At 41.2% G+C, this 72,089-nt stretch overlaps 1 protein-coding gene across 2 annotated transcripts; it reads right to left on the bottom strand.

Annotated features, from left to right (window-relative positions):
- Positions 1 to 19,511: 19,511 nt before the first annotated feature.
- On the bottom strand, positions 19,512 to 57,362 carry Serpinb13 (serpin family B member 13). 2 transcript variants are annotated; one of them, XR_015635164.1, is made up of 9 exons: positions 57,220 to 57,362; positions 55,952 to 56,133; positions 55,398 to 55,454; positions 36,940 to 37,068; positions 36,472 to 36,589; positions 34,849 to 34,991; positions 34,514 to 34,669; positions 21,977 to 22,568; positions 19,512 to 21,871 (listed from the first exon to the last, which is right to left on the bottom strand). XR_015635164.1 is itself a non-coding variant. In NM_001107168.2 (8 exons), exons 2-8 carry the CDS (start codon positions 56,114 to 56,116, stop codon positions 22,167 to 22,169), a joined length of 1,170 nt encoding a protein of 389 aa, NP_001100638.1. In that variant the 5' UTR covers positions 56,117 to 56,133; positions 57,220 to 57,269; the 3' UTR covers positions 22,095 to 22,166. The 2 variants fall into 2 exon arrangements, 1 of the variants encoding a protein (NP_001100638.1); NM_001107168.2 differs by lacking the exon at positions 19,512 to 21,871 and having other exon boundaries at positions 22,095 to 22,568; positions 57,220 to 57,269.
- Positions 57,363 to 72,089: the final 14,727 nt, after the last annotated feature.

The following is a 72,089-nucleotide window of genomic DNA, read 5'->3' as shown; positions in this document are numbered from 1 at the left end:
CTCCCGCTGCAACCAAGGCCTTACTAAAAGTAGAAGATGCCATAAAACAGGCCCAATTGTAATGCATTGATTGGTCTCTACCTTTTTCACTCTGTGTACTAGATACCAAGGATTTACCCACTGCAGTTTTATGGCAACAAGGTCCACTGTTATGGATCCATCCACATGCTTCCCCTGTGAAGATTATTGATTGGTATCCAGCCGCAGTAGCACATCTGGCTATTAAGGGCCTAAAAGCTGCCATCTGTCATTTTGGGACTCCACCCCAATCCTTGATTATCCCATATACACCCTACCAGGTCCAAACTCTAGCCGCTACCTCTGATGATTGGGCAGTGCTGCTCACATCCTTTACAGGGAAGATAGATAATCATTATCCTAAACACCCCCTATTGTGTTTTGCAAGATCACAACCTGTTGTTTTCCCTCGCATCACATCCCACAGACCATTAAAGGAGGGGATAACAGTGTATACGGATGGGTCAAAAGCAGGGGTGGGAGCATATGTGGTAAACTCCCAAGTATTCTCACGACAATATTTTGAAACCTCACCCCAAGTGGTAGAATGCCTAGTGGTCATGGAGGTCATTGAAAAATTCCAGGTTCCTCTAAATATTGTTTCAGATTCCTCCTATGTGGTTAATGCTGTTAGTATTCTTGAAACCGCCGGTATAATTAAAACCACTAGTAAGGTGGCAGATATCTTCCGAAAAATCCAAATTATCCTATTAAATAGAAGATTCCCTGTATACATTACTCATATACGGGCCCATTCTGGATTCCCTGACCCAATGAGTTCAGAGAATTATTTGGCTGACAAAGCCACAAAAATGATAGCTGTGGCCCTGGCCTCTCCTTTAGAGGCCGCTAAAGCCTTTCATGGCAATTTCCATGTCACCTCAGAAACTTTACGCCGCCGCTTCTCTATAACTAGAAAAGAGGCACGTGATATAGTCACCCAATGCAAACAGTGCTGCCAGTTCCTCCCAGTTCCTCACATCGGGGTCAACCCGAGAGGAATACAGCCATTGCAAATCTGGCAAATGCATGTTACTCATAATTCTACTTTTGGAAAATTACAGTATGTGCATGTATCTATAGACACATGTTCTGGCATTCTACATGCCACCCCACTTACAGGAGAAAAAACAACACATGTCATTCAACACTGCCTTGAAGCATGGAGTGCTTGGGGAAAGCCAAAAAGTGTAAAAACTGACAATGGCCCCGCCTACACATCTCAAAAATTCCATCAGTTTTGTGCTCAGATGCAGGTTACCCACCTGACGGGCCTGCCCTACAACCCTCAAGGACAGGGAATCATAGAGCGTGCTCATCGGACGCTCAAATCATATTTAATAAAACAAAGAGGGGGAATTATGATAGAACTCCCCCCAACACCCCGAGTGGCCACTGCTCTGGCCCTTTTTACCTTAAATTTTTTAAATCTTGATGAAGCTGGACAAACAGCAGCTGAGCAACATTGCTCAGAGCCCAAGAGGACAAAAGAATTAGTCAAATGGAAGGATGTATTGACAAATGAATGGAAAGGCCCGGATCCTGTTTTAATAAGATCCAGGGGAGCTGTCTGTGTTTTTCCACAGGACAATGAAAATCCCATATGGATCCCAGGACGACTTACTCGGAGCATCACAGCAAGTGATCAAGAAGGGACTGGGACTCCTGCACCTCCTCACTCTTCTTCCATGGATGCCAGCAACGGTGCAGGGCAAGCTACAATGGGGAATAATGTCAACCTTTCCACTCCCGATGCCGGTGATATACCACTAACAGGGATTTAGGGTTGGCCTATTTACCTGAGGATCCACAGGTTGAATTTACCTGAGGATCCACAGGTTGAACGACTAAAAGAAAATAGGACTATTCCCCTTAAGGGCAGCCTTTGTTTTGGCATATTCAACAAAACATCTTTTGATCTCCCTTGCATTATGTTATGTAATCAATCTTCTGCTTGGTTAAGGGAGGCCACATGGGGAACTGGTGAGGAGGACATTGTGGCTAACGCCACAGTTCTCTATGGTGGTGGCCTTACATTGCGTTAATGGTAGCTGCACTGATCTTACGCCCATGGCGATGCTACTTGGAGGAAAGGGCGAAAAGGGACGGTTGTCATTTTCCTGGATGGGGAACATCAAACCTGCTGCCTCTGTCTGGACAGCTACTCATATAAAATATCACAGTAGTTACCTGCATGCCTCGCTTTATCCCGATCCCTGTTGATACCCCGGGGACCATGACCTTATTTAGAGGAAAAAGAGATTTTGGTATTTCTGCAATTATTGCTGGCATTATTGCTACTACAGCAGTCGCTGCCTCGGTTACTGCCTCGGCATTGGCCTTGTCAAATTCAGTACAGACAACCCAAACTATCAATGATTTATCGGCCACCATCTCTGTGACTCGGGACAGACAGGCCTCGGCCAATACTCAGATATAGGGAGGCCTTATGCTTGTCAACCAACGTATAGATCTGGTCCGAGAGCAATTAGACATTCTATGGCAACTGGCCCAGCTTGGCTGTGAGCAAAAACTCCCAGACCTTTGTGTCACCTCCATATAATATGACAAATTTACCCGAGCTGCTAATCTGTCTAAGAGTCTTTCACAGCATCTGTTACAGAATTGGACCTCGGAGTTTGAACAGACACTTTGAGAGCTGAGAGCGACCATCATTCAAGTAAATTCTACCCGACTGGACCTGTCTTTGATGGAGGGATTGTCGTCCTGGATCGCCTCAGCAGTCTCTTATTTCAAGGAATGGGTGGGAGTGGGACTTTTTGGAGTGATCCTCTGCTGTGGATTAGTGTTACTCCTCTGGTTGCTTTGCAAATTGAGATCTCAAACAAGAAAGGACAAAGTAGTGATCGCCCAGGCGCTTGTAGCCCTTGAACAAGGAGTGTCAGCCGATATCTGGTTGACCATGCTCAAGCAACAGGTCGCCGGCTGGACAGCTCTTGCACTCCTAGAACCTCGGTTCATTGCACAGGATTAGAGTGTCCGGCTTGAGCAGCCCATGAGGGGTGATGAGCTTAGCATCGCACAGGGAAGTTCTACCAAATACGCTCCCTGGAAGGCATGTCATATTACATGAGGGTTTCTGCCCCAGTTTTCCCTCCCTCGAAAACTGGCAGTGCGATGGGTCAGGAGTGCCCTGGGTCCCAACAACAGACTAAGGCTATCTCTCTTGTACAGGTTCGCCAACTTTGTACGAGGATATGACCTCTGTCTTCGCCCTCCTATATCTGGGTGTCCTGTTTGCTTAAAAAAACAGAAAAGGGGGAGATGTGAGGAGTTGTCCTCACATATGTGAGGAGCTGTCCTCACATACTCCATTACAAGATGGCACCGGCATCCGGCAGAACGCACCTAGTAAAAAGGGCAATACGCAGGCGCCTGGTAACTTCCCTACTCAAAGGGACACGTACGCTTTGGTACGTCATCTGGCATAATTGGCAGTGACCAGTCAGAGAGTGACGCGTCCTAGGCGAGGATAGATTCCTATATAAGGGACGGTTATTCCTCACTCGGCGTCTCCGCATTGTAAGCTTATGCTCTCCCTCTCAAGACGCATTAAAGCTTTTCTGCAGTAGGATCCTGTGTGTGCTGCGTCGTTCCTGCTGGCGAGACGTAGCGGGGGACAGCCAAGTAATCTTGGTTTCCTTTGCTTAGGTCCCTGTGCTTGCCTCTTGCCATCAGGTTGTCTCTGGTGTTAGCTTGTCTTGCTGTTTCTGACAGTGGCTTCACCATCCTATAGGCCTGTGTGTCAGGACTACTGTAGACCTGTTTTCCTGTTTTCTTTCAGCCAGTTATGGGAACAGAGTGTTCTGCTCTCAGGTGTGTAGTCATTCCTGTCTGCTGGCTTTCAGATCTCCCTGTGGGCAGGAACCAGAAGGGTCTTGCTCCTACTTCTCCTAGGTCCCTGTGAGCAGGGGTCACAGATGTCACATGGCATATTCCTGGAGTCAGGAATGTGGGCAGAGAGTGTTCTCCTCTGATTTCCCAGGAGTGTCTACCCCTCTGAAGGTCTAGCTTCCCCCACACCATGGGATTTGGTTGCAGGGAGCTGTTTGACCAGTCCAATTCAGATCTGGGGACAGTCTGGACCGCGGGGCTCCTGCAGCTTGACTGCTCCTATATTCCTGTGTCCAGAGGCACTATGCAGTTTCCTCTTAGGCTAGGAATGAGGGCAAAGGTGGGCAGAAGTGGCAGTCTCTCCTGCACTGCTGCCTCAGGATTGCACTCACTTCTGGGGGATTCCCAGGGTTTGGGAGCAGGGAGATGTGGGCTGGGATCATCGAGGTTCAGGCACCAGGTGGAAACCAGAACTCGAAAAGGTTGAATCTTTAACAACTAAAATAGAGCTATCCAAATTTCAAATTCAATCTCAGTTTGAATAGAAACCACTAGAAAGATTGAACCTATAATACTATAAGAGAAAACAGATGGTTTTCACTCTTAACAAGAGCAGGCAAAGTAGTTAAAGAGTCAGTCCACCTATAGAGTGTGACGTGGTTTGTGTTTTCATAAAGGAACAAATAATAACCAGTGCATGTGTGGATAAAGAGAACCTAACTCTGGAGGAATATTTAAGAAACTGCGTCACCACAGCAGAGCAGACAAAAATGCAGAATCTGAGATGTCTACATCAGGGTTTTGTGGGAATGAGAAAGTTCTCCCAGTGCTTTGACCAAAAGACAGCTCAACTCTGTTGATCTAGTTTGAATGCAGTTGACAGAGCAGGAAGAACCTGCTAGCCTTCTCTAACCCTTCTGTTCATCTTTAACCACCCCACTGTGTTCTAAACTTTAAAGAGTAGTGGCTCTTCCCTCAGTTCACACTCACTGACTTGTAGAAAACTGTTAGGCTTGCCTAAAACCATACAGATATAAGAAGTCTAATCCACAGGTGGTCCCAGATCAGGTTAACTTTGTCTTTTAAAAAGGGTAAAGGTCAACTTTCTGTTCATTGTTCTGAAAAGAAAAAAAAAACAAATCCTTGTATACTAGGAATGTGCAGAGCTGGAGACACATTTGCTTAGAATAGAATAAAATCTTATATACTTTCTTAGTCTCAGGAAGAGTCACAGCTATCAGGAACAACTTGATAATCATCAAAATTTTTATTTTCTTTTTATTTTGAAAATATAAGTTATTTGTACCTTTTCTCAGTCATGCATATTCAATATTAGGAATTTTTATAGTAGCAATCGTTGGAATAGCAGATATTACACAAAATCAGAACACATGTATAAAATAGATTCTTTCTGTTCATGAATAGTGCAATGCCCTCAAGGGATTTCAGCTGACAGATGCTGGTAGTGAGACTCATGGATAGCAAAAGGCCAGCGTCACATCAAGGGCACTCACCTGTTCGGAGATGGAGCATAAAGGGCATCTTCCCTGATTTCATTTTAAAACATAGAACATGTAGAGCTCAACTCTAGACAACCATTGACCACAAGACCAGACCAAAGCTATCACTTCCTAAAATACAAATTCTCCCAAACCATGTAAAATTCATGTGATGTTGCTGACCTTGCTTCATAAAATAACATTCTTTGAAAAAAAATGGTTGATTACAAGCAAGTTGTTGTACAGCTTAGAATTTATGAATAATGTTGGGCTTTTTAAAACTTCATTTGGAAGGGGTTCGATATACAGTAACTCTAGGTGGACTCCTGTATTTCTTTAAAGAAGCTTTTGGTTTCAATGAGAAATATTAAAATGCAAACAAACCATTATCCCTTCAAATGGCTGCCTGCTGTGTGTTGAAGATTGCAGTTCACAGAACAAAGAACTGGCTTGCACATGTCATTATCATCTCAGCAATATTCAAGTTTTCTAATGCTTGTGTTACCAAGCAACTTTTCAAACTGTAATTTGTGGCTGAACATACTTGCCTAGCTAGAGGTTGTTACAAGATGACTAAGCACAGCTTGCAACTTAGCTTTTCTCTCTTAAGTTGATAAATGCATCTGTGTGTAGTTTGCACACCAGACGCATGCCTTTGAGTAATGAGAAAATTCTATTTCAGAAAACATTTATGATCCATTCCCAGTTTATGCTTTCTTACACCTTAACCTCTAACTGAACTAAATACAAGTCTCTGTGTTCAGCAACCTTATTGAATCATCTTACCTGTCTCTTTCTAATAGCAAACTGGCATCCTTCAAAGCAAGACCTATTTTGGATCCATATTGCATTCTCTGCTGCAAGTGCTTAAAAGACATATACTGAAAATAATTAAGCTAGGTCCTTAAGATATGGTTATCTACGGAAGCAGAAAAATTCATTTGGACCTAAAAATTCCAAAGTGTGCCTTAAAACATCCTGGACCTAAACTGGAAAAATTGTCAACCTGGAGGGTATAATTGTTAAAATTCCTGGATTCTGCACAGCATACTTCAAGATAAACAGACTAATACAACTAGCTGAAAGCTGAGATGTTTAAATACTGAGTGCTTGTTAGTGAAATATATTCCAGAATTATTCAAGAGTCACTGATTTCGGTTGAGATTAGATTTCTCTAATTCTTTGCAATATGAGATCCACAGGTCAGGCTTCAGTCCTGTAGGGTGTAGGCTGATATCCTGCCTCAAAGGAAAAGGTAATAACATGGTCCATTTGCCCAGATCCTGTGATGCTGCATGCAGGGGGCTCCCCACAGAGATCTCTGGCCCAACTAGGTTCTCACATTTGGACAAAGGAGAGAGAGCTCGGGCAGGGAGTGTGGACTGCTTTCACTTCCTCTGCTGCTGCTCCTTTCCTCTGCTGCCACTTAGGTTGCTTGGGTCTGACTGAGCCAACAGGAGACTGACTAGCCAGTGAAAGGTGCAGAAGAGCTTCTGGCAGCTATTTCAGGAGAGCAGATCTCTTCCCCAAGCAGCAGTGCTACAGTTCTTATGACAGAAGCTCTCAGATGACAGAATAATTCCTGCACACATTTAATCCTGAACACAATTCTTAAATACAGTTTTTGGATGGGTCAGGGTCTGATAGCAGTTACTTCCTATTAGTTTGGCCTGAGAGCTTGGAAAAGCTCATCTACATATTCGGGGTTGTGGTTCTGTTTCTACAACTGATCTGTCTTGAGTCTATGTTTCCTGTGGTCGTGTCCTCACATGTGGTGAAGGGGCTTGGGGTGTTGCCCTACATGACTGATCTGTCTCACACTTTTCTGCAGAGGTCTTTGGGTGGGCTGCAGTTACATGAGACCTTGATCTCCGGAGAGACTGGGACCCTTTTAGGGTCTCTGGGGATTCGACCTATCTTGAGGGTACCTTTCACAGCCTATTGCCCCACAAGTTCTAGCACGGGATACATGTGTGTCCCGTCAAAAACACATCAAAGCTGAAACAACAAAACTGAGAAAACTTACCTGCCTTGAAAGAGACTGAACCAGTGAAGTGTCACTCACTAGTTGACTCGTGGTGTTATTTGCATGTAAAGCAAACTCAAACATACACTTTTGCACACAAACACACACACACACACACACACACACACACACATACACACAAACACAAAGATCATTTGCTAAAGATTCACAATTTGGTGGCAATATTAGGAGGTGGTAGCATTAAGAAGTGTTGTCAGAATCAAGAACTGGCCATATAGTATTGAAGGATGCATCCTGTACTCACTCTCAGTTTTCTGGCCATCATTAGGCAAAGAGTTTTCTTCAGCCATGGTATTTCTGCCTTATCACAGGTTAAAAGCAATGGACCAGGAACCATGGACTGAAACCTTAAGCCAAGATGAGCCTTTTCATCACAGTGATAGAAGACTGAGTAACACATAGAAAGAAAATGTCAATGGTCCTGATATGAGGGCTACAAAGACCAGATATATAGACACTGATTAATATGTGTAACGTGAATGTGGACTGAACCTGTTGTAATTGAAAAGTTTTTCTGCTGTTGACCTCTCTAGGCTTCTCTTTTTCACTTGAATAATGGAATGGAATTGCAGCAGTGAGTTCCCATTTTTGTTCATTTGGCTTTCTTGGGTCTTTGATTTGTGCAAATTGCATGGTGTTTTCCTGTGGGAACCACTGCTATCCTATGAAGGGAGGTCTACATTTCTTTTATCTTTATTAACTTGAGTATTTCCTATTTACACTTCGATTGTTATTCCCCTTCCCCGTTTGCAAGTCAACATCCTCCTAACCCCTCCCCCCTTCTATATGGGCTTCCCCTCTCCATCATCCCCCCATTACTGCCCTCCCCCCAAAAATCAAGTTCACTGGGGGTTCAGTCTTGGCAGGACCAAGGGCTGCCACTTCCAGTGGTGCTCTTACTAGGCTATTCATTGCTACCTATGAGGTCAGAATCCAGGGTCAGTCCATGTATAGTCTTTGGGTAGTGGCTTAGTCCCTGGAAGCTCTGGTTGCTTGGCATTGTTGTTCATATGGTGTCTTGAACCTCTTCAAGCTCTTCCAGTCCTTCCTCTGATTCCTTCAACAGGGGTCCCTTTCTCAGTTCAGTGGTTTGCTGCTGGCATTGCCAAGTGGAGTGGTCTCTGGATGGCCTTTCCTTCAGTCTCTGCTCCAAAATTTGTCTTAGTATTTCCTCCCATGAATATTTTTGTTCTCCCTTCTAAGAAGGACTGAAGCATCCACAATTTGGTCATCCTTCTTCTTGAGCTTCCTGTGGTCTATCGATTGTATCTTGGGTAATCTGAGATTTGAGCTAATATCCACTTCTCAGTAGTGCATACCATGTGTGGTTTTGTGTGTGTGTGTTTGGGTTACCTCACTCAGGATGATATTTTCTAGTTCCATTCATTTCTCTATGAATTTTATGAAGTCATTGTATTTAATAGCTTAGTAGTACTCCACTGTGTAAATATACCATATTTTCTGCTCAATACCCCAGTGTACGAGACTTACAGGGCAGGGAAATGGGAAGGAGTGAGGGTGAATACCCTCATAGAAGTAGGGGGAGGGAGGATGGCATAAGGGATTTATGGACAGGGAACCAGGAAAGGGGATAACATTTGAAATGTAAATTTAAAAATCCAATAAAAAATCTTCATAAATAAATAAATAAATATATTGACTGGGTTTATCTATACAAAACTTCACTAATAACCTAGTTGTGGTTTTTACGTTTCAATGAACCTGTGGAGCTATAACAGGGATGAATATTTAGCCAGATAATTATTCCTAATGGATATACATGTAACACTCTATGTTGTAAGCTTTTATTTCAATTTATGATTTGAATTTTATGTGTGAACCTGTGATGAAATTTTATCATGTGGTCATGTTTTCTAAAAAGACGTACAAGTGTGAAAGACAAAGATAACCCTCAAGGGAACTGAGCAGAGGAGAACTTTTGTGGACAAAACATGTTTTAGACAGAAGTGAACTCAAGAACTTAGAAGTACAGGCCTATGCCCATACTTTGGAAGAAAAGGCCTGGGGAGTAAGAGCATTATTGTGACAACAGAACAGGAGGAGAGAGCAAGATTAGAAGGAGAATGCAGAGTAGAATAACTTAGAAACAATAGGTAACATAAAAACTAAGAGAGAAATATGCAAAATGCAGAGGGAAAGAGGAAAAAAGAAGCTGCAGAGAGTAGAAGGAGCAGGCAGCTATTTCCTAACCATGGGACAGAACAGGTCCTTTCTTAAGAAGAAGGCAGGCTTAAGGTTACTAAAAGGAACAAGCTTTTCTCTTACAAACTTGGGTGTAAGTCATTTAGCATTAAAAGGGTAGAAGCTTTTTCTTTCACTGTGTAATAAAGATTGGAGCTCATGTTTCATTCCAAATGAGTAAGTTCTTTCTGCACTGGTGGTTGGTCTTTTGTTCCATATATATATATGAATATATGGATGTGTGTAAGTATGTAATTGTGAGAATTCGTGCAAGCTGGATGCAACTGTTGAATGGAAATGTATAAACATGCATTCATGAATCTGTTTATGAATGTATGTGTTTATGCATATTTGCTTATGTAAAAGTTTTTCCTTCTGCAAGTGTTATTCTCTTCTCCTGGTTCAATAGAACTTTATTGCTCCAAACCTTCCTCTAGCTTGACAAATACAAGGCATCTGCATAAAAGGGAATAGATTCTAGCAATTAATCTTTTACTTCATCTCCTGCTATTTTACGATGAGGTGCTAAGTGCCAGAAACTGCAGTTTCTGTCCTCAGATGAACACAGAAGGCAGGTCAGTTACAGTAGCATAGTAACTTAGACATGGATAAGTAAACTTTTTAGTATTATACAGCAACCCTAAGTATCTCATAAGACAAAGTCTTACCCTTTGCCAATGTTCTTCCCCCTCCACTGCCTCAAGAAAAACTGTCAAGAAAGAAGACCCCCAGCTCTCTATTACTCTACTCTTATCTCAACTCCCCTCCCCATACCCTAAACAAACTCAATTCCATACTATATCTGTTGTATGGCTAATACCTCAGGTGAAGGGCTGCCTCAGCATGGGCCCCAGATGCATTCCTTTCCACCTCACCATACCTCTCCCTACCAAGCATATCCTGGTTCTTTTTTTTTTTTTTTTTTTTTATAAAACACAACATTGATGCCATGTGACTCAGGTTTAGAAACTCCTAGGTTTACATCACCTGCTCTCACATGGACTTCACAGCCATCAGCTTGCTCGCTAGACCTATCCATCCAAACACCTGGAAATTGGTAGTTTCCCTTACTCCACACTGGTCAGTGTAAAAGCCCCTGGTCCCTGTGGTTTCCTTGGGGATGGAGACATTCACAGTCATGACTGGCCTTCTCTCTGAACATTCATTCTAGAACCTCTAGCCCTCCCTCTTGCTCTTCTGGAAATGGTTCCCTCTCACCACTAAAAAAAATCCTAAGCTTAGGTAAACCATTCTCCCTCGGTCTACGAGCCCCCAGCTGACTCAGAGCTCAGCCTCCAGTTCACCAAGTGGTGACAGATGATATGGTCTTGCTGCCGCCTTAGCTACCACATTTGTCCTCTGGATGCTGGAACCAACAAATCTCTAGCTTCTCTTCTACTCTCACCCAGAGGAAATGTCTTCACAGCCATGCTTCCCAGTCCAATTCACAGGCTAAATTTGACCCTATTTTGAACAAACCAATAACTCTACATGGCCACTTAAAGGTGCTTTTACAACTTTCCAGCAATCCAACTATCCCTAGCCTTTTCCCTTCCCTTCCCTTGCTCTTGCATCCAGTTCCCTGTCCCCTTGATTCTGTTTTCATATTCCTGAGGCCATCCGTCCTGCCCCCTGCCCACTAAACTCTGCCACTCAGTGCTCCATTGGCAAGGGCTGGCACTCTCTGTCTCTGTCTCTCGGTCTCTCTCTCTCCCTCCCTCACCTTATACCACCTTGAGCAACCAGAGTTCACTGGCTCTCCTGCCTGAACAGAGTTGCTAAGAGAGATAGAACGCTGCTGCTTCAAGCACTGTTCTCTGTATTGCCACTCTTGCCGATATTGAGCTGCAGGAGAGCTCCTGCAGCCATTGCCCACTGCCAAGCTGAGCCTCAAACCCCTCACACTGAGATGTTGAGATTTATCTGTATGTTTGTCTTTGCCATACTTCTGTTGTTCCATTCTAAGAAAGAGAGGCACATTTCTACAGCTCAATTCTAAGGTATAACACATGACTCTTAGCACCATCTAAACCGGAGGCAGTTTTATTACTATCTGCCATCCTTGTTGTGGGCAGATAAGGTTTTTGCTATGCTATTGCTTCAGCGTCATCTTAAATAAGGGCAGTCACATGGCTATGCTGTAGTTTCAATGCCATCTTTGTTATGGGCACTCCCTAGTTCCCTGCACAGCTTGTCAAAGTCACTTAGCAATGAAGATAAGGTTTTTGTTCTTTCCTGTGGTAGTAATAATTTCTAAACTGTAAAAGATCACCACCTTAAATATATGTTTAACCTAGTTTTTGCTACCGTTATTGACTAACAATGTGCTGTCTCTATTTTCTAGATACATTCTAGAAGTAAACAAATACATGTTGTCTAACACAGATATGCTTCATGAATACTAACTAACTTAATCTTGTCAGGAATCTGCTAAATGTAATCTTAAATATTTGCGTTTGACACTCCCAAATCCTGACAGTTTACCTACCCAGCCCCCATGCCTCCAAAAACAAAGATTTGTGAATAGGGGCAAGATTCCACCTGGATTCTGGTATAACTATTGAGAAACACTGCTTCATTGCCTTGTCCACTGCCTGAGTTTGGTCTACACTGTGGGCAAAACAGGATACCCAGAGAGTTAAATGTCTCGTATTGCCTAAGTCAAGGTGGGTCATTTCCTTTCCCAGTGCCTACTCCACAGGAAAAAAGTTTCTCAACTTCTGGAACTGATGGCCAGACTGACTCTGTCCAAGTTACAATGGAGACCACAGGGACCTGGAAACTGTTTAGGAAAGGGGAATATAGACCAACCTCTGTCATCTTAATTAATACATGACTCCTAGATTATAATTTGATCTTCACAGATTTCTGATTACATTGATAGCTAAGGTAACTGTAGCTTGACAGCGAGAAAACAGACCTAGATCCTTACCCCAAGGTAGTCCACCACGATATTAGCGCATTACTAGATTTGCTAACTAGTTAAGACTACCAGATCTCTTATTAAAAAGATAGATTTGCCTTGCTCACAAGCTTCATGACATGAATTCATATGGAAGCTTTCACAGATGTGACCTTCTATTATCTAAACTCAGTTTCCAGTTACTAAATGCTTCACATTTCCTCTCCTTGCTATGTCATTGTCCTAACATTAACAAATATAGTTCTTATAATTTAGCCTAACCCTAATAAAACATTCCAATATATGATCCAACTTTTATAATCACAAGTTCAAACTTTAATTTTCCTTTTGTTGCCTTTTAGCTATGAACTTAAAGTATTTCTCATGCTAAATCTATACTACAGCTATCACAGTTACAAATAAATTTCCTTTGGTTCTCTTTTTAACTATAGACTTAAAGTGTTTCCCATGCTAAACTATATGATCAACTATCATATTCACAAAGTCATCAATATTTGAAGTTTTCTTTATTTGTCTTTTAAATGTAATATATTCAGTCCTAGACAGAAGGAAGCCCTTCTTGCTCCTTCTGCTCCACAAAAAAGGTTTTTGTCTTCTCTAAGCTCATCTTAAATACTGTTCATGTTGTTAAAAAATGTATCTCTTTTGTAAACTTACAAGCTACAGGAAATCCACTCAGATCTACCTCTCATGGACCAAATACATTCCATCTATATAAGTACACCTGTCCTGTTAATCAATAGCCTAAGTTCCCACTTGCTACCTATCCCAGACGGTGGGATTCCTCTCCTGTGCCCTAGGATTGGGACTCCCAACACCCACAACCACCAAGACCTAAGGGTTTCAAATGTACTTTGAAATGTACACCTAAGAAAAGTATTTTTTCCAAACATACTTTTATGTATTCTCTGCCTCAATATATGTGTGTGTTTCAGCATCTTGCCAAGTCCAGGTATTTACTCAAAATCTACATCCAGGACAGCTCCAGAGGAGCAATCCACAGATGTTCCAATCTACTCTTTCAGACACAGACACTTCTACTGTATCTGCTCCTTCCTATCCACAGATGGTTCCACAGACCCTAGACAGCAAGAAAACAGCCAACTCTCCTAAGACTGGGTCAACATCTCCATACCCATTTTCTTAGGTTTCCCAGACACATGTTGCCCCCAAATCAGCAGGAAGTGACTAAAGATCACATGATGATCCTATTCCTGCTTCACCATCACCTCTTTCTAGTTTTTCCTTTTTTATTTAAACCAAAATGGAGGAATGTTAGCATTCTTTCTAGGCTCCACCCCATAGTTACCTGGCAACAATCAGGTATGTCTGACTCAGGATAAAATTGGCTGTTTGGTCCCTCCTCTCTCTATTACTCTTCTATTCTCTCACCCTCTTCCCTCTCTGTCCATTCTCTCCCCATTCCCTCCCCCTCTCTCTCCACGTGTTCCTGGCTGTTGTTTCTTCTTCTTCTTCTTCTTCTTCTTCTTCTTCTTCTTCTTCTTCTTCTTCTTCTTCTTCTTCTTCTTCTTCTTCTTCTTCTTCTTCTTCTTCTCCTCCTCCTCCTCCTCCTCCTCCTCCTCCTCCTCCTTCTTCTCTTCCTCCTCCTCCTCTTCCTCCTCCTCTTCCTTCTTCTCCTCTTCTTCCTCCTCCTTCTCCTCTTCCTCCTCCTCTTCCTTCTTCTCCTCTTCTTCCTCCTCCTTCTCCTCTTCCTCCTCCTCCTCCTCTTCCTCCTCCTCTTCCTTCTTCTCCTCTTTTTCCTCCTCCTTCTCCTGCTCTTCTTCCTCCTCCTTCTCCTCTTCTTCCTCCTCCTCCTCTTCTTCCTCCTCCTTCTCCTCTTCCTCCTCCTCCTCCTTCTCCTCCTTCCCCTCCTCCTCCTTCTCCTCCTTCCCCTCCTCTTCCTCCTCCTCCTTCTCCTCCTCTTCCTCCTCCTCCTTCTCCTCCTTCTCCTCCTTCTCCTCTTCTTCCTCCTCCTCCTTCTCCTCCTCCTTCTTCCTCTCCCTCTCTCTTCCCCCTCCCTCCCTCCCTCCCTCCCTCCCTCTTTCTTCCCTCTCCCTCTGCCTCTCCCTTTCTTTCTCCCTCTCCCTCTATCTTTCCTACTCCACTTTCAACTCCCCTCTTCATGTCCTAAATTAACTCTATTCTATACTATATCCATTGTATGACTGGTACCTCAGAGGGAAGGGATGCCTTGGCATGGCCCGCAGGGACACCCCCTTCCACCTCAACATTCCTCCCTCTAGCAAACAGATCCCGGTTCTTTCTATTTTATAAAGCACAACAGTGGTGGCACAGAACTTGTGGGAATGACTACCAAGGTGGTCCACCTTGATGCCCACACCATGAAGGGAAATCAATGCCTGATAGTGCCTGGAAGGCCAGGAACCAGAGGGTAGACAGCCCAGATTCCCGAGATAGAACCAAATATGATTGAGAAAAAAATCAATGAAAAGCTTAGTAATAATAGTCAGCTATACTCATAATTTGGTCCTCCAACAACTGATGGGACAGATGCAGACATCCACAACTGACTCCATTCTTTATTCCCCACCACTGAGGGCTCCAAATCAATCCTCTTTCCTGCCTCTGAACACCATAATGTTGGTAAGAAAGAACTGGAGCTCCCTCTGCCGGCAGGCAAGAGAAAGTCAAAGCAAGCAGGCCTAGACCACAGCATTAACCTTCTTCACCTTTGTTTCCATCTTTAAACTTAATAGAAGCCCAAAAAGTTGACCTTATTAGAGTTTCTCAAGCTTTCTTGTGGCTGTCTCTTCTCTCCCCATAAGGTCTCAGTGTGTAACAATCTCTCCAAGCCCTCACAGTACACGTGAGGCATCTGCTATCCCACCACACCACTTTGGGTTGCTAGGATTTTCTGACTTCCAAAAGTAATCTCTACATCCAAATATATCACACCCTGTAAATGTTCATTATAAATGTGACTAAAATTGTGAACCATGAATATAACATGAAAATATACATACCATGCTAACACTTATAAACAAAGACCTAATTGGCTGTCAATAGAGAACAAATTGAGTTTCAGAACAACCCCTAACATGATGAGACATGAGGTTGAATGGGAATAACAGAGATCAATAAAATCCTAGACGCGCCACAGATAACCCCACACTTCAGATGTCATGTTCTAGTCACAGAGGTTGAGCCAACCAGATATTTATATGGGAGTCAGTCAATTTTAACTATCCCTTCACGAAAATCCACAAAATGAACCGTAGGGCTGAAAGCAAAAGTGAATCTAAGGAACTTTTAGAAACAAAACACAGATCGCAGTAAAGTTGAAATGAGCAAAAAGAAAAATCTTAGATAACGCCTAGAAAAGTAGATATTGTAAAACAAAAAAATAATGACTTGGATTTCATAAAATTTAAAACTAATTTTCAAAAAGCATCATCAAGAAGTATATTATATATACAATTACATATATATATACAATTATAAATATGCTATCAAGTATTCATTATCCAGTCATCTGTTGATGGATAACTAGATAGATTGATACCAATTCTTCAGTATAGTGAATTAAGCAGAAAAATACATGAGGGAGCACACAGCTCAGTGTTAGAGCATGGCATTCCCTTTAAGGCAAGGAAAGGAATTTCACTCGGGTCAAATCTTTGATGTCTCAACCATATTTTAAAAGCCTGTGTAATTGAAGACTCTATCCCACTCTGATAGTTTCTTTATCTTAAAAACCATTAATGTGAGGTGTTAATTACTTATGCAAAATCTAGTAACAGCACCACCTGGAAAATCACCTGCCTGAATAACTGGAAGGACTGGGTATTCCCCAGGGGCTTTCAACTTGAAAGTCCATCCTAAAATACTGCCTCCCACAGGGATAAGCAAAGGTGGTTTTACATGTCACTATAAATGTAACATGATGATTTAGGGGCAGTAGTGGGGGGTATTAGGCAATGTGGTCTACTGTATCTTCAACTCTAAGATAATCTAAGATAAATAAAATGGTTATATTCTAAATTTTGTTTCAAAACCACACAACCCCACTTAATTATGTTTTCTTTCTGTAAGTCAAATTAACAGAATCACTAAACTCAGTTATCAGAGCCAATAGGAGAGCAAAGAAGACAGTGGACATTTCAAGCAGGCACATGAAAGAGAAAAGTAACAATTGGTATTTATTGGACAGTTATTAATTTCTAAGCATTTTTGAAGTCCCTTTGCATTAGTTCTCTTTTTTGTTACTGAGACAAAAATACCTGTTACAAACCATTTAAAGGAAGAAGGGTTTGTTTTGCCTAAAATTAGAAGCCAGAGTCCATTGTGGTTGGGAAGGAATAGCATCAGGAATATCTACAGTTAGGGTAGACTGTAGAAAAGAACAGTTTGTGCCTATCAAGCCCCAAAGCCCACCACCAGAAAATTATTCCCTCCAGTAAGGCCGCACCTCCTAAAGGTTCCACCCCTTCTGAAACAACCAGTATTTGGGGATCAAGTGTTCAAACACAGGACCTTATGGAAAATGTTTTAAACTTAAATTACAATCTGTATTATTTAATCTCCAAAACAATCCCATATGCTATTATTTTTAGAGTGTCTTGCATTTTGTAGTTGTCTAAATTGTGATGTAGTAGGTGATATGGCATGTGGTAAATGATAGAATTTAAAATCACATTTGGGTAATGAGCTTCTGGAATCTTCCTTTGGAAGCATATCTTCATCTAGTTCTAATCCTCCCATTCCACAGCACCCTATTCCTTCAACCACTCTGCCCATTTCTCAGAAAGATATAACTTATAAAGAATGTAATATGGCCAGTGATTTACATTTGACCTGAATACTTCTCTAAATGTGACTCGTCACCACCCAAACCAAGACACATTGTCTTAAATCAACTTGCAAAAAGAATATTTGATTCTCAGGGACCTTGGATCTTACTTTACTCTATGAAGCTCAGAGATCATTTTGATGAGTTCCTTCACAAACATATTGTTATCCATAAACTTACATCGATTACACTGAAACCTTCCTTAACAAAGCTATTTGGTATTTAGCAAAAAGTGTCAGAAAAAATGACTTAATATTTACCATGAAAATTATTAGGAAATGAAGAATAAGATATAGTTGTTAGCCTTAAGAGCATAACATGTTATTAAGGGATAAACATACAAGTAACCACCCTGTGTTCTAGGAGATAAAAAAGCAAACAACTATGTACCAATGACAAAGTAATAATTCTAATGTGTTCATGGGGGATCAGGCAGGGACCCTTCTGGGACATTTCACTAACATCTAGGTAATAGGTTCCCTGGGTTGGTGTTTCCAATGCATCCTCCATTGTCAATATAGTCCTTCACCTGAGCTCTGTCCAATTCAAATAAGACTATTTTGAAGGGCATGTGAAGTATGCAATACGGAAAATGTCTTCAATGAAAGTGAGAGGCAAGAATTTTCATTTGAAAAAAAGCACTTAACTAGCCAATGTCCGGAATTTAGTTCTACAACTTCCTGCTTTCCCTCTAGTTTATGCCAACTGAAAATTATGAACTGAGATTTTTATCCTCTTAATTGTTTTAGCTCTGCCATCAATGCTGCTAGTTCCTACAAGTGACTCTGCTTTCCATTCATTACTCAAAGCAGCTAGGCTTCAGCTACCTCCCAGAACACTCACATCTTGTCAAGATTAACCTAGGGGGATCATATATTCCTCAAAGTTCCCTCTATACCAGAATATAGAATGATGAGAAAAGACACATCTAGTTTCAGTCAGCATTTCTGTTTTCCACCTAAAAGAGTCCAACAAAAGACAGCTTCTCTCCCATGATCCTCACATGAAGTCCCAGCCCGCATCCCCATCTCTGAAGTAGAATTTGTGTAGAGAGGACACATTGATCAACTAGACCATTTGAGAGCCTTGCTATGATTATAGCAGCTTTACCAGATTATCACCAGATGGCAGCCATATAGAGTATAGTTTAAAAAAAAACTCTGCTTTTGTAAAATAGAATGCTGCCCTATGATGTGAATTTAGTTTTTCCAATATCAATTTTTAACAACTTACATAGATGTTGGACATTCATTAAAAACACTTGGAAACTCAAACAAAGAGAGCTCAAATATAAAAGTGGGTGTAGAGTGAAGAAGGTGTTATTGTGGCTGTTGGGGAGCATTGATCAATGCCCAGGATGGCAACTGTAGCTAGTCACACTCCTATTCTATCTGTTTACTTGTTGGCCTGTCCCTGTTTCATTTTGAGTCACTATACTTCTTACAGTCTGATTACCAAGAGCAAGGATGAATCACCCCCTCTCTTTCTTCACTGCCTGTTTAATAGGCTGAGAAGAGGTGGCCTCATGAATGAGAGAAGCAGCAGAGCTGGTTTTGCCTTCTCATCTTCAGCATGAAAAGATGCCTGGTACCAATTACTCAGGACCTTACGTAAGTGGGACATTCGTTTCTTACAAACACATATGCAAATCCAACAACAGGTAGTATTAACTGCATCCAAAAAGATACTAAGACTACACATGATGATCAAGTGTGTTTCTCCCAGGAATGTGTGTTTTATTTAATATCCAATGTACATGTTAGTAAAGAAAAGGAAAAACCTTGCTTTAAAAAAAAGTCATGAAAATCCCCACAAACTGGTTATGGATAATGATGTAACGAGGAACATCTATAGAAGTAAGCTTTAGCCCTTATGGAACCAATTAGAATAACTCAAGATATAGAGGATAGAAACATGGAAGAATCAAGGTAAGGTGTGAGAATGTCATAATTATACAAGTTAACAGCAAACTATCAGAGGTGAAATTAAGACAATGTCACCCCTGACAGCATCAAAAAGTCGAGGTGAGTTCAACAGAAGAAGACATGTATGCAGAACGCACATATTTCTCACATATAAATATGTTCAACGAAGTGGAATGGCTACATAACTGGGGAGCTGTTTCACATCAGTGGATGAGAAGAACAGAACACAGAGTGCAGATGCAAAACTTTATACTTTTAATTAGTTGAGGCTTTCAAAGATGCCAAGAAAAGATTACATCGTTGTGATTGTTTTTTTAAAATGATCAGATCTACATCTATGTGCAGTAAATGAGTAAACTAGACTGAGGCTCTAACCTCCCCACACACAGCACACACACAGAAACTGCAAATGGACTGTTGATCTATATGGAAGAATCAAAACCATGAAACTTGTAGAATAAAACAAAATGAAGTGTTCTTTGTGGAGGAAAAGTGGTTGTAGATGTGATACCAAAAGTGTAATCTCAAGCAATAATACCGATGCGCTGGTCTCTGATCATACCTTAAAGGATGAAGCTACAGGCCAGGCGTGGTGGCACATGCCTTTAAACCCAATACACAGTGAGTAATGAACAACCAGTGGTATGTAGAAAAACTGTCTCAAACAGAAAAAAAGGAAAGAAGGAAGGAAAAGACAAAGAGAAGAAGGAAGGAAGAGATGGAGGGAAGGAGGGAAGGTGGGAGAAAGAAGGATAGAGGAAAAGAAACTGTAGTGAGATTCCATGCCACACTTTCTAGAATAAACTTGTTAAATTTTAAAGATTATAATAAACATTGACAGAGATGTAGAGAAACTAATTCTTTTTGGTTTTGGTTTTTTAGATAGCATCCTACTGGCCTGGAGCATGGTATTAGATCAGGCAGACCTCTGGTCTCATAGGGCTGCCTACGTCTACCTTCCCCAGTGCTGAGACTAAAGCTGCGTACCACCACAACTAAACCTGTGTGCCACCCAGAATACGTCTATTATACCTCCCTGCAGGGCTGTAAAGTAGGACAGTTCAACAGTTTCTCAAAATGGTAGCCAAAAAGATGGCATGTGATCCAGTACAATCCAAGAGACATGAAAACATATCCATGAAAAACAATAACTTACACACACAATTATTCATGATGGCCAATAAGTCAAAGATCAATGTTTTCAAATGACAATTGACTAAACAAATCTAATACATCTGTACATGAAATATTAAACATTAAAGAACTGAACGCTGATATGTGCAAAGACTTGGATGAGTCTTAAGCCATTGTGGTAAGTGAAAAAGAATCAAATAACAAATGATCATGTTATACAATGTTACTCATGTTATGCTTCCAGAACAGAAAAATACATAGAGTAGACATAGAATATTGGTTTCCATTAGTTAATGGACAAAGGAATGAGAAGTGGCTGTTAAATGGATTTGGAGGTTATTTCTGAAACATTAAAAATCAATTAATTCATAACTTGTGTAATGATAGCTCAAGAAAAAAAATGTATAAGGTATCGGCAACATGATCTTACTAAACCCTGATAAAACTGAAGCCTGAAGTATGTCTAAAATGCAGTGTCAACAAAACACATAGAGCTTTTCAAATGCCACTCTAAGAAAATGTCATCTGATTACCAATAAACTTGCCAAAGTGGACTTGGGGGAAGCCCAGGAGGTCTCAGCCCAAAGGCACAAGAAAAGAAGACTGAGAGCAGGAGACACTAACAGGTTATCCGATACTAAATGGTCAGCCCTGAAACCATAATATGAGTGACATTATACAGACTGAGAAGATTATGTTTAGGAATGTATATACATACATACGTACATATATACATACATACATACATACATACATACATGTATGTAAAACAATTAATGAAAAAGAATGCCATGGATTTGAAAGAGAGAAAGGAGGAACATATGAGAGGGCTTGAAGGGAGGGAAAGAAGGAAGAAATATTGTAGCTATATTATAGTCTGAAAAATAAAGAAGAGAAAATTAAAAAGAAATGTCATCTGTCTATAGATATTGGTCACTCAAGAATCCAATAGGAAACTTAAAGAGGGCAATGAAAGAAAAAGGCTGCTCTTCTAAAGGAAAGTCCAAGTGTTTCCTTTCCAAAGTCCAAAAGACTGACAGGGTTAGGTACACTTAAATTCGCAATTATTTCTAATACTGGAACCTTTCTGAAACTGACAGTGAGGGACAGACTGTCAGAATGGAGAACAAAACCAAGGAAATCTCTCTGACTGGCATACACTTCTTTAATTTGTTCCGACATTTAACTTCTGTACTCCACTGGAATGTTTCTAAATTCTCTTTCCTGAGTACAGGCCCCCAGTACCTAACGGAAAAGGGAAAAAGAAACACATTAGCTGACAAATTGTTATTTTATTTTACTTGTACCTTATAATATTCCAAGATAATAGAAATGGATGAACCATAAAATCCTCCGTAGAATCCATACCCTTCGTTTCCGAAACCTCCTCGGTTGGGGCTCGCTCCTGGTACGGACGGACTTTCAAAGAAAAACAAGTTAAGAACTGAGCTTGAGGGGCTGGGGATTTAGCTCAGTGGTAGAGCGCTTACCTAGGAAGCGCAAGGCCCTGGGTTCGGGTCCCCAGCTCCGGAAAAAAAAAAAAAAAAAGAACTGAGCTTGAGCTGACTGGGCGCCTGCGCGTTGCACACATGATTGAGATTCACTGTCAAACAAACTATGAACATGGGCTGTTGCACATTGTGCCTTGATTTAACAGTAATGTCTGAGCACAAGAGGACTTTGCAGTGCATACATGAACCTCAGGGTCTGTCAACCCCGAGCACTGGTGTTCTAATGTTCCAGCCTCACTATCTCAGGGAGAAGAAAATCTGCCAAAAAAGAGAATGCTGTCAGACTCTCTGTGCCTGACGAAGAACAAAAACGGATGGTTACAGTGTACAAGTTCGCAGCTCGCAGCTGACAAGACCTTGAAGCCCACTCCGGTGCCTGCAGTGGCCTCAACGCCTTCCTCAGTCACCACCAGGAACGATCTGTGCAGGAAGTTCTGGGTTTGCAGCCCGGAGTGCGCAGACATTCCCGAGTAGTCCGCATGCTCACTGAAGGCACTGTGAATGCCCACAGCTTCCAGCGTGGGTTGCAGATCATAGGTTTCCTCCACCTTCAAGCGGGGAAGGCGCAAGTCCACCTTCCTTTGCTTCAGTTGTCCGGGGCTGGTCCACTCTACCAACTTCTCAGGAGATAGTTTATCGATTATCTACAGTTGGAAAGGGAAATCCAAGAACACTTCAAAAGCCTCACACTGGCTTGAATCATCCAGAAAGCTGATTCTAATAATAAAGGCAGACTCTCCATCTCACTCTGTTGTCTACATAAAAATCCCTGTATTATATTATTTCTATATAGCATGGAGTGAATCTTTCAAACTAAAAACAAGGCATTTCAAATTCTGTTCTCCTCTAGTTTCTCCAAATATGTGAATATATACAGTCACAATGGATATCTAGTTTTTAATGTATTTAACCTTTTTCATTAAGTCTCCCATAAACGGATAACGTAACATAATACTTCTGTCAAGTCCCTAAGTGTTAGTCGACAGTCAACATTATTTATTCACCTTACATAAATCTAATAAGTATGAAGCCTCATAAAATATGATGAAAAATTCTGCAGATAGAAAATTAACAATTACTATAAATTTCAAATTAGGCATCCCAGTGTATTCAGCGTTGAAATTGAAATTGCTGATTTGACTAACAAAGCTGGTTTTCATCTTGTGAAACTTCCTTAGAGTGATACCCAGAAAGAGGTCCCTGTACGCATGTGTACCTACGTGCGTGCGTGCTTGCGTGTAAAACTCCAATGCACGTCCCATTTTACTCCACAATATTATTCAACGTACAAAGCTAGCAACATTCCACAGCATATATTAAATTCAGTGAGTGCCCTCCACGAATGCTAGGCTGCACTTCCCTAGTCATAGAAAAATGCTACATATTATGCCCCAGAGGCTCTGGGACAGAAGCCTTCCAGTTTCCATCTGTGCTGAAGCTGACCATATGCCACAGCTCTCAACACCCAACTCCCACCAAGAGAGAGCTGGTCTCCCAGGAGTGCTGACACACCTGAGAACACAAGTAAGCCCACCACTTCTGCTCAAATACCTGGCCCAAGAGGGACCTGCCTAGAGCCCTTAGGACACAGGAACCGAGGAGCAGCCTGGGTCAGGATCCATCAGGTTTCCATCTGTGCCCGGAGCTGACCCTGTTCCACAGCTCTCCATACCCAAATCCCACCTGGAGAGAGCTGGTCTCCCAGGAGTGCTGACACACGGGCTCACAGGAGGGACAAGACACTGTCAGAAACAGGAAAACTGGCTAACACAAGAGATAACCAGATGGTGAAAGGCAAGTGCAAGGACCTAAGCAACACAAACCAAGGCCACTTGACATCATCAGAACCAGTTGGCCCACCACAGCCAGCCGTGAATACTCCAACACACAGGGAAAGCAAGATTCTGGTTTAAAATCGCATGTCATGATGATGAAAGAGAACCTTTAGAAGGACATAAATAACTCCCTTAAAGAAATATAGGACAACACAGGTAAACAGGTAGAAGCCCTAAAGGAGGAAACACAAAAACCCCTAAAAGAATTACAGGAAAACACAGTCAAACAGGTAAAGGAATTGAGCAAAAATATCCAGGATCTAAAAGTGGAAATAGAAACAATAAAAAAAATCACAAAGGGAGACAACTCTGGAGATAGAAAACCTAGGAAAGAACCTGAGGGAAACAGACCGGATAAACAGTTCTCTGCACCCAAATCCCGTGGGAGGGAGAGCTGAACCTTCAGAAAGGCAGACAAGCCTGGGAAACCAGAAGAGACTGCTCTCTGTACATACATCTCGGACGCCAGAGGAAAACACCAAAGGCCATCTGGAACCCTGGTGCACTGAAGCTCCCGGAAGGGGCGGCACAGGTCTTCCTGGTTGCTGCCGCTGCAGAGAGCCCGTGGGCAGCACCCCGCGAGCAAACTTGAGCCTCGGGACCACAGGTAAGACCAACTTGTCTGCTGCAAGAGAGCTGCCTGGTGAGATCGGGACACACAGAGGCAGAGTTCATCTAGGACCGGGCACGTCCTATGTTTGCCGGAGGTCCCACGCCCGCGGATCCTGGCCCGCAGCAGCTCTCTGCTCCCAGACCCTGTGGGAAAGAGACCTCACTGCCTGATCAGGTGGGCACTCCTGAGGCTGCAGAGCGGAAGACACCACCAACACTGCCCACCCCTGCCCACATCCCTGGCCCAAGAGGAAACTGTATAAGGCCTCTGGGCTCCCGTGGGGGAGGGCCCAGGAGCGGCAGGACCCCTGCCTGAGACTCCGCTGGTACCTGAAGGAAACAGACCAGATAAACAGTTCTCTGCACCCAAATCCCGTGGGAGGGAGAGCTAAACATTCAGACAGGCAGACAAGCCTGGGAAACAGGAAGAGACTGCTCTCTGTGCACACATCTCGGACACCAGAGGAAAACACCAAAGGCCATCTGGAACCCTGGTGCACTGAAGCTCCCGGAAGGGGCGGCACAGGTCTTCCTGGTTGCTGCCGCTGCAGAGAGCCCGTGGGCAGCACCCCAAGAGCGAACTTGAGCCTCGGGACCACAGGTAAGACCAACTTTTCTGCTGCAAGAAAGCTGCCTGGTGAACTCAAGACACAGGCCCACAGGAACAGCTGAAGACCTGTAGAGAGGAAAAACTACACGCCCGAAAGCAGAACACTCTGTCCCCATAACTGACTGAAAGAGAGGAAAACAGATCTACAGCACTCCAGACACACAGGCTTATAGGACAGTCTAGCCACTGTCAGAAATAGCAGAACAAAGTAACACTAGAGATAATCTGATGGTGAGAGGCAAGCGCAGGAACCCAAGCAACAGAAACCAAGACTACATGCCATCATCGGAGCCCAATTCTCCCACCAAAACAAACATGGAATATCCAAACACACCAGAAAAGCAAGATCTAGTTTCAAAATCATATTTGATCATGATGCTGGAGGACTTCAAGAAAGACATGAACACACTTAGGGAAACACAGGAAAACATTAATAAACAAGTAGAAGCCTACAGAGAGGAATCGCAAAAATCCCTGAAAGAATTCCAGGAAAACACAATCAAACAGTTGAAGGAATTAAAAATGGAAATAGAAGCAATCAAGAAAGAACACATGGAAACAACCCTGGATATAGAAAACCAAAAGAAGAGACAAGGAGCTGTAGATACAAGCTTCACCAACAGAATTCAAGAGATGGAAGAGAGAATCTCAGGAGCAGAAGATTCCATAGAAATCATTGACTCAACTGTCAAAGATAATGTAAAGCGGAAAAAGCTACCGGTCCAAAACATACAGGAAATCCAGGACTCAATGAGAAGATCAAACCTAAGGATAATAGGTATAGAAGAGAGTGAAGACTCCCAGCTCAAAGGACCAGTAAATATCTTCAACAAAATCATAGAAGAAAACTTCCCTAACCTAAAAAAAGAGATACCCATAGGCATACAAGAAGCCTACAGAACTCCAAATAGATTGGACCAGAAAAGAAACACCTCCCGTCACATAACTGTCAAAACACCAAACGCACAAAATAAAGAAAGAATATTAAAAGCAGTAAGGGAAAAAGGTCAAGTAACATATAAAGGCAGACCTATCAGAATCACACCAGACTTCTCGCCAGAAACTATGAAGGCCAGAAGATCCTGGACTGATGTCATACAGACCCTAAGAGAACACAAATGCCAGCCCAGGTTACTGTATCCTGCAAAACTCTCAATTAACATAGATGGAGAAACCAAAATATTCCATGACAAAACCAAATTTACACAATATCTTTCTACAAATCCAGCACTACAAAGGATAATAAATGGTAAAGCCCAACATAAGGAGACAAGCTATACCCTAGAAGAAGCAAGAAACTAATCGTCTTGGCAACAAAACAAAGAGAAAGAAAGCAAACAAACATAACCTCACATCCAAATATGAATAAAACGGGAAGCAATAATCACTATTCCTTAATATCTCTCAATATCAATGGGCTCAACTCCCCAATAAAAAGAAATAGATTAACAAACTGGATACGCAACGAGGACCCTGCATTCTGCTGCCTACAGGAAACACACCTCAGAGACAAAGACAGACACTACCTCAGAGTGAAAGGCTGGAAAACATCTTTCCAAGCAAATGGTCAGAAGAAGCAAGCTAGAGTAGACATTCTAATATCAAATAAAATCAATTTTCAACTAAAAGACATCAAAAAAGATAAGGAAGGACACTTCATATTCATCAAAGGAAAAATCCACCAAGATGAACTCTCAATCCTAAATATCTATGCCCCAAATACAAGGGCACCTACATATGTAAAAGAAACCTTACTAAAGCTCAAAACACTCATTGGACCTCACACAATAATAGTGGGAGATTTCAACACCCCACTCTCTTCAATGGACAGATCATGGAAACAGAAATTAAACAGAGATGTAGACGGACTAAGAGAAGTCATGAGCCAAATGGACCTAACGGATATTTATAGAACATTCTATCCTAAAGCAAAAGGATATACCTTCTTCTCAGCTCCTCATGGTACTTTCTCCAAAATTGACCATATAATTGGTCAAAAAACGGGCCTCAACAGGTACAGAAAGATAGAAATAATCCCATGCGTGCTATTGGACCACCACGACCTAAAACTGGTCTTCAATAACAATCAAGGAAGAATGTCCACATATACTTGGAAATTGAACAATGCTCTACTCAATGATAACCTGGTCAAGAAAGAAATAAAGAAAGAAATTAAAAACTTTTTAGAATTTAATGAAAATGAAGGTACAACATACCCAAACTTATGGGACACAATGAAAGCTGTGCTAAGAGGAAAACTCATAGCGCTGAGTGCCTGCAGAAAGAAACAGGAAAGAGCATATGTCAGCAGCTTGACAGCACACCTAAAAGCTCTAGAACAAAAAGAAGCAAATACACCCAGGAGGAGTAGAAGGCAGGAAATAATCAAACTCAGAGCTGAAATCAACCAAGTAGAAACAAAAAGGACCATAGAAAGAATCAACAGAACCAAAAGTTGGTTCTTTGAGAAAATCAACAAGATAGATAAACCCTTAGCCAGACTAACGAGAGGACACAGAGAGTGCGTCCAAATTAACAAAATCAGAAATGAAAAGGGAAACATAACAACAGATTCAGAGGAAATTCAAAAAATCATCAGATCTTACTATAAAAACCTATATTCAACAAAACTTGAAAATCTTCAGGAAATGGACAATTTCCTAGACAGATACCAGGTACCGAAGTTAAATCAGGAACAGACAAACCAGTTAAACAACCCCATAACTCCTAAGGAAATAGAAGCAGTCATTAAAGGTCTCCCAACCAAAAAGAGCCCAGGTCCAGACGGGTTTAGTGCAGAATTCTATCAAACCTTCATAGAAGACCTCATACCAATATTATCCAAACTATTCCACAAAATTGAAACAGATGGATCACTACCGAATACCTTCTACGAAGCCACAATTACTCTTATACCTAAACCACACAAAGACACAACAAAGAAAGAGAACTTCAGACCAATTTCCCTTATGGATATCGACGCAAAAATACTCAACAAAATTCTGGCAAACCGAATCCAAGAGCACATCAAAACAATCATCCACCATGACCAAGTAGGCTTCATCCCAGGCATGCAGGGATGGTTTAATATACGGAAAACCATCAACGTGATCCATTATATAAACAAACTGAAAGAACAAAACCACATGATCATTTCATTAGACGCTGAGAAAGCATTTGACAAAATTCAACACCCCTTCATGATAAAAGTCCTGGAAGGAATAGGAATTCAAGGCCCATACCTGAACATAGTAAAAGCCATATACAGCAAACCAGTTGCTAACATTAAACTAAATGGAGAGAAACTTGAAGCAATCCCACTAAAATCAGGGACTACACAAGGCTGCCCACTCTCTCCCTACTTATTCAATATAGTTCTTGAAGTTCTAGCCAGAGCAATCAGACAACAAAAGGAGGTCAAGGGGATACAGATCGGAAAAGAAGAAGTCAAAGTATCACTATTTGCAGATGATATGATAGTATATTTAAGTGATCCCAAAAGTTCCACCAGAGAACTACTAAAGCTGATAAACAACTTCAGCAAAGTGGCTGGGTATAAAATTAACTCAAATAAATCAGTTGCCTTCCTCTATACAAAAGAGAAACAAGCTGAGAAAGAAATTAGGGAAATGACACCCTTCATAATAGACCCAAATAGTATAAAGTACCTCGGAGTGACTTTAACAAAGCAAGTAAAAGATCTGTACAATAAGAACTTCAAGACACTGAAGAAGACCTCAGAAGATGGAAAGATCTCCCATGCTCATGGATTGGCAGGATTAATATAGTAAAAATGGCCATTTTACCAAAAGCAATCTACAGATTCAATGCAATCCCCATCAAAATACCAATCCAATTCTTCAAAGAGTTAGACAGAACAATTTGCAAATTCATCTGGAATAACAAAAAACCCAGGATAGCTAAAGCTATCCTCAACAATAAACGGACTTCAGGGGGAATCACTATCCCTGAACTCAAGCAGTATTACAGAGCAATAGTGATAAAAACTGCATGGTATTGGTACAGAGACAGACAGATAGACCAATGGAATAGAATTGAAGACCCAGAAATGAACCCACACACCTATGGTCACTTGATTTTTGACAAAGGAGCCAAAACCATCCAATGGAAAAAAGATAGCATTTTCAGCAAATGGTGCTGGTTCAACTGGAGGGCAACATGTAGAAGAATGCAGATCGATCCATGCTTATCACCCTGTACAAAGCTTAAGTCCAAGTGGATCAAGGACCTCCACATCAAACCAGACACACTCAAACTAATAGAAGAAAAACTAGGGAAGCATCTGGAACACATGGGCACTAGAAAAAATTTCCTGAACAAAACACCAATGGCTTACGCTCTAAGATCAAGAATCGACAAATGGGATCTCATAAAACTGCAAAGCTTCTGTAAGGCAAAGGACACTGTGGTTAGGACAAAACGGCAACCAACAGATTGGGAAAAGATCTTTACCAATCCTACAACAGATAGAGGCCTTATATCCAAAATATACAAAGAACTCAAGAAGTTAGACGGCAGGGAAACAAATAACCCTATTAAAAAATGGGGCTCAGAGCTAAACAAAGAATTCACAGCTGAGGAATACCGAATGGCGGAGAAACACCTAAAGAAATGTTCAACATCTTTAGTCATAAGGGAAATGCAAATCAAAACAACCCTGAGATTTCACCTCACACCAGTGAGAATGGCTAAGATCAAAAACTCAGGGGACAACAGATGCTGGCGAGGATGTGGAGAAAGAGGAACACTCCTCCATTGTTGGTGGGATTGCAAACTGGTACAACCATTCTGGAAATCAGTCTGGAGGATCCTCAGAAAATTGGACATTGAACTGCCTGAGGATCCAGCTATACCTCTCTTGGGCATATACCCAAAAGATGCCCCAACATATAAAAAAGACACGTGCTCCACTATGTTCATTGCAGCCTTATTTATAATAGCCAGAAGCTGGAAAGAACCCAGATGCCCTTCAACAGAGGAATGGATACAGAAAATGTGGTACATCTACACAATGGAATATTACTCAGCTATCAAAAACAACGAGTTTATGAAATTCGTAGGCAAATGGTTGGAACTGGAAAATATCATCCTGAGTGAGCTAACCCAAACACAGAAAGACATACATGGTATGCACTCACTGATAAGTGGCTATTAGCCCAAATGCTTGAATTACCCTAGATGCCTAGAACAAATGAAACTCAAGACAGATGATCAAAATGTGAATGCTTCACTCCTTCTTTAAAAGGGGAACAAGAATACCCTTGGCAGGGAATAGAGAGGCAAAGATTAAAACAGACACAGAAGGAACACCATTCAGAGCCTGCCCCACATGTGGCCCATACATATACAGCCATCCAATTAGACAAGATGAATGCAGCAAAGAAGTGCAGGCCGACAGGAGCCGGATGTATATCGCTCCTGAGAGACACAGCCAGAATACAGCAAATACAGGGGCGAATGCCAGCAGCAAACCACTGAACTGAGAACGGGACCCCTGTTGAAGGAATCAGAGAAAGAACTCGAAGAGCTTGAAGGAGCTTGATACCCCTTATGAAGAACAATGCCAGTCAACCAGAGCTTCCAGGGACTAAGCCACTACCTAAAGACTATACATGGACTGACCCTGGACTCTGACCTCATAGGTAGCAATGAATATTCTAGTAAGATCACCAGTGGAAGGGGAAGCCCTTGGTCCTGCTAAGACTGAACCCCCAGTGAACGTGATTGTTGGGGGGAGGGCAGTAATGGGGGGAGGGTGGGGAGGGGAACACCCATAAAGAAGGGGAGGGGGAGGGATTAGGGGGATGTTTGCCTGGAAACCGGGAAAGGGAATAACACTCGAAATGTAAATAAGAAACACTCAAGTTAATAAAAAAAAAAAAAAGAAAACCTAGGAAAGAGATCAGGAATCATAGATGCAAGCATCACCAACAGAATACAAGAGATAGAAGAGAGAATGTCAGGGTCAGAGGATACCATAGAAAACATCGACACAACTGTCTAAGAAAATGCAAAATGCAAAAAAGCTCCTGACCCAAAACATGCAGGAAATCTAGAACACAATGAGAAGATCAAACCTAAGGAAAATAGGTATAGAAGACAGTGAAGACTCCCAACTTAAAGGGCCAGTAAATTTCTGCAACAAAATTGTAGAAGAAAATTTCCCTAAAGAGATGCCCATACTAAGAGAGACCCTGGACTCTGACCTCATAGGTAGCAATGAATATCCTAGTAAGAGCACCAGTGGAAGGGGAAGCCCTGGGTCCTGCTAAGACTGAACCCCCAGTGAACTAGATTGTTGGGGGGAGGGCAACAAAGGGGGGAGCATGGGGAGGGGAACACCCATAAAAAAGGGGAGGGGGAGGGGGATGTTTGCCCGAAAACTGGGAAAGGGAATAACACTCGAAATGTATATAAGAAATACTCAAGTTAATTAAAAAAAAAGAGAGAGAGATGCCCATAAACATACAAGAAGCCTACAGAACTCCAAATAGATTGGCTCAAAATAAAAGATTCCTCCTCTTACATAATAGTCAAAACACTAAATGCACAAAACAAAGAAAGAATACTAAAATCAGTAAGGGAAAAAGGTCAAGTAACATATAAATGCATACCTATCGGAATTATACCAGACTTCTCAACTGAGACTATATCATACAGACCCTAAGAGAACACAAATGCCAGCCCAGGTTACTATACCCAGCAAAACTCTCAATTAACATAGATGGAGAAACCAAGATATTCCATGACAAAACCAAATTTACATAACATCTTTCTACAAATCCAGCCCTACAAAGGATAATAGATGGAAAACTCCAACACAAAGAGGGAAACTACACCCTATAATAAGCAAGAAAGTAATCTTTTTTCAACTAACCCAAAAGAAGATAGCCACACAAACATAATTCCACCTGTAACAACAAAGGTAGCAGGAAGCAACAATCACTATTCCTTAACATCTCTTAACATCAATGGACTCAGTTCCTCAGTAAAAAGACATAGACTAATGAACTGGATACGTAAACAGGACACATTTTTGCTATATAGAGGAAATGTGCCTCAGTGATAGAGACAGACACTACCTCAGAGTAAAAGGCTGGGAAAAATTTTTCCAAGCAAATGGTGCCAAGAAACAAGTTGGAGTAGCCCTTCTAATAAAGTTGACTTTCAACCAAAAGTTATCAAAAAAGATAAGGAAGAAGGACATTTCATACTCATCAAAGAAAAAAAATCTGCCAATATGAACTTTCAATTCTGAACACCTATGCTCCAAATTCAAGGACACCCACATTCATAAAAGAAACTTTACTAAAGCTCAAAGCACACATTGCACCTCACACAATAATAGTGGGAGATTTCAACACCCCACTTTCATCAAAGGACAGATCATGAAAACAGAAACTCAAGAGGGACACTGAAAATAACAAGTTAGGAAACAAATGGATTTAACAGACATCTATAGAACATTTCATTCTAAAACAAAAGAATATACCTTCTTCTCTGCACCTCATGTAACCTTTTCCAAAATTGACCATATAATCAGTCAAAAAAAAAAAAAAACCAGGCCTTAACAGATATAAGAAGATTGAAATAATCCTACGCATCCTATCAGAACACACATGCCAGGAACTAAGACTGGTCTCCAATAACAACAAAAACAACAGAAAAAACACATGTATATGAAAGCTAAACTATGCTCTACTCAATGATAACTTGGTTAAGGAAGAAATAAAGAAAGAAATTAAAGACTTTTTAGAATTTAATGAAAATGAAGGTGCAACATACCCAAACTTATGGGACATAATGAAAGCTGTGCTAAGAGGAAAACTCATAGCTCTGAGTACCTCCAAAAAGAAACAGGAGAGAGCATACACTAGCAGATTGGCAGCACCCCTGAAAGTTCTAGAACAAAAAGAAGCAAATACATTCAAGAGGAGTAGATGGCTGGAAATAATCAAACTCAGGGCTGAAATCAACTAAAAAATTAATAAATAAATAAATAAATAAATAAATAAATAAATAAATAAATAAATAAAAAGGAAACAAAGAATCAAAAAAATAAACCCTTAGCCAGACTAACCGGAGAGTACAGAGACAGTATCCAAATTAACAAAATCAGAAATGAAAAGGGAGACATAACAACAGAAACTGAGGAAATTTGAAAAATCATTACATCCTACTACAAAAGCCTATACTCAACAAAACTGGAAAATCTGGGTGAAATGGACAATTTTCTAGATAGATACCAGGTACCAGAGTTAAATCATGATCAGATAAACCATCCAAACAATCCCATAACCCCTAAAGAAATAGAAGTCATTTAAAGTCTCCCAACCAGAAAAGAAAGAAAGAAAGAAAGAAAGAAAGAAAGAAAGAAAGAAAGAAAGAAAGAAAGAAAGAAAGAAAAGAAAAGAAAAGAAAGAAAAGAAAGAAAAGAAAAGCCAAGAACCAGATGGGTTTAATGCAGAACTATTCTCAACAATAAAAAGAACTTCTGGGGTAATCACCATTCCTGATGTCAAACTGTATTACAGAGCAATCGTGATAGAAAAGAAAAAAAAAAAAAAAGACCCTGCATGGTATTGGCTCAGAATGGATGCTTCAATCCTCCTTAGAAACGGGAACAAAATAATCAAGGGAAGTAGAGAGTGGGAGAGACTTAGGAAGAAGGAAGGAGGGGGAGTGGAAAAAGAGGGGCAGAATCAGGTATAAAGGAGTTATGAGAAGGTGTGGAGGAGCTGAAGGGGCCTTATCTGGCATCAGTGGGAGGGGAGGCCCTTGGTCCTATGAAGGCTTGATGCCCAGTGTAGAGCAATGCTATGACAGTGAGGTGGGAGTTAAGGGGGTGGGGGGAAGCATCCTCATAGAAACAGGGTAAGGAGAGATGAGATGGGGGGTTGCAGGGTGGAAAGGGGATAACATTTGAAATGTAAATAAATAAAATATCCAATTTAAGGAAGGAAGGAAGGAAGGAAGAAAGGAAGGAAGGAAGGAAGGAAGGAAGGAAGGAAGGAAGGAAGGAAGGAAGAGAAAAAAGAGAAAAGAAAAGAAAAAAGAAAAAAGCTAATTTAATACTAATAATACTCAGTAACAAAGAAGTTTGGGAGATTAATGTTTGGAAAAAACTTACAAAATAAGTATTTGGAGCAACACCTTCCTGGTGTGTCCAAAACACAAAACAGTAGCCTTGACACTGTTTTGAAAAAGAAGAGAGTTGGACCTAAGTCAAGAATAAGGATCAAAAGAAATCTTAAATTCAAAATCCAAGGGTTTGCTGAGCTGCATGCAAAATCTTTTAATTCATAGATATATAGTTTTCCAGGCGAAATGTTGTGTTATTCAACAGAGATCAGCTGGTAATCATTTCACGAAGTGAGAAATACTTCCCAAGTGTCACAGCCAGGTACCAAATGTTCAGAAGCCTTGTTTCCAGGTTCACTGAGTAAAGGCAATGCAACACAGAATGACAGAAAATGGTATAGACCAGAAGATGCCAAGGTTTACGGTTTACCTTCTCTAGGCCATCTATGTCATTGGGCAGAAGCACGAACATGCTGAAATCACTGTTTTTATATGGAATCCCCACAATTTTGGCCTGCAGGTCCTCTAAGAGGGTGAAGCTGAAGGAGCTGCACTGGGCCATCATCTGCACAGGTTTGCTTATGTTCTTCAACAGATAAACAGAAACAAAGTTGTTAAAATCAAAGTCATATGGCGCCCAAGTAGCCCGTGGAAATAATACAACCTCACACAGTGCCAAAAGCCTGAGTAACTGAATAAGCACTTGGCCAAGTGACATTAGACTGTACCTGTCAGATATAAGCAGACATAGATGAAGAACCATACCTTGTTCAGCCAGAAGTCCTCCTCCTTGGTATGTTCTTTCTTAAATTCTCTGTCCCACAGGCCTTTAAAATAAACTGTATTTATCAGCACCAGTTTGGTGGAGCTGTTCAGAGAGCCTTCAGGAAACAGGTCCTTGACTTTTTCTGGGAAAAATAAAGGAACAGAAAAGACTGGTAATCATGAACCATGTGTGTGGCCCATGGGGATGCGGATGAACTTGGCTAATCCTTAACACTGTAGCCAAGTGAACACCTGAGGGACCTTGCTCACCAAGGATTTGCTGGCAGGATCAGTGGGAAGTTTCTCATATTGCCTGTTTCCATACAGTTGTGCTTAGTACAAACTGAGGCAACTTATTTACACTCTTGTGCCTCAGTTTCCATATTTATAAAATAGAAATATGACCTGCTTCATGAGGTTGTTGAAATGAATAAATAAATGGTTTAGTATATGTGAACCTGTGATCACTACCTGGCATTTCCTAATCACTCAGTTTGGTTATTTATTCTGATCTATTGAATAGAATCCTCGCGGCTGTGGTTTGCAAGTTACTTATTTTGTTAGAAACAGAATTTGTGGTATATATTTGATATGGGGTGCTTGCCTATGCACCCCAAAGTCCAACATCAGATTGCCTTCCACCATCACATTCCCCCTTGACAGAGATGTTTCCTGAACCTGGAGCTCAGCACTTCAAGTAAGCTAGCTGGCTAGCAAGTGTTGACCTCTTTCCACCCTGCAACCCACAATGCTAATCACAGACCCACCCCACTGTCCTGAGCTTTGGCATGGGCTCTGGAGATCTGAACCCTGTTATTTCTGCTATGTAGGTGTCTCCTCAGTCCCAGAAATTTATATTTTGGATTTTTGTTCAGTTCGCACCATACTAAATACTGAAAAATTCTGTTCAGCTAACTTCTCAGTATACTCCTATTTTCTGATTACTTTAATTTTCTTTCCCTAGATAAAATACTAAGAAGAATGTTCACTGAGAGGACAGATTTCATTAATAGAGGTAATAGAAAATGGATGATATTACCTATCGCTCCCCAAAGAGGATTTCCATCTTAATTTTTCTTATATGTCTGATTTATAACAGAATGAGGAGAGAAGGATTGGGGAGGGATTCCTCAAATCTTATACCATGGAAGGTTCTGAAGGTTTAATCATTTCTACAAGATGTCCACGTGTGAAAGAGACCCAAGCGACCCTAGCTGTTGGCAGCAGACGGGTCCTAGTGGAAGAGCTGTGTGCACCTCACTTGACAAAGGAAGTGGAAATCCTCTACGCCATTTTCACTTAGGGCCCCAGACTCAGAGAGAAAGTCTGTGGTACAGTGAATAAACTAAAGGCAAGCATGGCGCCAACCCTGAGACAGCAAAGGAACTATGAGTCACAGTCTGTGCAAACAACTCCCCACCATCAAATCTCTCCACATATGCCGAGTCCATTCTGTCCGCTGCAGTGCCCTAGCCAACCTTTATGCTTATCCTTGGCTGTACAATTCTGTCAAACCCATCCCTAGCTTCTTCCAAAGCTTATCCATCTGGCATCTGTGTGGCATCAAGCCCAAGACTTTGGTCACAGCCAGTGATTCTTGCTGAAAACCCAATTCATACCTACCATTTGTTTGGCTTTCAACCCAGGAATTAATCTTCTTTCGACTTTCATCTGCAGCATTTACAAAATCAACAGGCTCCAGAGATGCATGGTAATATTTTTCAACATAATCTATGTATTTCTTTAGGAAAGAAATTGAATAATTTATGTATTAAGCACAAATGCCTGTTAATAAATGTCTCTTAGGAGAACTAATATAAAAACCTCGATTTTTACGTCCTGAGAAAAATGTTTCTCATTCCCTGCCCCATGCATGGTCATTCATGTGCAATACGATTAAAGAAAAATCCAGGTACAGACTCCGAAGACTAAAAGAGGAACTGCTTGTCTGGAAAGCAGGCTAGAAATACTAGTGAAATAGTCCCATGGTAAGTGGCCAACATGGCAGCATGGCACCGGACTCAGTCCTAACAGGAATATTGGCCATTTGTTGCTACCCCTTAAAGATGTGGCAAACACAGCAGAACTTACTTGAAGGAAGAGGTATGTTCTTTCTCCATACAGCCGGTTGCTTATGATTAGGTCATAATCTTTAGTAGGTTTGCTTATTTCAGTCAAGAGCTTTTGGAATTGATGATGTATTTCTTCTGTTTTCTCAATCTTGAAAATCAAGACAAAAACCTCAGTGGGTTATCTTGACAGAAGCAAGCCTAGATTCTCTTGCAAAAGAATCTGGTTACAGCCTTTCCCCTGGTGAGCAAATTTGAGGAAAGAATAGAGATGCCCATTGGTCCCTGGATGTCATTTGGCATTCTGCCTAGCCGGATGCAAGCCATAACCAACCTCAGCTGCACAGAGCAGCTTTCCTCACAGCCCCAACACCACAGATCTGTATTTTCTGATCTAGTCCGCACTCTGGGTCTGAAATGTAACTGCTCACTAAGTGCTTCCTGCATTTGGTTTTATCTATTGGTAGGCTCTAAACATTTCAAAAAGGTAAGTGGTTTCCCAGATAATTCCACTAACACTTGCATACTTATTTCTGTTTTAAATAGTGGATAGTAAAAGTAAATCCTTGATGAAGCAAGTCATCATTTATCAGAGCTACAAATTAAACGAAAATGAAAATTTTCCCTTTTTTTTGAAAAAAGAAAACCAAAGTCTTCTAGATATCATCTGTAGGGTGTACCGGGTTTCTGATTGTAGTATAGCGTAGCCACTGCAAGGCAGCATTGTGGGAGCCAGAACCCCCATTAGAACGGAGCAGAGATCATCTCACGACCTACTGAGCGGGCCCTGATTGCTTCAATTCACAGAGGATACAAGGAGTTGCACTTTAGTTTTCAAGGGACAACCTATCCCTGATTCCACACGAGAATGGAAAAGCCATTTTCTTGTACAATACAATGCCTAAATGTTTATTTGATTCACCATTGTATCTCTTATTTCCATTTCTCATGCTACAACTGCCTACCACAGCTCGAGAAAAAAATAGACAGCTGAATTATGCAAATGATTAATAAGTATTTGAAAACATTCAAATTGAAAATGTGTCCACAGTGTTCTGGCAGTCTCTGCAGAGGTGAATTTGACATTTGATGCCTCCTTGCTGTTAAGAAACTTTAAGTGGCTAGCAATCAGTTGTTGATAGCTTTGGTTGATTGGGACATGCAGTGAACCAGTTCATGTATCACACCCTTTGCCATTTAAGAATTTAATGCTCATTAATTTTCTCAGTGAGCCATTTGTGACTAAGATGACCTACAAATAATGGAAAAGAAGAAAAGCCTGTTTTCAAACAGGTTTGGGGTTTAGTACACTATCCTGGTATTCTAGGAGGTCACAGCCAAAAACATAAAAGTGGCCTGGAGTTGGTAAAAATCCCAAGATCTTGTTCCAGAAGTAAGAAAATATCCTCATCACAAAACTGACAACATCACAGGCTTCCTTATATCCCCAAGATGATCAACTACGTGCAGGATCGTATTTCAAAATCTGACTTTATCAGTCTTCACTGTGTTCCCAAGATCATTAGCCATGATGTTCCAAAACTATAAACTGCTAAAAACAAGTCCCAAATCAAAACTCATGGGAAAATAGCAACAGCTGCAGCAGCGATACAGACATTTCGATCAGCATCTCCAGATATTCACACCACTGCTTGGATGGGAAAAAATCACCATATTCCTACATGGAGGATCTCGGTCCTTGAAAACACATTTAAAAGAAAGCATCTTCAACAAATGATGCTGGTACAAACCAGGTGTCTGTGCATAGAAAAATACAAATAGATCAATACTTACCACCCTGCACTAAACTCAAGTCCAAATGGAACAAAGACCTCAACATAAGGCCAGATACACTGAACCTGACAGAAGAGAACATGAGGAACAACCTTTAACGTATTGGCACAGGAGACAACTTCCTGAACAGAACACCAACAGCTCGGGCACTAAAGTCAACAATCAAACAATGGGACTTCGCTAAACTGAAAAGCTTCTATAAAGAAAAAGACCCCTGTCAAAGGGACAGAACAGTAACCTACAGGATGAGAAAAGTTCGTCACCAACCCCATATCTGACAGAAGGCTGATATTCAAATCATATGAAGAACTCAAGAAACTAGACATCAAGAAAACAAACAAACAAATAATACAAATAAAAATGGGGTACATATCCAAACAGAATTCTCAACAAAGACATCTCTGATGGCTGAGAAGCACTTAAAGAAATATACAAGATCCTTATCCAGCAGGGAAATGCAAATCAAAATGACTTTGACATTTCATCTCACAGCTGTCAGAATTACTAAGATCAAAACTCAAGTACCAGCCAAGGATGCGGAACAAGCGAAACACTCCTCCTAGGAGTACAGTCTTGTGCAACCACTTTGAAAATTAATATGGGCTCCTCAGAAATTCCTTGGGAACCTACCTCTAGGTACAAATTACCACTCTTAGGCTTATACCCAAAGGACATTCCATCGTCGCACAAGGACACTTGATCATTTATGTTTATTATAGCATTATTCATAATATCCAGAAACTAGAAACAACCTAGATGCTCTTTAACTGAAAAATTGGATAAGGAAAATGTGCTACATTTACATGGTGGCATATTACTCAGCTGTTAAATAATGACATGGTGAAATCTGTAGGCAAATGGATGGAACTGGAAATCAGTCATCCTGAGTGTGGTAATCCAGACTCAGAAAGCTGAGTAAGCCTTGTGTTTACTGATCTCTGAATATTTGCCATTAAATAAATGATGATCAACCTATAATCTTACAATCTGTAGACTGAGAAAGGGATAGAAGAGTCTAGGGAGAACCCATGGATCTCCCTGGAAGGGGAAAGTAGAATAAATTCTACAGGTGGACTAAGGGGTAATGAGGATAGGAACAGGGGGTCAGGTGGGGAATGGGGAAATGGGGTTGAGGGAAGGAATTCAGGGAGAGACAAATGGAATTGAAGGGCACTTGGGCAGGGAGTGGAGAAAGCTAGTGCAATGAAAACATCCTAAAATATATGGTAAAGATAATTTTATCCTACTGAAGTCTGCTAATAATGGGGAGACAGAGTCCCAACTGACCATCTCTTGTCATCAAATGAAGCTTCCAGTAATGGAATTTAGTTTTTGGCTAACGGTTTCCTGTGGAAATCCCCAGACATTCCAAGCAGTTCTGGCTGGCATCAGAACCCCATTGCTGAGAGCAATGCAAAAACAATTTATTGAACATGGAGTAGCCGAGCTGCTGTCTACATGTAACCTTCTCTCCTATGTCCTTGGACAGGGAAAGTACTCTGCAGGATAACTAAAGGGAAAGGTAAACAGCAACCCGGCCATAAAACCTGTGACCTACAACCTGTCCTGCCTGCCAAATACGCTAGGGCATTATTGGCACAAAACTTGTGGAAAGCAGGGAGCCAATTTCTGATTTGACTTAAAGCTAACTCCACAAGATGGAACCCGGACCTGACACTTCTCGTGTGACCAAGAACTAGAGACCTAGGGTACAGCCAAATACTACTGCTCAAAAATAAATAAATAAATAAATAAATAAATAAATAAATAAATAGGGTCAATAAAATGACTCCTAATGTTACTCTGCTGTGCTCATAGATCAGTGCAGTATTCAGTCAGTATCAGAGAGGCTTTCTCCTGCAGCAGATGGGAACAGATACAGAGCTGATCCACAGCAGAGAAAGAGTCCTTAGAGCACATGGTTCTAAATGGAAGATCCCCATCGAATCCCTCCCATCCAAGCTCAGAAACCCTTAGGAAGAGGAGGTGGGAAAACATAAGAGCCAGAGAAGACAGAGGACACAAAAGAACAAGGCCTTCTGCATCAATCGAGCAAAGCTCATGCAAGACTGGCTGAAGAGAAAGCAAGACCTGCCCAGGATTGCACCAGCTCCCATGTGTATATGTTATGACTTCTATCTTAGCATTTTTATGGGACTCCTGAGTAGGGGAACAAATGGGTCTTTGATTCTTGTGCCTTCTCCTGGGGTTTCTTTTACCTTCCGGAATGTTGCCTTGTCTAACTTCGGCGTGATGTTTTGTTTTATTTTACTATATTTAATTCTGTTGTATTTTGTTGTTGTCTTTTAGAATAAGACATGGAAGGGTGCATGTGGAGGAACTGGGAGGAGTAAAAGGAGGCAAAACAATAACCAGGAAATACTGTATGAGCAAAAAATCTGTTTTCAATAGAAGGGGGAAAATGTTTACGAAGCAAGAGATTGTCCATAGTTTTCGGCTTAAAAGTGACTCTAGTACCTAGAAATAAATATTTGATTTACATTTAATTTAAAAGTCTAGTGTTATCAGAGAAAGAACTGGAAGAGCTTGAAGGGGCTCGAGACCCCATATGTACAACAATGCTAAGCAACCAGAGCTTCCAGGGACTAAGCCACTACCCAAAGACTGTACATGGACTGACCCTGGACTCTGACCCCATAGGTAGCAATGAATATCCTAGTAAGAGCACCAGTGGAAGGGGAAGCCCTGGGTCCTGCTAAGACTGAACCCCCAGTGAACTAGACTGTTGGGGGGAGGGCAGCAATGGGGGGAGGGTTGGGAGGGGAACACCCGTAAGGAAGGGGAGGGGGGAGGGGGATGTTTACCGGGAAACCAAAGAATTATTATTACGTATTAAATAAATTTTAAAAAAATGAAAAAAAAAGAAAATAAATAAATAAAAGTCTAGTGTTTTCATTGGAAAGTTTAGCTGTGCTGTTAGTGTTGAATTAGTGACCTAAGGATGGTGCTAAACAGTTTTCTCTGAATTCCACAGAGGAAAAAAATATGCCTGACATTAAAAAATCTGGATGATAACATTGGTGTTCTGAGCTTTTGCGCTATTATCCACTTATCAGTGTGTGCATACCATGTGTCCTTTTGTCCAGGTTGCCTCACTTAGGATGATATTTTCTAGTTCCATCCATTTGCCTAAGACTTTCATAAATGTACTAGATTTCCTATATCCATTCCTCTGTTGAAAGACATCTGAGTTCTTTCCAGCTTCTGGCTATTATAAATAAGGCTGCTATGAACATAGTGGAGCATGTGTCCTTGTTATATGGTGGGGCATCTTTTAGGCATATGCCCAGGAGTGATACAGCTGGGTCTTCAGGCAGAACCATTCCCAATTTTCTGAGAAACTACCAGATTGATTTCCAGAGTGGTTGTACCAGTTTGCAATCCCACCAAGAGTGGAGGAGTGTTCCTCTTTCTCCATATCCTCTCCAGCATCTGCTGTCACCTTAGTTTTTGGTCTTAGCCATTCTGACTGGTGTGAGGTGAAAGCTCAGGGTCATTTTGATTTGCATTTCCCCAATAACTAAGGATGTTGAACATTTCTTTAGGTGCTTCTCAGCCATTTGATATTCCTTAGTTGAGAATTCTTTAGCTCTGTACCATATTTTTAATAGGGTTATTTGATTCTTTGGAGTCAAACTTCTTGAATTTATTGTATATATTGGATATTAGCCCTCTATTGGATGTAGGATTGATAAAGATCTTTCCCCAATTTGCTGGTTGCTGGTTTTGTCCCATTGACAATGTCCTTTGCTTTACAGAAACTTTGCAGTTTTATGAGGTCCCATTTGGTACAGCATAAACCATGTGTTCTATTCAGGAAAATTTCCCCTGTGCCCATGTATTCAAAGCTCTTCCCCACATTTTCTTCTATTAGTTTGACTATATCTGGTTTTATGTGGAGTTCTTTGATCCACTTGGACTTGAGCTTTTTGTACAGGGTGGTAAGAATGGATGGATTTGCATTCTTCTACAAATTGAACCAGCACCATTTGTTGTAAATGCTATCTTTTTTCCACTGGAACCTTTGTCAAAATCAAGTAACCATAGGTGTGTGGGTTCATTTCAGGGTCTTCAATTCTATTCCAATGATCTACCTGCCTGTCTCTGTACCAATACCATGCAGTTTTATCACAATTGCTCTGTAGGACAGCTTCAGGTCAGGGATGATGATTCCCACACACATTCTTTTATTGTTGAGAATAGTTTTCACTATCCAGGTTTTTTGTTATTCCAAATGAATTTGCAAATTGCTCTTTCTTACTCCATGAAGAATTGAGTTGGAATTGCTTTTGGCAAGATGGCCATTTTTACTATTTTAATCCTGCCAATGCATGCTCACAGGTGATCTTTCAGTCTTCTCAGGTCTTCTTTGATTTTTTTCTTCAGAGACTTGAAGTTCTACCCAACCTGGGGATCTATCCCATATACAGACACTATTGTGGATGCCAAGAAGTGCATGCTGACAGGAGCCTGACACAACTGTCTCCTGAAAGGCTCTGCTAGAGCAGGACAAATACAGAGGCAGATGCTCTCAGCCAGCCATTGGATTGAGCACATGCTCCCCAATGGAGGAATTAGAGAAAGGACTGAAGGAGCTGAAGGGGTTTGTAACCCATAGGAAGAACAACAGTATCAACTAACCAGACCCCACCCTCCAAGGCTCCCAGGGACTAAACCACCAACCAAAGAGTATACATGGAGGGACCCATGACTCCAGTCATACGCATATGTAGCAGAGAATGGCTTTGTCCGGCATCAGTGGGAGGAGAGGCCCTTGCTCTTGTGAAGGCTCAGTGCCCCAGTGTAGGGTAATGTCAAGGTAGAGAGGCAGGAGTTGGAGGGTGAATGGAGGAGCACCCTCATAGAAGCAGGGGGCAGGGGATGGGATAGCGGCTTGCAAAGGGGAAAATGGGAAAGGGGATAACATTTGAAATATAAATAAAATATCCAATAAAAAATAAGAGAAAATATTTCTGAAAATTTGAAAAAAAGAAATCTGGGTAATAGAAGGGTTCTGCCATGTTATAATACAAAACTATTTTATGTCAAAAAACATAAAACTACTGCAGGATGGTTTGTCAGATGAAGTGTTTGTCACCAACAAGCCTAATGCCCTCAGCTCAAATGCTGGGACCTGAATGGTAGATGAAGGTAAGTGACTCCTGAAATGTACTGTGGAATGTATGAGTTTCTAAATCAGAAATTATAGCAAGCGAAGTTACAGAGAATAAAAGAAATCCATGATTAGACAAGCTATAGTAATTTTTTAAAAAAAATAAAGTGTTAAAACACTACCAAAGTTGTCAACTAAACCAGCTTGACAGTAGCAATAGTAGGTTCTGAAAATAGAATCTTGTAATGGCTATCAAAAAAATAAACCAAGAATTCTATACAAAGTTAAACAGTCATTCAGACATAAGCAGACTTGAATACAGTCTGATAACATCCATTATATGCAATTCATTACTAGAAGAAACACAAGGGATTGACATTCGAAAACTGGCAGAAGAGGCCTGAAAGACTCCCCAGAAAGACATGTCATGCTAACAAAATTACCTTATTCAAAGGTTCCAGTAATCCTTAAGGGAGTGTAGAGTGGCATACACTAAAATCAACAGGAAAAACAGTGAAACTCACTCACCATGGTGCCTCTTCAGCCTTCCTACGACAAAGCACCGAGACTGCCAGTGACACACAGACCCCGCACCAAGGAAAAGAGAAACTGAAGAGGGAAAGATTTGTCCAGTGCTTTGGCTTCTTTTTTTTTTTTTTTTTTTCATATTTTTTTTTTTATTAACTTGAGTATTTCTTATATACATTTCGAGTGTTATTCCCTTTCCCGGTTTCCGGGCAAACATCCCCCTCCCCCCTCCCCTTCCTTATGGGTGTTCCCCTCCCAACCCTCCCCCCATTGCCGCCCTCCCCCCATAGACTAGTTCACTGTGGGTTCAGTCTTAGCAGGACCCAGGGCTTCCCCTTCCACTGGTGCTCTTACTAGGATATTCATTGCTACCTATGGGGTCAGTGTCCAGGGTCAGTCCGTGTATAGTCTTTAGGTAGTGGCTTAGTCCCTGGAAGCTCTGGTTGCTTGGCATTGTTGTACTTTTGGGGTCTCGAGCCCCTTCAAGCTCTTCCAGTTCTTTCTCTGATTCCTTCAATAGGGGACCTATTCTCAGTTCAGTGGTTTGCTGCTGGCATTCGCCTCTATATTTGCTGTATTCTGGCTGTGTCTCTCAGGAGCGATCTACATCCGGCTCCTGTCGGTCTGCACTTCTTTGCTTCATCCATCTTGTCTAATTGGGTGGCTGTATATGTATGGGCCACATGTGGGGCAGGCTCTGAATGGGTGTTCCTTCAGTCTCTGTTTTAATCTTTGCCTCTCCCTTCCCTGCCAAGGGTATTCTTGTTCCCCTTTTAGATAAGGAGTGAAGCATTCACATTTTGATCATCCGTCTTGAGTTTCGTTTGTTCTAGGGATCTAGGGTAATTCAAGCATTTGGGCTAATAGCCACTTATCAATGAGTGCATACCATGTATGTCTTTCTGTGATTGGGTTAGCTCACTCAGGATGATATTTTCCAGTTCCAACCATTTGCCTACGAATTTCATAAACTCGTTGTTTTTGATAGCTGAGTAATATTCCATTATGTAGATGTACCACATTTTCTGTATCCATTCCTCTGTTGAAGGGCATCTGGGTTCTTTCCAGCTTCTGGCTATTATAAATAAGGCTGCGATGAACATAGTGGAGCACGTGTCTCTTTTATATGTTGAGGCATCTTTTGGGTATATGCCCAAGAGAGGTATAGCTGGATCATCAGGCAGTTCAATGTCCAATTTTCTGAGGAACCTCCAGACTGATTTCCAGAATGGTTTTACCAGTCTGCAATCCCACCAACAATGGAGGAGTGTTCCTCTTTCTCCACATCCTCGCCAGCATCTGCTGTCACCTGAGTTTTTGATCTTAGCCAATCGCACTGGTGTGAGGTGAAATCTCAGGGTTGTTTTGATTTGCATTTCCCTTATGACTAAAGATGTTGAACATTTCTTTAGGTGTTTCTCAGCCATTCGGCATTCCTCAGCTGTGAATTCTTTGTTTAGCTCTGAACCCCATTTTTTAATAGGGTTATTTATTTCCCTGCGGTCTAACTTCTTGAGTTCTTTGTATATTTTGGAAATAAGGCCTCTATCTGTTGTAGGATTGGTAAAGATCTTTTCCCAATCTGTTGGTTGCCGTTTTGTCCTAACCACAGTGTCCTTTGCCTTACAGAAGCTTTGCAGTTTTATGAGATCCCATTTGTCGATTCTTGATCTTAGAGCATAAGCCATTGGTGTTTTGTTCAGGAAATTTTTTCCAGTGCCCATGTGTTCCAGATGCTTCCCTAGTTTTTCTTCTATTAGTTTGAGTGTGTCTGGTTTGATGTGGAGGTCCTTGATCCACTTGGACTTAAGCTTTGTACAGGGTGATAAGGATGGATCGATCTGCATTCTTCTACATGTTGCCCTCCAGTTGAACCAGCACCATTTGCTGAAAATGCTATCTTTTTTCCATTGGATGGTTTTGGCTCCTTTGTCAAAAATCAAGTGACCATAGGTGTGTGGGTTCATTTCTGGGTCTTCAATTCTATTCCATTGGTCTATCTGTCTGTCTCTGTACCAATACCATGCAGTTTTTATCACTATTGCTCTGTAATACTGCTTGAGTTCAGGGATAGTGATTCCCCCTGAAGTCCTTTTATTGTTGAGGATAGCTTTAGCTATCCTGGGTTTTTTGTTATTCCAGATGAATTTGCAAATTGTTCTGTCTAACTCTTTGAAGAATTGGATTGGTATTTTGATGGGGATTGCATTGAATCTGTAGATTGCTTTTGGTAAAATGGCCATTTTTACCATATTAATCCTGCCAATCCATGAGCATGGGAGATCTTTCCATCTTCTGAGGTCTTCTTCAATTTCTTTCCTCAGTGTCTTGAAGTTCTTATTGTACAGATCTTTTACTTGCTTGGTTAAAGTCACACCGAGGTACTTTATATTATTTGGGTCTATTATGAAGGGTGTCGTTTCCCTAATTTCTTTCTCGGCTTGTTTCTCTTTTGTATAGAGGAAGGCAACTGATTTATTTGAGTTAATTTTATACCCAGCCACTTTGCTGAAGTTGTTTATCAGCTTTAGTAGTTCTCTGGTGGAACTTTTGGGATCACTTAAATATACTATCATGTCATCTGCAAATAGTGATATTTTGACCTCTTCTTTTCCGATCTGTATCCCTTTGATCTCCTTTTGTTGTCTGATTGCTCTGGCTAGAACTTCAAGAACTATATTGAATAAGTAGGGAGAGAGTGGGCAGCCTTGTCTAGTCCCTGATTTTAGTGGGATTGCTTCAAGTTTCTCTCCATTTAGTTTAATGTTAGCAACTGGTTTGCTGTATATGGCTTTTACTATGTTTAGGTATGGGCCTTGAATTCCTATTCTTTCCAGGACTTTTATCATGAAGGGGTGTTGAATTTTGTCAAATGCTTTCTCAGCATCTAATGAAATGATCATGTGGTTCTGTTCTTTCAGTTTGTTTATATAATGGATCACGTTGATGGTTTTCCGTATATTAAACCATCCCTGCATGCCTGGGATGAAGCCTACTTGATCATGGTGGATGATTGTTTTGATGTGCTCTTGAATTCGGTTTGCCAGAATTTTATTGAGTATTTTTGCGTCGATATTCATAAGGGAAATTGGTCTGAAGTTCTCTTTCTTTGTTGTGTCTTTGTGTGGTTTAGGTATAAGAGTAATTGTGGCTTCATAGAAGGAATTCGGTAGGGCTCCATCTGTTTCAATTTTGTGGAATAGTTTGGATAATATTGGTATGAGGTCTTCTATGAAGGTTTGATAGAATTCTGCACTAAACCCGTCTGGACCTGGGCTCTTTTTGGTTGGGAGACCTTTAATGACTGCTTCTATTTCCTTAGGAGTTATGGGGTTGTTTAACTGGTTTATCTGTTCCTGATTTAACTTCGATACCTGGTATCTGTCTAGGAAATTGTCCATTTCCTGAAGATTTTCAAATTTTGTTGAATATAGGTTTTTATAGTAAGATCTGATGATTTTTTGAATTTCCTCCGAATCTGTAGTTATGTCTCCCTAGTGCTTTGGCTTCTAAGGGTCTCTCTGCCTCACCTGAATTTAAGTTATAACACAAACAAGGTGCCTGTCCACTGAGCTCTGCACTGAACTAAAAGCCAACAGGTAGAGTGCAGGAGTAGCAAGTCCTAAATCTTCAGCTGCAGTGCAAACACAAGCTTCTTGCAGACAATACCAAAGAAGTGCCAGCTTGTCTTTCTGGCAGATTTTTTGCATTTCAATAATCTTATTGAAATGTATATCCCAGGCTGGTTATAGTGATGCATGTCTTAAATCTCAGCCCTCAGCCAGCAGAAGCAGGCAGACCTCTGTCAGTTGAAAATCAGCATGGCTACATAGCAAGTTTCAGGCCAACTAGAAATATATAGTAAGACCCTGTCTTTAAAAAACAAAAGAAAAAGGAAATAGAAAGGAAATGAAGGAGGAATGATGAAGAGAGACAGAGAGGAAGGGGAAGGGAGAGAGGGAAGGAAGGAGAAGGGAGGGGAGGCGAGGGAGGGGAAAAGGGAGTGGAAGAGAGGGGAAGAGAGGGGAAGAGTGGCTCTTAATAACAAGCATAGTGGCAGTTGGTTCAGTTCAGTTACCTTTGCCAACTCAAAATTAACACTTGATACTTCAAAATAATGATGTATTTTAGCCTCTTGGGAAAACTAAAAAGCTAAACACCCTCCCCCCAAAAAATCTTCATAATGATTAAAGGTAAAATACACTGTCCTTGGTGGTTTTAAAAGTTGCCGTTTATCCACAATCTAACATAAAAATTAGTTACAAGCTCTCTGAGTGCAAGCTGCTTACCCCCCTCACAGTGCCACACTGAAGGACCTCATACAGTCACTGCCAAAATGGAGAGCCCTGGACATGATGCCACTGACTCGAGGTTATAAAAGTGCCTACTTAGTATTCTTAGACACAGTACAGAAAATTCTAAGTATTCTTTTGAAATAAAATTCTTCACTAGAAATGACAGCTTTTTAATGGTACAGAGTATAAACTTCTAGAGTGCTATATATATCCTGAACATGTTAGGGAAGTAAAGCAAAATGTTTAGAAAGATAAATCATCTTGAGTTATTATCACAATAGAGACGAACTTTCCCCAATGGGATAATATTGAGGCCAGAGGTTTTGTATAAAAAATGTCTAGCATGGATATAAGAACCACCTATTTTCTAGAAATGTTAAAAATAGTCTAATGGATTTTCAGAAATTTCAACATGTGTATATTTTCCCATTATATAAAATTCTAGAAGAGTTTGGAAAGATCCCCCAGAGTCTCTGTCTGCACTCACTGGGAAAAGCCTTGGTGGCACAGTTTTCAAGTGCTGTAGACCAATAGCAGACAATGAGGAATGCCAAGACGTGGGAACTTTTAATTTAATTTAATTTAATTTAATCAAAGTAAAAATAAATCTCCAGAAACTGACCGTAAAAAAAAGAGATGCATGAATTGCCACAGAAATTTCCAAAACAATGATCATAGAATAGTCAATGAATTAAGAACTCATAAATATACAGGTGACTAAATCAAACTAATTAAATAAAACCAAGGAGAGGGTGCATAGACAAAATTATAATATTAGCAAAGAGAGAAGGGATAAAGAAAAAACCAAGCCACTTGTGGAACTAAAGAATGCAGCAGAAAGTTGGAAGAAATCAATAAAGAAATGTTCAATGAAGAATTATAGGAAAGGATGACTTCTGAAAGGAGGAGCATCCATACTCTCCAGAGATATCGCTCTGGTCATTTATGAAATACTGAAGTATCTCCTCTAAACACATGTGAGCAGCGCTGCATGGATGAGTGTGTGCACGTGATGATAGCAATTGAAAATAAGAGGCCGTGCAGCTGAGGAAGAGTTGAGGAAGTACACAGGAAGAGTTGGCGGAGGAGAGGGGACAGAATTATATAATCTACGTACTCATTTGTTACATTTTCAAAAACATTATTTCTTTATTCTTAAAAAAGTCAAACACATTAGAACATTTGGCTAAGGGGAAAAAAAAAACCACACTGTGAACCAAAAGGCTAGGCATTCAAAATTGCCAAAATAGAAGAATAAAAGGAAGAAAAGTATAGGAAAAACAGAAGTTAGCAAGAAGACTTACAAGGCATTATTAAACTGAAGTACGCACATTGTGGGAGCTTCAGATGGAAAAATTATAGACAGCATAACACATAAAACTAAGAAAATAAACAGACCTATGACCTGGCCCAGTCAGTCTTCAGTGGTAGAGTCCATGGGAAATAGCAAGGAGATAAGAAAATGAAGAGGAAAACTGAGGTCAGGGGTTTGTACAAGACATGTCTTATGCCAACAAATATATAAGAAACGCAGCATCCTATATACTGTTTTAATAGGAAAATGGGGCATAGGCCACAAAAAAAAATTAATCATGTGATATTACTCAAAGGAAACACAAGACCCAGCACAACAGCCTGGGGACTGATTACTCCAGCATCTTCAAGGGGGAAAGCCAGTCCTCAGGAACTGAAAACCGAACTCCTGCCAGGCCCTGGCCCTATCTCCAGTCCAGAACTTGCCAAGTCTGCTCTAGACAACAACACAGGACTAAATTCCTTTTCATCAGAGCCTGGGATTGGCCTGGCTCTCAACAACAATAGATATTCAGAAACTCCAAGAATTCCATCTAAGATAAAGCTACGAAGACCCCTGAAAGTCTGGAGGTTATGAAACCACACTTCATAACCACACTGTCAACAGCCATGAAAAGAGAAACGGAGAGTAACTAAACAGCTCGCTACATAGAAGGGGGCATCTATTTGACTGACGGACTTCTCAGAAGTATTATGAGAGGGTTGGTATATTATTTAAAATGTACTCAAAGAAAAGAAAAATATTTTAAAATATACTGAGAATACTATATTCAAAAGGAAAGTATTGAACTGTCCTTCAAAAGCAAGGGGGAAATTAAGACTTTCCTAATTAAATAAAAGTAGGAGGCCTGATTAAAAAGTACTGAATGGACCTTTTCAAGTTGAAATGAAAAGATGATAAGAAACTATATAAAACCTAAAACGGTCTTGAGGCAGTAAATATACAGAAAATACCAAACACTATAGTTCATAAAACAGTTTTAAATTTGGTAGAAAGAAATTTAAGAAGAGAAATCTACAGTATGAATTCATGATCTAAAAAGAGGGAAGCCGTATTTTTGGTACTGTAGAACGAAGGTTATACATAAAGCATTGCATATGGTAGATGGTGGGTGATTATCAGTTTCAAACAGCAGACTGTTATAAGGTTAAAAGTTCTGCTTATAAAAATAAGAAAGGACTCAAAACTACTCTTTAATAAGAAATCCGCTAAGTAAATGCATACCTAAGTCACATAAAAAGAAACAAAAGCAAAGGCCAAAGCAGTTTTAATCTAAATTCTACCCTGTAGGAATAATCTCTTATGCACTGTATGGAAGCATGGCCCTGTCAGTAAAATGCTGAGGGTCTGTTAGCAAAAGGCCGGAAGTACAGCTGATAATTCTGCTAAAGACAGTCAGTGGCAAGAGATTCGCCCAGGACTCTGAGGAAGCTGGACATATGAAACAGAGGAGCGGTGACTAGCCCTGTGGCACACAAAGAATAGTTTACGAGGGCTATATAAGTTCCGTGCTAGTCGGGGAACAAGCCGAGGCTTAGGAACGAGGCACTTATTCATAATGAATAAGCCTCTGAGTCATTAGGGAACTGGGGCACTGGTAGCAAAGCCCCCGGCTATACTACCCAATAAATTAGGTAGGTTTCTGAAGTATAGAAACTCATCTACAATTTCTAAACCTGCTCAAAATACAGAGAAGTGCTCCACCATAAGTGAGACTTCTTTATCACACTTTTTACCTTCCAGAGCCCAGGGACCATCAGAGAAGATTAAGAGCCAGAAGCAGAGAAGGACCACAACAAAAGTGTCTTCAGGACATAACGAGATCTCTGTACTCATGAACTCACAATAGCTGTGGTTGCCTGCTCGAGACGTACAAAAGGTTTGGGGTTCCAACATAGAGATTGGGAGAGGGTTCAGAAGCCCCAACTCCTAGCTCAGAAGCTATTGACAGTTAGTGGATTCCTCAGGAGACAAAGTCGACCTTCTTTAAGCTGCTGTCTGTGGTAGGTGAATGATAAGCCAATGGATGGCACTGTATTCATGAGCACATGGACAGAATAAAATAGACTCCATGGCTTATTTAAATTTAAAAAAGAGGAAATGAGGGCAGAAGGAAAAACTAGGAGGTGGGGGAATCTGCGAAGACTTGGAGAAAGAAGGGCTGAATATGATCAATATACTGTATACATGATAAAACATTTGAAAATTTGATAAAATATTTCATACTTAAATATGTACTAAGCCCATACTCATTTAATGAGTCTAGTGTTAGTTTGGTACTAAAACAGGACCAAAAAAGTTCAAGAAAAATACTTCTGACATGATAACATTTTTAAAAACATAAAATATTAGTAAACTACTCCATTTGATTTAAAAATACCATGACCAAGTATATTACAAATTCTGTTAAGAAAACCCATTCCAATGACATAGAAAAGTCACATGCTCACCAGTAGCAACAGAAAATAGAGACACAGATTCCCAAAAGCTGTAAGCCATAGGATTTCAAGCCTTGACTAAGGCTTTGGACAGCTGAATGAACCTACGAAATGAACCTATAACCACTATTGATAGTGATAAGTGTTGATAGAGTCTCTTTGGCAGACAGCTTAGCAGTTTTGATTAACATTTGCACATAGGTGTGAACCTCAAATGTAATACAAACTCCTTAGTTACTATGTTTTAAAGGTTAAAAAAGCAGGTGAGTAACTAAAGAAAATGTCACACATGCACAGACATATATACACAATTGAACATTAACCATTAAAAACCCTTGTCTTTTGATACAGCATGAAATAACCTAGAGAATTCTATGTTGCACGAAATGACCCAAGCATAAAAAGTAAAACACATTCCACATTGTCCTGTTCATGTGGAGCATCTGAAATTTGTTCTCACAGTAAAGACTAACCCCTATTTACCAATAGTGGGGTAGATAGAAGGAAAGAAATCAGGAGGAAATGTTGGTCAGGGAATATGTGCTTATCCTCAGAAAGAAAGGATATTTCTTTAAATCATGACTAATACAGACAAACAGACAGAGTCAGCATGTGACTTTCTAGACCCTGAAAGGAAAATTCCTTCTAGGATGAAGGAAAAATGATAAGTGGATGGGAGGAAAGGGGAAGTGGGGATCAGTGCTAAATGTGATTGTGATGGCCACACAATTGTGTAATCTTACTAAGAACCACTGAATTGTACAACTGAAATAGGTAGATTTCAGGATTAATACATGAATTATAGTTCAATAAAACAGTTTTGAAATAAGTAAAAGTAAAGACATTAAATTAACTTTAAAGATATTTTATCTTATCCAAAATGTCTAGAATTTTATTTTAGTATAAATACAAGATAAATAAATTATATGCTCATATATGAAATCCCACAGATTATTTCAACACGCAATGCACAGAATTAATGATTTCTATATAAATATTTTAGACTAAGCTCCTGAAATCCAGTGAGTAGTTTGTACCTTTAACGCCCCTCAATTTGAGCAAGATGCATGTGCTCATACCACCCACAATCCAGGCACATCAGGAGACTTGTGTAAAGGATAATTTACATATTATATGTAGTAGAAAAGAGGAGAGGGAGGGGGAGGGAAGAAGAAAGGCCCATTAACACAACAAATAAAAAACTGCTGTAGAAATAAGCAAACTAGGTCTACAGTAACCACACTGCAAAAATGATGGCAAAAGCTGTCATATGTAACAAAATACATATATCCCAAAATACATTGAGATAATGAATTCCTAATTCAGGAAAATGGAGCATGCACTCTGAAGAGAGAAGCTTTATGTCCAGGGACATAGAGCAGTGTATCTGGGATTAGTGATTCTCTTATTTCTCACACTGGAAGAGGTACTCATTGCATTATGCCTTCTACCTTTCCAGGTAATCTTGAGATTTTAACATCTCTTTGTAACAGAAAGATTCAGAATACTCTGAATTCATGAGATAATCAAGTGGCACATGCCAAGGGCTGCCACTGGACCTTATTCATCTATTTCTTCATCTATTAATAAGAAGATTGTATTGTCTAGCTTCAGCTCCCAAAATCTCCTAAGGAAGGGGCAGAGCTGGCTCACGGTCGAAGAGTGCAGGTTAGACCTGCCTAAAGCTGAATCAACCTCCACCCAGTCCTAAAGCTCTCCACCAAGGAGAAGGTAAGATGCATTGTCTAATCCCCGGGAAGGTCCTGCAGATACTACTATGCTAAGGAAAGGAAGTACTCTGGAAGCCACTGCATGTCACCATTGATCTTGTAGGAGAGCATCCACCTGACCTAACTCAGTTAAATAATCCCAAGAAATCCACGACTGAAACTGAGCCATCCAGACAAACCAGTGTTGTGCAATTGTGAAACTAACAACTCACAAGGCCAAGAGTTCAAAGAATAGCTTTATGTGATTACTATTGGAGCCAGTGTGCCCCTCTGACTGCTCTGATTACCTCCTGATGCTAACCCTGACCTAATGAGCCTTATCCACACTATACTTAGTAAGATCAAGTGAGAAACCAGAGCACTAGATCTGGAAGAGGACCAATGGTCCTGTGCTGATAGTATTTAAGGAAATACTAGCAGGAGGGTCAAAAAATTAATTCTGTTTGCCAATAATTAATTCAGATTAGCATTATTGGGTGAGTTAAATACATGATCTAGAAGATTCTATTGGAAATGTCTCAGAGGATTAAAGAAAGTTAATTACTTGCCAAAGTGTCATAGTCCTGACAAGCCTGGGCCAGAACTTGACCCAATTCTCTGTAACTCCAAAGCTGTTATAACCTTTGGGTGTGTCCGTATTCACAGGGACTGCTGTCTGTTATCATCTCTTCTTCTTATTGAAAATTTAGCTTGTGCATAGTCCAAATGCTGTGATTGGAGATGGTTTTTCTCATCAGAGTTCATGTTCCAAAAGCCTACTCCAAGTATAGTGGTGTCAAGAGTGGGGAAACACTTAATGGACCTGGTGATTAGGTCATCTAAGGCACTGCTCTCAGAAAAGGTTAATGAGAGTCTCTCAGAGGAAGTTAGCTCTCTGAGAGTATATTTCATAATGCAAGAGCCCTGAGCTCAGCCCCTTCTACGTGCTACCAGTGTTCATTCCTTTATATCAAAGAAGACTCTACAAAGCAGATAAAGCTACCCACTCTGGAACTTTCAACCCCCAAACCATGAACTTTTAACAACCTCTTATTTATAAAACTTCTAGCCTCTAGGACTTTGTTATAACAACAGAAAATAAAATAATATGCCTAAAAACTACGATTTGGCTCCAGTGACTACTACTTGAGAGTAAGTGTGACGTAAGCAGCATTAGCCTCTTCCGCGATTTCCCTACTTCTTCCCTACATGGATCCTACACCTGAAAGGCAATCACACTAAAAGATGTTTAATACATGTGTCCTACCTCTTTTTCTTCAGACTTTAGTCTGGAGCTTCCTGTGCCTTGTTCAGAATAAAGTACCTAGCAGAGAGAAAATATAGTTATTATTGTCAAAATAGACAGAAATTTCACATAATCAAGGGAAGGCTGATACTCATGTGCTTTCAATGGTATACAGGCAACATCATTTCCTTCAAAAGTCAGGGAAACGTCTAGGTTGCCAACTGATCTCTTCAGAGGAGCCTAGTGATAGGCTTATTTAGGTCTTTATCTTTGATATGTAATTTAGACCAAATAGAAATCCCATAGCTAATCACAGTAGCTTTGGGCTTTCATATTCTCTTTAACAATGAGAATAACGGCTTTTGAAAAGGCTATTCATCACACTCCCTCCCCATTAAAGGAATGCCAAATCTCAAGGAGTAAAGGGGACCTGGAGAGGGAAGAGACCTTCCCTGACAGAACTGTTAATTACCTAACTTCATCAGAAGGTCAAGGTGCACACATTTTCAAGGCAATGTTACAGGGTTAAATCTTAACACCAAGACTCTGCCTGGAAAACAAAGGAAGCTCCCCACCTTCTGTAACTCAGAGGCAGTGGCTCCTTGGGTCCCCAAGAGGATCATGCCAATGGCTGTTGAGATGCCCAAAGGAGAAAAGAAGACATTGCCGTCACTTGTTTTATTCAGTTCTTTGAAAAGATCAAACAGGAAATGTGTGGTTGCTGTGCTTAGTGAGTCCATGATGGTTTCCAAATAACCTAGAACAGCAATAACAATCAGCACAACGTCTGGACTGGGCTGCTTTATGCTCTGGTTATTCTTTTCTTCATTTATCCAGAACACTGTGGTTTCTGACCCTCAGAACTACTGCCCACTCCCTGCCCTGCTCCCATGATAGAAGGCATAAGTCAGTCAGCATAAGAAGCATAAACTAGTTTCATCCAGTAGTCATCAATTCCTGTTTCCTATAGAGGTATGTTAATGCCTTAAAGGTTTTCCCCTCTTGTTTATTTGTAGTCAAAATCTGCTTCCCTCAGCTCCATTGAGGGCCCACCCTTTGACCTGCAAGTGTGGCTTATCCAGCTGCCCAGCCTGTAAGAAGGCAGGTTCTGAAAGCATGGGAGTCCCCACTGGCCTCACACTCAAGAAGTATTCACCAATCCAGATTCATTACAATGACAACAGCAGTATACTTGTCTGATACACTTCATCTCTCAACAGATCCAAATATAGTCCAGAACAGGAAAACATATTGCATCCCTAGTCCCTAATTTCTAACCCCACAAAAAGTTTACTAAAGGGCAGTGGAATATCCCTACTCATAGGTTATTGGGTTAAGGGTTTCCTTTCTTGTACTTTTTAAAAATTTGTTTTGGATTTATTTAGTGAGCTAATCTTACTGTTACTAAATCATAAAAAGTAATTTTCAAAGAGTTGTTAATATCAACAAAATAAGCAAGTAGAATATGAATATGCATTATGTTTTCTTCAGCATTTATTTCATAAAGGTCCCCTTTTTGAAAAACAAAATAAGGTAAAATGCACAAAAACAAGATAAGATCCCAACAGCCCTCACACTTTAGGCCTCATTCCTGCTATGAAGTTCACCATGCTCCATCTGCTGTTAGACGCTCCACAGTGGTTCTTTATGGGAGTCCTTACTCAGAAATAAAAGGATTTAACTCATTACCAAACAAGATACATTGCCATGGCCATTTGGATCCTGAAATAAATAAAATCACCTCAAGAAAAGTCTATGCACAACAAAACATATTTATTTCAAATCAACAAACAGCCATATTCTCAAAGCAGAGGACTCTTGCTGTATCTGAGGAAGCACTTACCTGGCTCTTGAAGAGACAGCAGTGGCTGGACAAGGACTCAGAAGCTATGTAGAGTGAGTGGCTGAGGTCTTAATTTATAGCACTCTCTGCCTCTCCCTAGTCATTATAGTTTGTCTTTCCAGTGAAACAGCCTCTGGTTTCTCAATGACAATTTCCCTAATAAAAATAGCAGCCAGGGTTTATAAGAAACTGACGACTTAATTTCTTATATTTTCCTTGTAAGGATGAAGTCATGTACTTAATCAGCAACTGTGTTTTCAACTTTAATATGTGCTTCAAGTACACAGGAAGGGAACTTTAAGATCCCTCAGAAGTTCTGCCTAGAAACCAAGCATAAAGATACTCAAATCATCAGAGAACAAAACAAGACTGAAAGCAGATGTTCAAACTACTAAGGGATAGAATTGCAATGGTCAGGTCAAGGAAATTATAGCCTATGAGGCAGGGGAATAATCAGGGAATAACCCAAGAAGGGCCCTTCATTCTTAAATGATAAAAGGGATGCTCTGGGGGAACAAAAAGTGTTTAGAGCAGCACTTCTGCACCTTAGAAATATAACAACACTCTTCGGAGAGACTTTAGAAAACTATCTATGTCCCAGCCCTAACCCAAACAGAGCCATCCTCACTGTGGTGACAGCCAGCATCAGAATTTTTAATCACCTATGGTGATTAGGATAGATGCACAGACAAGGTTGGGCACCACTTGTTTATGCAGTGTGATGAAGACATCAGTGAAAGCATGCTTTATTTCCCACAGACCAACAGTGTTGGGTCCTGACAAGCCACTCAATAAGAAGCTCTATTTTGTAGTTGTGTTATTTTGTGGTGCCAAATGCAAGTAAGGAAATGAAAGAACATTATTATGCTGGGCATAAACTAGAAAAAATGAAAAACATCTGAACAGGCAACTATAAACTTGCAGGCAAACATACACACAGACACACACACACACACACACACACACACGAACACATACACTTCAATCAAAATGTATTAAATAAATAATTATTGAGTGTACCATATACCAGACACTGTGCTAATACTTCATGAGCATTCAACCACCTCATGAGGCTCTGGAAAACAACTTGCAAAGTAGGGAGAGCTTGACAGGAAACTGCACCTCCAAAGTCCACTTTGCCAACCCTAGCACATCCCAACTGGCTCTACCAGTTCATCAAAAGGACAAGAGAAACACTGACAGCTAGACCCTGCTTCAGTATTTAATACGGGTGTGAAGGTTAGTCATCCTTGCTGAGCAGCTGCTCCTGAGAGGGCGTTGTAGTTCCAGTCAGCCTGAAGATGGCCCCTTTAGAAACGAAACCTTAAGGCACAGATCATGCACAGACCTTTAAAGCAATTTTAAAGCAGCATTCAATTAGCTTCTCTTTGGAAATTGTCACTGGAAATATCCAAATTGAGTAAGGATTGGAAAGAATCAGTACTTAATTATAGTTAACCCTAACACTGGCCAAATGGAAATGCTAGCTATAGTTAACTCTAATGTCAAAGCTATAGTACTGTTAGGGGAGTTAATGGCTTAAAATCCTTGAGTCCATAATAATATTTCATGCCTTAATATGCCTATCCACTTTTATTCTTTTCTCTGTAGCCCCTACACTCACAGTCCCACCTTCTAGTTATTTTTCGAATCCCCTGTGTTTCTGTGGAGAAATGGTTCTTCTTCTTTTGCCTCTCTGGCCTCTGCTTTCTAACTACTCCTGCCACTCCATAGTCTATATGCATCTTGATGGCATCTCCCACTCCCTGACTATATTAACTCTCCATTAGCAGGCCACTCACACAGTCACACATTGACCATGTGTTCACAAGGAACTGCTCCTATTGTACATGTTGGGTTGAGGTCAGGGAGAAGGAAACTCACTTCAGAGACAAAAGCTTTATTTCCTGAGCACTCAGGCAGACAGTCAGTTCAGGATCTGAACGAGGTTTCTGAAGGGAGATTGTACATTTTTTAGTTTCACTTTTTTAGATATTTTATATATTTACATTTCAAACGAATCAGCACTGATTCCTCCCCCCTCTCTTATACTCTTTTCCCCCTCCCCCTGCTTTTACAAGGATGCTCCTATTCCCACCTACTCATTCCCAACTCAACACCCTAGCATTCTCCTACATTGGAGAAGCAAGCCTTCACAGGCCCAATGGCTTTTCCTCACATTGATGCTGGACAATGCCATCCTCTGCTACATATGCAGCTGGAGCCATGGATCCCTCCAGGTGTACTCATTGGTTGGTGATTTAGTCCCCGGGAGCTCTGGTGGAGTCTGGTTGGTTGTTCCTATGGTGTTGCAAACCCCTTCAGCTCCTTCACTCTTTTCTCTAACTCCTTCATTGGAGTCCCCTTGTTCAATCCAATGGTTAGCTGCAAGCATCCTCATCTGTACCAGTAGGGCTCTGGCAGAGCCTCCCAGAAAACACCCATATCTGGCTCCTGTCAGCAAGCATTTCTCAGCATCAGCAATAGTGACAGGGTTTGGTGGCTGCATATGGGATGGATCCCCAGGTGGGGCAGTCTCTGGATGACTTTTTCTTCAGTCCCTGCTCCAATTTTTGTCCCCGTATTTCCTCCTGTGAATATTTTGTTCTCCTTTATAAGAAGGAATGAATCATCCACATTTTGGTCTTCCTCCTTCTTGAGCTTCATATGATCTGTGAATTTTTTTCTTAGGTATTCCAAGCCTTTGGTCGAATAGCCACTTATCAGTGAGTGCATACCATGTGTGTTCTTTTGTGACTGGGTTATCTCACTCAGGATGATAATTTCTAGTTCCATTCATTTGGCTAAAAATTTCATGTAGTCATTGTTTTTAATAGCTGTGTGGTACTTCATTGTATAAATGTACCACATCTTCTGTATCCATTCCTCTGTTGAAGGGCATCTGGGTTCTTTCCAGCTTCTGGCTATTATAAATAAGGCTGCTATGAACATAGTGGATCATGTGTCCTTGTTATTTGTTAGAACATCTTTCAGGAATGTGCCTAGGAGTAGTTTAGATGGATCCTCGGGTTATACTATGGCCAATTTTCTGAGGAATCACCAGACTGATTTTCACAGTGGTTTTACCAGCTTGAATCCCAGCAACAAGGGAAGAGTGTTCCTTTTTTTCCACATCCCCGCCAGCATCTGCTATCACAAGTTTTTGATATTAGCCATTCTGACTGTTGTGAGTTGGAATATCAGGGTTGTTTTGGTTTGCATTTTTCTGATGACTAAGGATGCTGAACATTTCTTTAGGTGCTTCTGAGCCATTCAGTACTCCTCAGTTGAGAACTCTTTCTTTTGCTCTGTAATCCATTTTTTAATAGGATTATTTGATTCTCTGGAGTCTAACTTCTTGAGTTCATTGTATATATTAGATATAAGCCCTCTATCAGATGTAGCATTAGCAAAGACCTTTTCCCAATCTGTTGGTTGCTGTTTTGTACTATTGACAGTGTCCTTTGACTTACAGAGGTTGTGCAATTTTATGAAGTCCCATTTGTTGATTCTTAATCTTAGAGCATAAGCCATTGTGTTCTGTTCAGTAAATTTTCGCCTATCTATGTGTGTCGGTTGACATCATTATGCAGGTGAAGGCAGGTAACAGGGTAGAATGAGGCCTATCATTGGACAAGAAGAAAGGATGGGCAGGAGAAACGTTTTAGAGGAGGAGAAGACTGGAGCAGGAGAGGAGGAGGAGCCAAGAGAACATGGAGGCAGATGTTAAGATTTCTCTCTGCACATTTACAGGTTGTTATGACTATTCTTAAGGGATGGATGTGTACAGGGCTTTGTATAATATCTAGATGAGAAAACTATATCTTATTTAGATGGACAATTATATCTTATCAATTGGATCAGAAGTTATTGTGTCTTTCATGTGGCAATGTAATTGAGTTCAAGAGAGTGTGTTGTGGCTGGACACACTGGGCCACCACAGAATTTGGGATGTGTATATCTGGCATAGTGCAACCTGCCTTGGGAACTAGATGGGTAGAGAGATTGTTGCTGGGCTCAGAGAGTAGCCATCAGCAGTGTGATATGGGATGGAGCTTAGGGGGTGAGATGCTTTGTTGACTGAGATGAAAATATCCCACAATGCCATGTGACCCTATGTTGCTGACACTAGCAGGATAAAAGAAACTTTTTTAAACTTTACCATAAGTGGTGTCCAATGTGGGGCAAAAATCCACTAGTAAGCCTAAGTGTTGAAAGTTTTATTTTCTAAGAAAGAGGGACCCAGTGCCATGTTGAGTCCCGTGATGTCTCAAGTACAGGAACCTTAAATAAAGAAACACAGAAGCAGCCTAGGCTTGCAGGCTGTATGTCCCCTGCTGTGATAAGTACTGGCAGCTCAGAGTTACAGATTAGAAGCTGCTTGCTTCTTGAACAAAGTTTGTTTAGAAACTTTGAAAAGGATACTCATATTCTTTCTAACATGGGCCCCATGGGAATTTGAATTTTGGGTTAAAATCCTAGTTAGACAAGCCTGCTTCTTTTCTTCTTCTTCTTCTTCTTTTTTTTTTTTTTTTTTTGGAGCTGGGGATCGAACCCAGGGCCTTGTGCTTGCTACCACTGAGCTAAATCCCCAACCCCACAAGCCTGCTTCTTAATGACAGGTATCATTGGAAGGTGATTAATTTTGCTTTTAGAAGAAGAGAGTTCAGACATTGCCTAAATCACATGGAGATTTTCACCCACCATTCAGAACTTAGATAGGGAACATTAGTCACTGACTCCAAGTAGAGAGTTATGATATTTACAACTTAATAAGGTTATTAAAAATAAAATTGTGTACACCATGCAGAGTGAATAGAGACATATATTATGGCACTTATTAATAAATAAAAATCTGAAACTCCAGGTAGAGAGCTTGACAGATCGATATATTTTGGGCTAAAGTCTTGGTTTGATAAGTTGTTTACTTCTTATTGGTATTGGAATTGTTAGAAGGTGTTGAATTTGTTTTATAAATTATCCTACTAAAGGTCATATGGCTGATGATGCCAGCTAGTGAGGGTTCGTGGTTATTTTCGATATTTACCAAAACAAGAAGCTCATGATCTCTTAATGTGGGCTCCATGGGAAGTTTGGGTTAATTTCCCAAAATTAGACAGATTAGAAAAGCCTAAACAGGCTCATACACTATTGTTTAGGTTCCTTTTTTTTAAAAAAATGGTTTAATCTTTATAATGGGTATGACTTTGAGTTTTATGGTTATATTATTACTCTGGGAGAGAATACAAGATACAAGCTTTTCTGGTTACAGACTAAGGAACATGGTATTTGGGGAGAAAGGTTTTATCTTTGTGTTTTTAAAAAGTTTGATTAGGCTCTGGATACCTTCCAGAGTCATATGGATCAGATTTTGTCCCGCGCGCGACCTCCCGCCGGCAAGGAGCACGCGGACATTAGAAATCCTTACTGTGACCACTTTATTAATCTTAGAAGAGGAAAAAGCCACGCCGCGCCAACATGGCGTGCTTATCAAAAACCCTAGTGCGGCGCACCCACACCTGATTGGTTGTTACCCATGATCTCATAAGGCACGCCCCGGAATGGGCAAAGACCTGGCACGAAGGCACTCTTGCACATGCGCACAGTTAACTTCCTGAAAGGGGGGCCGGCTGGTGCGGCGAAGGTTGGCGCCATCTTGCAATGGCGGAGTCTTTCCTGACCTACCACGTGGGGCGCAGTGGAAGACAGCGCCAACTAGTGGTTGCGAATGTTATTGCGGCCCTCTACATCTCACCCTTATAATTTATATAATTTTATAGCAGAGATGATCACCCTATCGCGTGCAATGAGGAAACCTCAGCGATGTGCAAGGGCTGATCAAAGGAACACTGAGTCTCTCTCAATCCCAGTGCAATGGATCCACAGATCCATGGGGTGCAGGAGCAGAGAACTCAGATACAGAGAGAATCTCTCTCCTCCCAGTGCAATGGACCCACAGATCCATGGGGTGCAGGAGCAGGGAACTCAGATACAGAGTAAATCCTGAACAAGATAACCAAATTCCAGGTGAGGCCCTTTGTACAATGGCCACAAGTGCTTGAGTGATAACGGCCTTGTCACGTTACTGTTGAGATCTGAGTTTGTAAACCAACCATGGTATAAATACTGATCCACAGCATAGGGCTGTATCAAACAGAGCCACTCCCGATAAGTAGTGGGCACCTCATTTGGTCCTCCTCAGCTGTTACCACCAAGGACCGTAGTCAAACTGCTCTTATAATAAAATTTTGAATTCCCAATTGTTAGTAACTACTCCAGAAAGTTCACCCACTGTACTTGTCTAACAATAGATTGGGGGAGGATAACTCCAGACACTGCAGACACAATGTCTGCAGCAGTAATGGCTGCTACAATAGCAGCGAAAGTGTCAAGGTCTTTTCCAGGACAGTTCAGGATCAGTCATTCTTCTCTGGAACAACCAGCAGACAATGGAACCATTTCTGAGATCTGTATAACCAGGACAGAGTTCTCCAGTCACTGTAGCTTTACACAGGTAGCTTTCTGTGAAGCTACAGTCTGTAAAATGACAACACCAGTTACCAGTTAAGGCAGCAAGAGTCACCAGGGAAATGAAGGGACAGGGGTAACAGCTGGAGTCTAGTCTTCTCCAGAAAGCAGCAGTGTACAGAGTCTGAGCATAGGCCACAGTGGGACGGGAACACACGCAGCGGTAACACTGACTGCAGCAACGGCAAAATCTCTGTGATGACAAAGGATGAAGGGGAATCTTCTATCTTCCTCTCAGGGCAGAGGAATGACTCCAGGGACCCGAACCAGGAGAGCTGAATAACCAGGATCAGCAAGTCTCAGCAACCACTCAGGCAGCTGGCACACTCTTGTAGCATCCTGTAGAAAAAACACAAACATTCCCTCTTCCCCATATAAAATATCTGGACAGGAACATGTCAATAAGTGGATCTCTCTATTTCACCTAGGCAGAAGTATGCCTAGTTGTAGGGTGCCATAAACTTTGGCATCCAAATTTTTAAAATTGAAATAAAAGGAGCATTATTTAGCATACAGGGATAACTCCCCTTTTTTATTTATTAAGATAAAGATATTATTTATTAAGGTAAGTCCTCGAGGATTAAGTTGAGGACACTGAGCACTTGTATTTATAAATTGACTTGTATACCAAAATATTGTCTCCAGCATAATTGTATTGGATATATAAAGAATGAGATTTTTTCACTAATTGTTCTTATGTAAGGACTATAATCTGTCTGGTATCTTGTCCTCCCTTGCTAAAGAGCCCAGGCAATCCAGTTTGAGTTCTTAAATGTCCTATAAAGGAACAGTATTTAGTGCTCTTAACCACTAAGCCATTTTTCTAGCACCTCACAAACTTTATTTACCTAAACATAAGCATTAATTAGAAATGTCAAATCTTGTAAATATTGTCCAGATTCAGTCTTACTAGAAATCTCTGAGCTGGCAGGGTGAAGCTGGGAGTTGAAAGTAAACAAATGGAGTCTTCCTCTTTTCGTGAGGGTGTGTTATCAACTCCATTACCATTTTTAAAGAGCTGGGTCTATGGTTTTGTTTAGTTGTCTGAGCCAGAGCACTGAAAGGACAGTGAGTTGTCAGACATTTATACTGAAATCACTCACTGATTTCATGTAGAAAACTTGTCTCTAATAAAGCATTAAGTAATTGAAATCAATTGTAAACCACAAGCCACACATTGGCTATCAGTATATGAATTGAAAGCTTGATTTAAAAACAGCGGCTAAACTACGGAATTTAATAATCTGTGCTGAAGCAGCAGAAACTCAAGAGAATAAACAAGTGATCCAATCATACATGTAGCCTTTTTATTAGATGAACCACCTATAAATGCACTAAGCGCATTTCCTATGGGTTGTACGCACAAATATGTAGGAAGTACAAAAGCATGTAAAGAGTAAAATTATCAATTTTGTCTGAAAAATTTGCATATGTAATAGGCCAAATATCAGTATTTAGTAGTAACCAATTAACTGTTGTTTGGAATAAGATATGTTTTACCAGGTTTCTATTTAAAATACTTCCATGACTCTAGTCCACAACTCTGTACTAACACAGCTGAAGCTTTATCTCCAATGTGCATGACAAAGACCTAAGTCCTCTGGTAAGGTGAGGTACTTAGCCAATTAACATATCTTTAGAAGCTTAAAATTAGCTTCAAATATTCTTATCCGGAGTAGTGTAACAGCTACTCCCCAAATATTAAAGCTCATTTTGAGAGCAAAGGTTTGTAATAAAAATTTCCATATACATTGAAAGATTTAAGTTCTAACTTCTTACACTGAAGAAGCAACAAAATTACCTAATATGAGGCTGTTAGCCATTCTTAATGATATCACTTTATGGGCTCTCTAAAACTATAAGCAAGCTCACGAAATGAAAACTCACAATTGTTATGACGAAAACAAATTGTATAAAATCAATCCTCTAAATCTGTCTTGAAATGGCAGTTGGAGTAAGGAAACTGGCTGTAATGCTCTCACAAATTCTAAAACCTCATCAATCCTTATAAATCCTGTAACAATCTCTACCTGTTTGATTTTTCCTTAATTAAAAATAAGTTTGAGTTAGTCAATGTAACACTGGCAATCCTAAATCACAATCTTTAAGTTCTCTTTGTAACACCAGAACACAGCCACGAGGTCACCTGAGTTCTGAGTATGTGACTAGGCAGCTGTTCTTGGGGCAGTGGAAATTAGCATTAGAATACAGATAACTTCAGGGCAAGCCACAACTTTGGAAAGCAAAACTCAACCTCCAACAAACAATCTAGTCTCCAAGGCACCCCAGGTCTATCTATTATGTTACAAAGTTTGACTGTCAATTCTTACATTTGGACACACAATGGTGCGGTCTCCAATACCTCAACAAGGGACAATGTCTTAAATTCTTTTAGAAGCCTGGTTTTTAGGATAAGAGTTCCATAAAAACATTACCTCAATTTAGACCTGTCTCCCTAGGTTGGCCCATGTCACACGCTACCTAGAATGACTCCATCCAGATTATCAGCTTTATGTCAACTTTCTGTTACTAATATTATACCTTTTTAACCATATCCAATAACTAAAAAGCCAATAGTCCATAACCAAGGCAAGTAGAGCATATTTATACATATAAAACCAATGAGAAACAAAATTGAAGTGGCTACACCTATCTTTAATATTTAGACCAAACACCATTTTTACCCTTTTACCTATGATTTTAAGAGAAGCACCTTGTCACCTGTTGAGGCAAGTAATAAGTCAGGGATTTTTTTAAGAGAAACAGCTATCAACTCTTGTATGAAGAAGCTGTTGGCACTTTTAAGATCAGCTCGTGTAGACGCTTAGCTTCTGGTCAGCTTCTCCAGCTAATCTAGACACCTGGCTCTGGGCACAGGGCTCTAAAAACCTGATTGAAACTGTTTTTTATTCATTTGTTCCTTTTTGAAACAAGTTAAAACCAAGTCAAGGTGTACACGACCAGCAGGTAAAGTTTTTACCATTTTTTCTTTTGAACATGAAACATAAAACTTTTAGACAACGAGAAACAAAAACCACAGACATACACTGACAGACATGGGGACATCCTGGTGCACCAGAGACAAACAATAGACAAAGAGGGGGAAAGCCAGATGGTGTTCACGGTGACTATCCACTCGGGTGGAGTTGATATGGGTGATGGATTGTCTCAATTCCTGGACTAGTCCACCAACGTGTTGAAACCCAATTTCTGTAAGATACTGAGAGATATTATCTGAGCAGAACGACTGACATTTGCCAATGGTATGGAAGTGAAACACAGCCCTGAATATTTTTACTCACAACCCAATTATATTAACTCTATCAGGCTGTGCACAGGCACTGAGATGTCCTTTTGTTTGATTCTCCTGAATAAATTTTCAGGCGGTCTGCCTCTATCAAATCTGATCAGTATGACTCTGTAAAGCTGTCGCGTCAGCGCCCGGACGCTGCGGCATCCCCAGAGCCCGCGCGGGAGCTTAATTACACCTTTCATAAGCACTAAGACAAAGTTTTTCTCCCAAAATACTGTGTTCCTTTTACCTCCTCCCTTCTCACCCGGGGCATTCTTTCCCCAATCTTTCACCTCTGGCGGTGGTAAGACCGCAGGGGGGCCTGGTGCTTGAGATTGATCAGGATCCTTTTCTCGTTGCAACTTTTCACTACCCTCTGTTTCTGACCCTTTGTCGTCTCGCCCTTCCCCCATCACTCTCCGCTTTGCTGTTACAGCTGGGCAGTTCCCACGCGACCTCTGACGCCGTTTGGCGGTAGCTAGAAACTCAAAGGTCAATAGAAACAATTCGAGGGTTGCCAGAGCAACCATAGCGGCACCTGCCGCGTCCGGCAGGGGACTGAGCTGGAGCAGATCAAGGCTAAACATAGTCTCTCAGAGTTTTTTACCTGCATTCCACAGTTTCTGGATTTCTTCCGTGAAACGGAGGCTTCCTCTTGGCACCGGCGATGATGTAGCTTTCTGTGTCCCAGTTTCTCAGCACCAAATGTCCCATGCACGACCTCCCGCCGGCAAGGAGCACGCGGACATTAGAAATCCTTACTGTGACCACTTTATTAATCTTAGAAGAGGAAAAAGCCACGCCGTGCCAACATGACGCACTTATCAAAAAACCTAGTGCGGCGCACCCACACCTGATTGGTTGTTACCCATGATCTCATAAGGCACGCCCCAGAGTGGGCAAAGACCTGGCACGAAGGCACTCTTGCACATGCGCACAGTTAACTTCCTGAAAGGGGGGCCGGCTGGCGCGGTGAAGGTTGGCGCCATCTTGCAATGGCAGAGTCTATCCTGACCTACCACATGGGGTGCAGTGGAAGACAGCGCCAACTAGTGGTTGCGAATGTTATTGCGGCCCTCCACAAGATTTGACAGAGGGAAACTGCCTGAAGAACGAAATTCAAGAGAATCAAACAAAAAGATATTTCAATTCTAAAATTTGTCTTGAGAATTATATTTTACAGGATGTACCTGTTTGGATTCCTGATTTCAAGGACTTTCAGCTAGGTCCAGTCAAGATGGGCATATCAGGCTACAACATTTGCTCCATTTTCCCTACCCTCTACAACCCAAAGGATATCTCAACACCTATGTACACCTTGAAGAAGTTATTGAAGAGTCATTGCCCAGATTCCCTGGACTTTTGAGAGGCAGAAAGTCATTATTCTATGGTTGTTTTATGAGGAATTTAAAAATGGTCATAATTTAACAGGGAGGAATTAGCTAAATTGATTTGTACAGTCTCAGTCTCACTTGGTAACTAAGCTAAATCATATCTTTACTTTGGTATAAAATTTATTTGTTAAAAAATTTAAAAGTGGCGCAAGTCCTCCGAAGAGACTGTGTGCCCGCAGGTACCTGTGTTTTCCAATAAACCCTCTTGCTGATTGCATCCGAGTGGACTTGGCTCGGTCATTGGGCGCTTGGGACTCCTCCTGAGGGAAAGGTCCTCTCTGGGGGTCTTTCATTATGGGGGCTCGTCCGGGATTTGGAGACCCTCCGCCCAGAGATCACCGACCACCCACCGGGAGGTAAGCTGGCCGGCGTTTGTCTTGTCTGTTGTGTCTTGTCCTGTGAACGATCGATCAATAGGCTCAGATCTGGGGACTATCTGGGCGGGCCAGAGAAGGAGCTGACGAGCTCGGACTTGTCCCCCGCAGCCCTGGAAGACGTTCCAAGGGTGGTTGGAGGAGAGGGAGATCCGGATCCGTGGCACCTCCGTCCGTTTTCGGAGGGATCCGCATCCTTGATGACTCCGTCTGAATTTTATTGGAGTAGAGGATCCAAGACCCTCGCTGACTCCGTCTGAATTCTTGGTTTCAGTTTGGTACCGAAGCCACTCGGCTCGTCTGTTTGTTACTTGTTTGACTGTTGGAATTGTTTGTCTTCTTTGTGACCTGACTGTGGTTTTCTGGACGTGTTGGTGTCTGTTAGTGTCTTTTTGACTTTTGTTTCGTGTTTGAATTTGGACTGACGACTGTGTTTAAAATCTTGGACTGATGACTGTGTTTGAAATCATGAAACGGTTTGCTTTGTTCGTCAAAGAGTTTTACTTGGTCCCCTTAATGCTTGGTGAGTAAGAAACTTAATTTTATAGACCCCGCTCTAGTGGCGGTGTGTTGGTTGATAGCCAACGTTAATTTTTTAAAACATAGTGTTTTATCTGTGCTTGTGCTCCCAACACACAGTAGGGGGGAGCGAAACTAGCTGCGGAGCTGCTGCAGCGAGGATGGGGACTTCTCAAGTCTCACCCAATTTTTCTGGCTCTTCAGGAGCTGTTTAAAAGGAAAAGGCTTAAGATAAAAAGAAACACTACAGAGAGATTTCTTAGTGAATTGCTACACCTTGGTTTGCGATCTCTGGGAATCTCACGGTGGACAGCTGAGATAAGCTAGAGAAAGATTTAAATTTTGCTTGGGAGCAAAGAATCTTAAAGGCGGAGTTTCAGCCAGTATGACACTTAGTGCGTAGCTGCCTAAAAGATCAGAAATGCTGTCAACAGGCTATAAAAAAAAAAAAGGGACAGGCTGTGTTAGAAATGCTACAGGAAGAATGATCTAAAAAGGCTGAGAGCTAGGTGGGGCTATAAGGAAAACACACAGTAGGAGAGCGCTCATTTAGAGAAGTTCTTTAAGGAAGCCTACCTTATCTGCTGTCTTTATTCCAAGGGAGGAGTCAGTCTCCAGCACTAAATTACTTGGCGGTGGCCAAGGTCAGGATTAATGTTTTCTTTTCCATGGGCCTTTAACCCAGTGAGACGGTTTGGTTAAGGGCTGCTACTGAGGTCCTGATAGCCCCAGGTGAACTGGTTACGATTCTTTTTTCAGCTACCTGGCATCTAGCAACCAGGTTCTAACCATCTCTCCATCCTTTTGTTATTAGTTGTTACTAGAAGCCTAGTGTCATTTGGAGGCTGGTTCTCTTGAGAGGCAAAGCCACCAAGCTGACACTGAAGGGAGGTAGGTACTCCTTAAGGGAAAATCTAAGCCCAGAGAGACAGCTGGTAACAGCTAGGCTGCCTCTCTTCTCGCCTTTCTGTTTCATAGACAAAGCTTGTGCTTATATTTACAGTGGCCTTTTTGTCCAAAAACGGCCTCCTGGTTTAGCTGTGTGACTAAATGCTATTTGTCCTCTTCAGTGGACCTCTCTCCTCTAGATTCCCTTCTTGTTTTCTCACCATCCCACGTGAGATGCTTGTTAGTAACTGTTACAGATCTTCTTTACCACCGAGGAAAGACAGAATCCTGCTAGAGGCCAGAAAGAATGTTCCAGACATGGATAGAAAGCCCTTGCTTCTGCCTGCTCTCTTCAGACGCCTGAAGGTAGGGAGTGCTCCAGGTCTGCCCCCAGGCTCCAAGGGTGGGTCTCCTAGGGGCTGGAAAATGCCCCACCAATCTGGCTAAGATAAGGAAAGGGTATGAAGAGAAAGTTACAGAAATTTGAAGGGTTAAGCTAAGTTGCTGAGAGTTAGTATAAGTTACAGAGAAAGTAAGGTTAAACAAAGAGAAAAGAAGGTAGAAAGAGCAGAAAGCTAGGGAAGAAAAGAGACAAAAAGAAGAGGAAGCTAGAGAGCTAAATAGAGATAAAAGACAAGAGAGGAACATATACTGGCCACAGTAGTTAGGGAACCTAGGAAGACAGTACCTGGCAACAGAAGAGAATTCCTGGCTAAAGATCAGTGTGCCTAATGCAAAGAAAAAAAAGACACTGGGTCAGGGACTGCCCCAGAAAGAACAAGAGGGGACACTGGAGAGCCTCTCGGTCCTGGAGTGCTGGCTATGTGCAGAGATAGGAGGGAAGCCTGCCCAGTTGTTTTATGGATTCAGGGACCCAATGCTCTGTGCTCCTATGCTCCAGTGGGCCAGTATCCAAAGACCTTGGGTACAGGGGCCTACTGGCAACAAACAATACTTATGGACTGCCCGAAAAACAGTGGACCTTGGCGTGGGCCGGGTAACCCACTAGTTCATAGTCATCCCTGACTGCCCCTATCCCTTGCTCATGAGAAAATTGCTCTCCAAATTGGCTTGCGTGGGCTAAAATGGCTGGGTGAGGCCATGTGTATGCATATCTGCAGACTGTGTATGTGGAGCTTAAGATCTGTCTCAGTGCACCAGTACCTGATGCTGGGAGATGAATGGCTTAGTGCTGTTCTGCTTGGAACACATCGCTCCTGCCAGCCGGGCACTAACAATTATCACCCAATCCAGGACTTAAACTGTGATAGAGTGGCTGATGTTTTGCCTTTGAATAGAGTGTCCCAAAAGATGGGACCACTGGTCAGCTGCCATGGACTAGATTCTCCACCTGTTGGGGGCAATCTGGTCACCTTGCTGCCCAATCCTGACCTGGAGCCACCACAGCACGAGTGTCAAGCACTGGCAGAAGCCCATGGGTGGAGGAAAGACCTCTGCGACTGGCTGACTGACCCCTGCTGAAAGCCGAGGCTACCTTGTCCACAGACGGGAACAGTTCTCTTCATGAAGGTCAGAGATAAGTGGGTGCTGCCATGGTGGACAACACAATGTCATCTAGGATGGCTGAACCTCAACCCCCCAGTACATCAGTGCCGCAGATGCCTTTGCCATCTCTTGGATGCCCTGGTGAAGCCAACAACTGTGAGTACTATTCATTGCTCAGGATATCAGGAGGGAAGAAGATTCAGTGGCATTGGGCAGTAACAAAGCAGATAAAGTGGCTCGGGAAATGGCTATGCAGGAGCCTATCCTGGTTGCAGGCCTGCAAGAGACAGCCACTGAGAACTAGGATCGGACTAAGGGATGGCCTCACTTAGAATGTAAAACAGAAGAAAAGGCCCAAATTGCTTAAAC

This window comes from Rattus norvegicus, chromosome 13 (assembly GCF_021556685.1).
Source record: "Rattus norvegicus strain SHRSP/BbbUtx chromosome 13, alternate assembly SHRSP_T2T, whole genome shotgun sequence".
In the NCBI taxonomy this organism is placed as follows: domain Eukaryota; kingdom Metazoa; phylum Chordata; class Mammalia; order Rodentia; family Muridae; genus Rattus; species Rattus norvegicus.
This window is presented reverse-complemented; position numbering and strand designations above follow the sequence as displayed.

Coding starts and splice junctions, on each gene's coding strand:
- Serpinb13 (NM_001107168.2), bottom strand. CDS start 56,116: ATGGACTCACTAAGCACAGCAACCACACATTTCCTGTTTGATCTTTTC. Junction 55,455..55,951: donor CTGCCTCTGAGTTACAGAAG/GTGGGGAGCTTC, acceptor TCTCTCTGCTAG/GTACTTTATTCTGAACAAGG. Junction 34,992..36,471: donor GGTTGAAAGCCAAACAAATG/GTAGGTATGAAT, acceptor TATTTTTCCCAG/AAAAAGTCAAGGACCTGTTT.